Source organism: Salvelinus fontinalis, chromosome 26 (assembly GCF_029448725.1).
Source record: "Salvelinus fontinalis isolate EN_2023a chromosome 26, ASM2944872v1, whole genome shotgun sequence".
NCBI lineage: Eukaryota > Metazoa > Chordata > Actinopteri > Salmoniformes > Salmonidae > Salvelinus > Salvelinus fontinalis.
The window spans coordinates 18,972,911-19,033,858 of NC_074690.1; the positions used below are offsets into that span (position 1 = coordinate 18,972,911).

The 60,948-nt window shown below is 42.8% G+C and overlaps 2 protein-coding genes across 2 annotated transcripts; one reads left to right on the forward strand and one right to left on the reverse strand.

The window, feature by feature from the left end:
• Positions 1 to 21,433: 21,433 nt before the first annotated feature.
• On the forward strand, positions 21,434 to 24,185 carry LOC129823836 (prostaglandin E2 receptor EP4 subtype-like). Its single transcript, XM_055882865.1, has 2 exons — positions 21,434 to 22,507; positions 22,683 to 24,185. Exons 1-2 carry the CDS (start codon positions 21,656 to 21,658, stop codon positions 23,304 to 23,306), a joined length of 1,476 nt encoding a protein of 491 aa, XP_055738840.1. The 5' UTR covers positions 21,434 to 21,655; the 3' UTR covers positions 23,307 to 24,185.
• Positions 24,186 to 24,762: 577 nt separating this feature from the next.
• LOC129823840 (artemin-like) lies at positions 24,763 to 53,740 on the reverse strand. The gene is made up of 4 exons (XM_055882873.1): positions 53,065 to 53,740; positions 30,068 to 30,159; positions 29,695 to 29,893; positions 24,763 to 29,254 (listed from the first exon to the last, which is right to left on the reverse strand). The coding sequence occupies exons 1-4, from the start codon at positions 53,156 to 53,158 to the stop codon at positions 28,779 to 28,781; spliced, it is 861 nt and encodes a 286-aa protein (XP_055738848.1). The 5' UTR covers positions 53,159 to 53,740; the 3' UTR covers positions 24,763 to 28,778.
• Between the last annotated feature and the right edge of the window lie 7,208 nt (positions 53,741 to 60,948).

A 60,948-nucleotide genomic window follows, 5' to 3' on the forward strand; every position in this document is an offset into this window, starting at 1 on the left:
ACTACCTGAAGAGATATAGAGGGAAATAGAAAGACAAATACAGAGTGAAATCTGACAGTGAAAGAGAGAGGGACAGAGTGAAAGAGAAAGAGAGTTATGAGTCATAGCCATCTATTTAATGAGCTTGGCATCGGGGCAGCCTGCGGGCTCTGTGGGAGGGAGCCAGTGATTTCCCCTGCAGGAAGAATTTGAGCAGTGTGACGGAATGGAGCATTGCAGCGCCAAAACCCTATCAACATCATGAAGACGCTGACGTTACGTTACGTCTACCTCCGTACACGAGCCAACCCACTAACTCTTGTCTCAATGCGGGCATGCAGGGAACGCAATAGGGCATCACAAGTTTATGGGTATTGTGTCATATCATCAGTGTGCATCTGTGTGTGTGTGGTAGGGGGTGGGAGACAAGAGGAGGCTACACCTCATTTAATCTAGTCTTCCGACTCCCTCCTCTTCTGAATTCCCTCTGTCCCACTAGGGCTACCATCTCCCTCAGCAGTGTCTCAATCCAAGCAGTCTCTATTTTCTGTATTAATAAATAAGAAAAAAATTAATAAAGTGCACTCATCTCGCTCTTAGCAGCCAAACTGTCCAATGGAGACACATAATGGCTATTTTCATGTTTCAATAAAAATCATCTCGGTTTTCTTTATTAAAACCCTGCAAAACAAACAAATTAACGGTTTTGACATCTTTGATTTTCTTGTCTTGAGATTGGGACATGGATTTGTGTCTATTCTGCTACTGGTTAAAATCCCACTGGAGCAACTGAATTACTCAAGCAGTGAAACCTGCGGAAGTTATTGCTATAATAAATAACAAACCACACCTACTGTAGACACAGAACATCTTTACCAGGCAGCACTCAGTGGTCATGTAATTAAGTGTTGTCTTTTCCTGTCAAGTGTTCTGTGTTTGTCTGGCAACCACACTGAGAGGGGTGCAGGAGAGGTGTCAATTAAAGCAAACAGAACGTTCGAGAGGTAGAATATTACCTCTTCATCCCGAGATCATCAAAAAAATAACTGCTTGTAGGTGGCTGAAATACGTTATGCCTTTAGCTACCAGTCAGTTGTCTAGGGATGACGTAAGGTCTTTATTGTTATGTTATCAACAATTGTTTATTTCTGGAGACTCATGGCACCACTTTGTCCCTGTGCTGAAGATCTGCACGGTAGCTACCATTATGTCACCGAGGCCAGTACAACCCGGCTTGAATTAAAAATTAAAAAACTGAAAACTTGAGCGTGCATAACTATTCACTATAAAGTCAATACTTTGTAGAGCCACCTTTGCAGCAATTACAGCTGCAAGTCTCTTGGGGTATGTCGCTATAAGCTTGGCACATCTAGCCACTGGGATTTTTGCCCATTCTTTTAGGCAAAACTGCTCCATCTCCTTCAAGTTGGATGGGTTCCGCTTGTGTACAGCAATCTTTAAGCCATCCCACAGATTCTCAATTGGATTGACGTCTGGACTTTGACGAGGCCATTCCAAGACATTTCAATGTTTCCCCTTAAACCACTCAAGTGTTCTTTTAGTAGTATGCTTAGAATCATTGTCCTGCTGGAAGGTGAACCTCTGTCCCACTCTCAAATCTATGGAAGACTGAATCAGGTTCCCCTCAAGAATTCCCCTGTATTTACCACCATCCATCATTCCTTCAATTCTTACCAGTTTTCCAGGCCCTGCCAATTAAAAACATCCCCACAGCATGATGCTGCCACCACCATGCTTCACTGTGGGGATGGTGTTCCGGGGTGATTAGAGGTGTTGGGTTTGCGCAAGCCAAACCCATCCTTGATGGACAAAAAGCTCAATTTTAGTCTCATCTGACCAGAGTACCTTCTTCCATATGTTTGGGGAGTCTCCCACATGCCTTTTGGCGAACACCAATCGTGTTTACTTATTTTTTTATTTAAGCAATGCTTTTTTTCTGGCCACTCTTTCCGTAAAGCCCAGCTCTGTGGAGTGTACGGCTTAATGTGGTCCTTTGGACAGATACTCCAATCTCCGCTGTGGAGCAGCTCCTTCAGCGTTATCTTTGGTCTCTTTGTTGCCTCTCTGATTAAAACTTCTTCAGGATTGGTGGGTCCCCTGCGGGATGGTTGAGCTAACGTAGGCTAATGCGATTAGCATGAGGTTGTAAGTAACAAGAAAAGTTCCCAGGACGTAGACATATCTGATATTGGCAGGAAGCTTAAATTCTTGTTAATCTAACTGCACTGTCCAATTTACAGTAGCTATTACAGTGAAATAATACCATGCTATTGTTTGAGGAGAGCGCACAGTTTTGAACATGAAAAGCTATTAACACATACAGAACTAGCAGGGGATCTTCAACTCAAAACACATGTCCCTCTATTCAACCTAATGAATGTGTAGTCTCAGTTCCGTATACTCTACCTCTAGGATGGATATTGACTTGCTAAGCCAACCTATCCATTTTTCTTTACTTCTCCAAGAGTAGATTGGAGTGAGAGGTAGACTAAATTGTTCTTATTTGGAGAGGGATCCCCAAGGCATGTTCTGTGTGGAATGGTGATGAGATGCATTCGATGCGTATATACACACGTCACTAACATACAAACAAACACACACACACACACACACACGCACACACGCAGATGGCAGAACCCTCATTAAACCCATACTGTCGGACCCAGCGGAGCGTGGGGGTGGCGATCTGTCCCTCAGGTAGTGTGTGTGTGTGTGTGTGTATGTGTGCATGTGTGTACACCGACACACACAAAACCAACCAACCAACTCCTCAATTTCTGCTAGCCCCATATTCTCTCCTCTATTGTCCCTCCACTTCAGTTGTGAAAATCATAAGGATCAAATAGATTGCAGTTTTTGCGAATAAAATCAGTTTTTACGTCGGTTCAAAGTCTTCACATAGATTTTGTTGTTGTTGAAATGACGCGGAAACATCATTGATTCAACCAGTTTGTGACCAGTAGGAACAGCCTGTGGATATTGGTTTGCTATTGACAAATGGTCAGACATTCTAGTTTCTTTGCAGCAATTACTTCTACTTTGGGAATAATGTCACATCTTAGGAGTGAGGCAGCCCTGCCTTTTCTTTGTCCTTTGTAATATAATGATGTAATACCATAATGTAACATAATAATATAATATATACCATTTAGTAGACGCTTTTATTCAAAGCCACTTATAGTCATGCCTGCATGCATTTTTTGTAAGTGACTTCACCATCACCTTTTGACCTCTGACTAGAAAACGTGTCCATCAATTTTGACTTTCAATCATTAAAGAGGACAATCCCGTACTGTGGCATCATATACAACTCCACCTTCAGGCGAGGATGAAGGAAAATATATTGTTCTTCCAATGCTAAAATGGCAAGGTGTATAATGCAGAAAATCTATAATTGAAGGCATGACCTCTGAGTGAATTATGTGGGGATGAACGTGTGAAAACAGGCCATTAACTGTGGCAAGTACTATAATTCAACCAGTTGTATTTTTTAACATGGGTTCATTAATTTAAATACATGTCAATATACTTTGGTTCAATATACATGGGTTCATTAATTTAAAACAATGTCAATATACTTTAAAATGACTAAAACCCAATCTAAACTGTCTAGAAATCATACTGGACCTACATTCAAACATTTTAATGTCTGTGTCCAGCTCGCTAATGATCACCGAAATTTTAACTAGACACTCAGGGAGAATAGAATGTTTAAAACATGATAGATACAGGACTATTTTTTTCAAATATTGACAGCGAATAAATATATTTCAGTGAGGCCCTCCGTACTTCGTTGAAGACCGAATGAGGCCCCCTGGGTAAAATGAGTTTGACACCCCTGGTGTAGGCTATAGCCCACGTAAATGTGGCATGCCTTAACACATACAGAACTAGCAGGGGATCTTCAACTCTAAACACATGTCCCTCTATTCAACCTAATGAATGTGTATTCTCAGTTCCGTATACTCTACCTCTAGGATGGATATTGACGTGCTAAGCCAACCTATCCATTTTTCTTTACTTCTCTAAGAGTAGATTGGAGTGAGAGGTAGGATAAATTGTTCTTATTAGGAGAGGGATCCCCAAGGAACGTTCTGTGTGGAATAGTAATGAGATGCTTTCCTTGTGTACACAAACACACACACGCACGCACGCACGCACGCACGCACGCACACACACACACACACACACACACACACACACACACACACACACACACACACACACACACACACACACACACACACACACGGCAGAACCCTCATTAAACCCATACTGTTGGACGCAGGGGAGCGTGGGGGTGGCGATCTGTCCCTCAGGTAGTGCGTGTGTGTGCATGTGTGTGTCTGTGCATGCATGCGTGTGTGTGTGTGCGTGTGTGTGTGTGTGCACACCAACACACACAAAACCAACCAACTCCCCAATTTCTGCCTTCCCCATATTCTCTCCTCTATTGTCCCTCCACTTCAGCTGTGAAAATCATAAGGATCAAATAGATTGCAGTTCATTTTCTGGTTTCTAGCTATCAGTCAGTTTGCTAGAAACCCACTGGGCTAAGAGGTCAGTTCAACATCTAGTTTTGATTTATATTTGATTGAGTTGTCAAATAACATGAATTCAACAAATAAATGAACCATCTTATTGGATTTTGTTTCAAAGTTGGGTAGAAAAAGACAACAGTGCACAAATTCCTTTCTGTGGAAACTGAATAAAATCAGTTTTCACGTCGGTTCAAAGTCTTCACGTAGATTTTTTTGTTGAATCAACGTTGGTTTAAACAGTTTGTGACAAGTGGGAACAGCCCGTGGACATTATATATATATAATTTATTTTAACAGGGAAGACATATTGAGACCTAGGTCTCTTTTTCAAATGATACGACATAAATATATACAATATGCCCAATACAGTTGAAGTCAGAAGTTTACGTACACTTAGGTTGGAGTCATTAAAATTCGTTCTCCAACCACTCCACAAATTTCTTGTTAACAAACTATATTTTTGGAAAGTCGGTTAGGACATCTACTTTGTGCACGACACAAGTACTTTTTCCAACAATTGTTTACAGACAGAATATATCACTTATTATTCACTGTATCAAAATTCCAGAAGTTTACATACACTAAGTTGACTGTGCCTTTAAAACATCTTGGAAAATTCCAGAAAATGATGTCATGGTTTTTAAAAGCTTCTGATAGGCTAATTGACATAATTTGAGTCAATTAGAGGTGAACCTGTAAATATATTTCAAGGCCTACCTTCAAACTCAGTGCCTCTTTGCTTGACATCATGGGAAAATCAAAAGAAATCAGCCAAGACCTCAGAAAAAAAATTGTAGACCTCCACAAGTCTGATTCATCCTTGGGAGCAATTTCCAAACGCCTGAAGGTGCCACGTTCATCTATACAAACAATAGTACGCAAGTATAAGCACCATGGGACCACGCAGTCGTCATACCGCTCAGGAAGGAGACGCCTTCTTCCCCTAGATGAACGTACTTTGGTGCGAAAAGTGCAAATCATTCCCAGAACAACAGCAAAGGACCTTGTGAAGATGCTGGAGGAAACAGGTACAAAAGTATGTATATCCACAGTAAAACCAGTCCTATATCGCCATAACCTGAAAGGCCGCTCAGCAAGGATGAAGCCACTGCTCCAAAACCACCATAAAAAAGCCAGACTACGGTTTGCAACTGCACATGGGGACAAAGATTATACTTTTTGGAGAAGTGTCCTCTGGTCTGATGAAACAAAAATAGAACTGTTTGCCCATAATGACCATCGTTATGTTTGTGGGGAAAAGGGGGGCATTTGCAAGCCGAAGAACATCATCACAACCGTGAAGCACGGGGGTGGCAGCATCATGTTGTGGGGGTGCTTTGCTGCAGGAAGGACTGGTGCACTTCACAAAATAGATGGCATCACGAGGCAGGAAAATTAAGTGGTTATATTGAAGCACCATCTCAAGACATCAGTCAGGAAGTTAAAGCTTGGGTCAAAAATGGGTCTTCTAAATGGACAATGACCCCAAGCATACTTCCAAAGTTGTGGCAAAATGGCTTAAGGACAACAAAGTCAAGGTATTGGAGTGGCCATCACAAAGCCCTGACCTCAATCCTATAGAAAACTAACTGACCTAAAACAGGGATGTTTTAGTTTTAAAAGGATTAAATGTCAGAAATTGTGAAAAACTGAGTTTAAATGTATTTGGCTAAGGTGTATGTAAACTTCCGACCTCAACTGTATATACACCTACACACATTAATACCAAAACACAATCATGGGAAGCACAAAAACATAACAAATTACCCAGAAAAACAGTTACATTGTCCAAAAATAAGTCCCCAATTATTACTTTAAATTGTCCGTACGTTATCAGAACATGAAGATCAAATGTATTTGGAATTTTGTTCCAGCCATAGAGTGCATTAAACCTAAAAGCAGATTTAACTAGCCTGGTGGAGACCGTAGAATATCTTAGGAGTGAGGCAGCCCTGCATTTTCCTTGTCCTTTGTAATATAATAACATAAGTGTAATATATACCATTTAGTAGACGCTTTTATTCAAAGCCACTTATAGTCATGCCTGCATGCACTTTATGTAAGTGACTTCACCATCACCTTTTGACCTCTGACTAGAAAAAGTGTCCATCAATTTTGACTTTCAATCATTAAAGAGGACAATCCCGTACTGTGGCATCATATACAACCCCACCTTCAGGCGAGGATGAAGGAAAAGATCATTGTTCTGCCAATGCTAAAATTCAACCAGTGGTATTTTATTTTACATTGGTTCATTGTCTATGTAAATTCACTAATTTAAAGGAGTGTATCTGTTACGCGGGGTGGAGCAGGTGAACCCAAGTGCAGACTCAGACGAGGAGACAGGGATAAGGTAACCAAGGTATTTATTGAAAAGTGGGGGCGGGGGGAGACGGGGTGCAGGCCAGGGGGAGCTCGGGCGGGTAGCAGGGAAATAGGAACTGAGGCTGCGGCTGGGGCAAGGGGAGCAGGGGCAGGATAAGCAGGTCCGGAGCGGAATCCAAGGAAACAGTAGAGCGGGGATCCAGCGCAGGGGAGCAGGACTGATGAGACGAGGGACCAGAGTCAGAGCGGACAGAATTGTAGCAGTGCGAAAAGCAGCATCAGGCTAAGGAAAACAGGCACCACAGGATAATAAGACCTATGCAGGGACAAACGGCTAGCAATGCAGACTGACTGAGCAGAGGCTACAATCTGGCAACGTGGAAGTGGCAGGGCTGAGTATTTGTAGAGGTCTTGATTATGGAACAGGTTGCAGCTGGTGGGGATTTGCTCTGACTCTAGCACACCTGTCTCAACTCACAATCAGATACACCCACACAGAGAGAGAGAGAGAGAGAGAGAGAGAGAGAGAGAGAGAGCACTGGGGGAGTGGCAACAAGTTAGGGGGACACCGGATGAGAAGTAGAGGGCGTGGCAGGGGCAGATGTAACACTATCTGTGAATTGTCACATTTCTTTGTTAACCTTGGACCACATTTGTTTTTAATTGCAGCTTTTGAATGTAGTACGACAAGTACATGACAAAGGCCACAGCTCATGACCATAACAGTTACCAACCTGACAACATACTACACAACATGCCTTATGAATAGTACATGAAAAGAGACACAGCTCATTACCATAACAGTTACCAACCTGACAACATACTACACAACATGCCTTATGAATAGGGGTGAGATAGCAGAGGCTCCACAATCCCTCGTGAATGAAATGGTTGGAGGGTATAGGCCAGAGGTGTCAAATATACGGGCAGCAGGTGGTTTGAGTTTTTTTGTTTTATGTTTAAAAAGAATTGGAGATAGGGGAACAAAGTCAATATATTATAAAATGACTAAAACCGAATCTAAACTGGGTTAGAAATTATACTGGACCTACATTCATGCATTTTATTGACTGTGTCCAGCTCGCTAATGACCAACGAATGAAAACTAGACAGTAAGGCCCTCCGTACTTCGTTGAAGACCGAATGAGGCCCCCTGGGTAAAATGAGTTTGACACCCTCGGTGTAGGCTATAGCCCACGTAAATGTGGCATGCCTTAACACATACAGAACTAGCAGGGGATCTTCGACTCAAAACACATGTCCATCTATTCAACCGAATGAATGTGTTCCCTGATATCCCTACTCTACATCAAGGCTGGATATTGACTTCCTAAGCAAACCTATCCATTTTTCATTACAGCTCAAAGAGTTGTGTGTAGAGAGAGGTAGACTAAATTGTTCTGATTGAAATACGGATCCCCAAGGAATGTTCTGTGTAATATACGCATACCATTACATACCATACATACAGTGCCTTTGGAAAGTATTCAGACCCCTTGACTTATTCCACATTTTGTTACGTTACAGCTATATTCTAAAATATTTTTTTCAATTTTTTATTCCCTTATAATTTTTAAAAAATTCCCTACACACAATACCCCCATAATGACAAAGTAAAAACAGGTTTTTATTTAAAAAAAATAAAATTCAGACCCTTTACTCAGTACTTTGTTGAAGCACCTTTGGCAGTGATTACAGCCTCAAGTCTTCTTAGGTATGACGCTACAAGCTTGGCACACCTGTATTTGGGGAGTTTCTCCCATTCTTCTCTGCAAATCCTCTGAAGCCGTGTCAGTTTGGATGGGGAGTGTTGCGGCACAGCTATTTTCAGGTCTCTCCTGAGATGTTCGATCAGTTTCAAATCCGGGCTCTGGTTGGGCCACTCAAGGACATTCAGAGCTCAATTTCGAAGTCTCATAGCAAAGGGTACTTATGTAAATAAGGCTGTAACATAACAAAATGTGGAAAAAGTCAAAGGGTCTGAATACTTTCCGAATACTTTACAAACACACACACGCACAGTTGGCCTCAGGTAGTGTTTGTGTGTGTGTAACAATCATTTTGTTTGTCCCCACGAGGTCAAATGCTATTTCTAGGGGGTTTAGGGTTAAGGTTAGAATTAGTGTTAGGAGCTAGGGTTAGTTTTAGGGTTAGGGTTAGGAGCTAGGGTTAGGTTTAGGGTTAGGAGCTAGGGTTAGGTTTAGGGTTAAGGTTAGGTTTTTAGGTTAAGGATAGAGTTAGGGTTAAGGTCAGGGTTAGGGTTAGGGAAAATAGGATTTTGAATGGGTCTGAATTGTATGTCCCCACAAGGTTATTTTGCAAGAATGTGTGTGTCTCACTGTATGTGTGTGTGCACGTGTGTGTGTGTGCACGTCTGTGTGTGCACGTGTGTGTGTGTGTGTGTGTGTGTGTGTGTGTGTGTGTGTGTGTGTGTGTGTGTGTGTGTGTGTGTGTGTGTGTGTGTGTGTGTGTGTGTGTGTGTGTGTGTGTGTGTGTGCGCATGTATGCGTGCATGTGTGTGCGCATGTATGCGTGCATGTGTGTGCGGGCAGAGGGAGCTGACGTCCGAAGGAGGGCTCAGGGTTATTACAAAGAGGAGTACAGACAGTGCGTAAAACCACACACACACCCAGGGGGATCTGTCCGATAGCTCGTCACACTAGGAAGAGAAGAATCCACTTACACAGACAGAGACAGAGAGCCACAGCCATATTGTAGGCTACCGTTATAGCCTCTACCATTGGATATGATAAATTTTTTCATTATTCCAGATTAGATTATCCAGCCCTGGTTTGTGGGGCTCATATTGGCTGTGGTATACTTGACTGTGTGGAGTCTCAGAGTCACAGTGAGCCTCCCTGGCAGATTAATAAACTCACATGGAAGGCCATCCAGTTGCTATCTGACCAATCTCTATACAGCAATCTCAACCCTGGGTCATCCATTCCTCATGTGGATTTTGGCACATGTTCTATTTCTTGCAAAGATACAAATAGAATGAAAGAAAGCACTCAATGTATACCAGAATAACATTTTTACCACTGGTGAGATACATCTGTATATGTAAAGAAAGTCAATGGCTGTTCACTGTTTGCGGCTCTAAAACGTGATCATGATTGAAAGTACTATACAAGATGTTGTAAAAATAAATAAATAACGGTCTGGTTCATTTTTGCAAAACTGCATGTAAATTATTGTTTTTTTTACTATAAATCATGATCATATTCATGTACTATCAGCATTTGTCCTGCAATTTGAACAGATAATCCTGGCTTGGTTTCACTTTAACAGTGAAATGAAGCAAGTAGTTTCATTAAACTTTCATCAGACAATTAAAGGTATAGTTCATCCCCACTTATAGACAATCAAAACACACTTAGGTCATTTTGTGCAGTTTGCACAGTCATGTTGACTCAAAAGGCAGTGGCAGCTAGACAGATACACAGAAGGAATAATGTTCAGTCTGAACTTTTCAAGAATAGGAAGTATTCTCTTCTTCATTAATTGTCAGGGAGAATGTCAGATTAGAAAGAAAGGAGAGATATTCGTTTATGAAACGTCAAACAAGCTTTGTTTTTTCTGACAAGCTCCATCAGAGCAGTGAAAGAATGGCCTCCAAACTTAGCTTTGGCACAGATTTACTACATACTTCCTCCAGCTGTAAACCTTGCACCTGTTTCTTCAGCCCGGGATAAAACATTAAAAAAACAAATTCTAAAACATGAAAATGTCTCCAATCAGATGTATTTATAAAGCCCTTTTTACATCAGTAGTTGTCACAAAGTGCTTGTTCAGAATCCCAGCCTAATGGACTTCTAGACAGAGTTTCTCCCCAGACTTTCCCAAGAAACCCAATCAACCAGAACAGGATTAGCTATCTTGTTTTATTAATGTTCCCGTGCCTTCTCCTAGTCAGGTACAGAGTATTACTCTGTGGGAGGATTACTGGAAGGCCTGAAATAGACCAAATACATTTTACTTGTAACAATAAATACGCTTTTTTATTTACTTCCATTGTCCTCCAAGAGTTTCTCAATCTCCTCTCTACTTCCGTTTTCTCCTTCATGCACCTTGGTTGGAGAGGGAGAGATAGGGCTGAAACAACAGGTCTGGGACAAGATAGCCCATCCGGTGAACGGGTCAGGGTTCCATAGCCGCAGGCAGAACAGCAGAAACTGGATCATCAGCACGACCAGGTGGACGGGACGGGGACAGCCAGAAGTCGTCAGGCCAGGTAGTCCTGAGGCATGGTTCTAGGGCTCCGGTCCTCCGGAAGGGGGGAGAGAGAGAGAGATGGGTGAATTAGAGGGAGCATACCTAAGATCACACAGAACACCAAGTAATACAGGAAGATTACACTAGATAGGCCAGACTGACCCTAGCCCCCCGGCACAAAGACTATTGCAGCATAGATACTGAAGACTGAGACGGGGGTCAGGGGACACTTTGGCCTTGTCCAAAGTAACCCTGGACAGGGCCAACCAGGCAGGATATAACCCCACCTACTTTGCCAAAGCAAAGCTTCCACACCACGAAAGGGATATCCACTTGACCACTAACTTTCTACCCTGAGACAAGGCTGAATATAGCCCATGAAGATTTCCTCCACCGCACGAGCATGAGGGGAAGCTTGGCACTACGTGATGCACCCCTCCTAGAGACGGCATGGGAGAACGCAAGCAAGCCAGTGACTCAGCCCCCATAATAGGGTCAGAGGCAGAAAATCCCAGTGGAGAGACGGGAGCCAGCCAGACAGGTGGTTCTTCACTTCAGTGCCTTGCTGTTCACCTTCGCACCCCTGGGCTAGTCTACACTCAATCATAGGAGGTCATTGGCTGGTCAGCTCTGTTAGCTCGACTCATTGTGTAATTTTGTCATTTTGTCATTTTTATTAGGATCCCCATTAGCTCACGCCGTAACGCTAGCTAATCTTCCTGGGATCCAACAACAATTAACAAGACATTACAAACAACCACAATCAAGACTTCACAAACATTCAACAAGTAGACAATACAGATAATTAAAATACCTGACAGGAAACACATTTAACATTCAGTTGATGCTTTCTATTTCCTATCCAGTCATATCGCATTAGATGTTCTTTTATTTTTTTCTTGAAGGTGGATTTACTTTTGCCTGAGAAATATGTATTGGTAAAGAGTTCCATTCAGCTATGGCTCTATATAAAACTGTAGATTTAAGGCGTTTTGTCCTTGGCTTGGGTTGTTTAAGCTGCTGTAACGGCGGTCCTCCTCCTCTTCATCCGAAGAGGAGGAGCAGGGATTGAACCAAGGTGCAGCGCGTTGAAATGACATGATGAATTTATTTAACAAGACAAAACGAACTATACTTGAAAATGATACAAAATAACAAAACGAAAGTAGACCGACCTGAACGACGAACTTACATACAACGTGAAGAACGAAATGAACAGGAACAGACTACATGAAATGAACAAACCGTAAACAGTCCCGTATGGTGCAAACATTGACACAGACACAGGAGACAATCACCCACAAACAAACAGTGAGAATGCCCTACCTAAATATGACTCTTAATTAGAGGCAAACGCAAACCACCTGCCTCTAATCAAGAGCCATACCAGGCAAACCAAAACCAACATAGAAACAGATAACATAGAATGCCCACCCAACCTCACGTCCTGACCAACTAACACACAAAAACTAACATAAATAGGTCAGGAACGTGACAGTACCCCCCCCACAAGGTGCGAACTCCGGACGCACCAGCACAAAGTCTAGGGGAGGGTCTGGGTGGGCATCTAACCACGGTGGTGGCTCAGGCTCCGGGCGCGGTTCCCACCCCACCATAATCCATCCTAACTTCCTCCCTCCAAGAATGTCCACCCTCTTTTGACCCCCACAAAATCCCCTTAACAACATATCTAATAAGGACAACACCGGGACAGAGAGATAAATCAAGACAGAGGGATAGATAAGAATATAGAAGTAGAAAAAGATAGAGAGGGAGATCAGGATAGAGGGGCAACTCCGGACTGAAGGGCAGCTCCGGACAGAGAGACAGCTCTGGACTGATGGGCAGTTCTGGGTATCTAGCCTTTTCAGGCTGAAGGGCAGCTCATGGCTGACTGACGACTCTCGACGCTCATGGCAGGCTGACGGCTCTCGACGCTCATGGCAGGCTGACGGCTCTCGACGCTCATGGCAGGCTGACGGCTCTCGACGCTCATGGCAGGCTGACGGCTCTCGACGCTCATGGCAGGCTGACGGCTCTCGACGCTCATGGCAGGCTGACGGCTCTCGACGCTCATGGCGCTCTGACGGCTCTGGCTGCTCATGGCGCTCTGACGGCTCTGGCTGCTCATGGCGCTCTGACGGCTCTGGCTGCTCATGGCGCTCTGACGGCTCTGGCTGCTCATGGCTCTCTGACGGCTCTGGCTGCTCATGGCTCTCTGACGGCTCTGGCTGCTCATGGCTCGCTGGCGGCTCTGGCAGATCCTGTCTGGTTGGCGGCTCTGGCAGATCCTGTCTGGTTGGCGGCTCTGGCAGATCCTGTCTGGTTGGCGGCTCTGGCAGATCCTGTCTGGTTGGCGGCTCTGGCAGATCCTGTCTGGTTGGCGGCTCTGGCAGATCCTGTCTGGCTGACGGCTCTAGCGGCTCCTGTCTGGCTGATGGCTCTAGCGGCTCCTGTCTGGCTGACGGCTCTGTAGGCTCATGGCAGACGGGCGGCTTTGCAGGCTCATGGCAGACGGGCGGCTTTGCAGGCTCCTGGCAGACGGATGGCTCAGACGGCGCTGGGGAGACGGATGGCTCAGATGGCGCTGGGGAGACGGATGGCTCAGATGGCGCTGGGGAGACGGATGGCTCAGATGGCGCTGGGGAGACGGATGGCTCAGATGGCGCTGGGGAGACGGATGGCTCAGATGGCGCTGGGGAGACGGATGGCTCTGGCCGGATATGGCGCACTGTAGACCTGGTGCGTGGTGCCAGAACTGGAGGCACCGTGCTAATGACAAGCACCTTCCTACTAGTGCGGGGAGCAGGGACAGGGCACACTGTATTCTCAAAGCCTACTCTATCCCTGATGCGTGGTACCGGCACTGGTGACGCCGGGCTGAGGACAAGCACATCAGGATTAGTAGGGGGAGAATATACAGTGTGTACAGGGCTCTGGAGACGCACTGGTAGCTTAGTGCGTGGGGCCGGAACTGGAGGCACCGGGCTAGATACACGCACTACAGGGAGAGTGCGTGGAGGAGGAACAGGGCTCAGGATACGCACTGGTAGCCTAGTGCGTAGTGTATACACTGTAGGTACTAGGCTGGGGCGGGGAGGTGGTGCCGGAAATACCGGACCGTGGAGGCGTACTGGCACTCTTGAGCATTGAGCTTGCCCAACCTTACCTGGTTGAATGCTCCCGGTTGCCCGACCAGTGCGGGGAGGTGGAATAACCCGCACCGGCCTATGTAGGCGAACCGGAGAAACCATGCGTAAGGCCGGTGCCATGTATGCCGGCCCGAGGAGACGCACTGGAGACCAGACGCGTTGAGCCGGCCTCATGACACCTGGCTCAATACTCAATCTAGCCCTACCAGTGCGGGGAGGTGGAATAACCCGCACTGGGCTATGCACTCGTACAGGAGACACCGTGCGCTCTACTGCGTAACACGGCGCCTGCCCGTACTCCCGCTCTCCACGGTAAGCCTGGGAAGTGGGCGCAGGTCTCCTACCTGCCCTTGGCCCACTATCTCCTAGCCCCCCCCCAAGAAATTTTTGGGAATTACTCACGGGCTTTTTTGGCTTCCGTGCCAGACGCGTTCCCTCATAGCTCCGGTTCCTCTCCCCGGTAGCCTCTGCTCTCCTCCGTGCCTCCAGCTCAGCTTTGGGACGGCGATTTTCTCCTGCCTTAGCCCAGGGACCTTCTCCATTCATTATTTGCTCCCATGTCCAGAAATCCTTTCTCTCCTGTCCCTTACTCCGTTTAGTTTCCCTTTGCCGCTTGGTCTTAGCTGGGTGGGTGGTTCTGTAACGGCGGTCCTCCTCCTCTTCATCCGAAGAGGAGGAGCAGGGATTGAACCAAGGTGCAGCGCGTTGAAATGACATGATGAATTTATTTAACAAGACAAAACGAACTATACTTGAAAATGATACAAAATAACAAGACGAAAGTAGACCGACCTGAACGACGAACTTACATACAACGTGAAGAACGAAATGAACAGGAACAGACTACATGAAATGAACAAACCGTAAACAGTCCCGTATGGTGCAAACATTGACACAGACACAGGAGACAATCACCCACAAACAAACAGTGAGAATGCCCTACCTAAATATGACTCTTAATTAGAGGCAAACGCAAACCACCTGCCTCTAATCAAGAGCCATACCAGGCAAACCAAAACCAACATAGAAACAGATAACATAGAATGCCCACCCAACCTCACGTCCTGACCAACTAACACACAAAAACTAACATAAATAGGTCAGGAACGTGACAGCTGCCCTGAACTTGCCGGTCTAGTTTGGTGGTTATGCGTGTTGCTAGTATGTACTGACTGGACTGAAAAATACGGTGTTTTAAAAAAAGATATAACATTCCTATAGAAAATCAGAAGACTAGATAGTAATTTGTTTTTAACATGAAGCCATGAGAGATTCTGATGCATTTGGATAATACTCACACATTAGAGTAATGAAGAGCTAAGAGCTAGCTGGCAGCCCTGTTCTGAGCCATTTGGAGCTTTTATATCTTTCGTTGCTGCAGATGACCATATAACTGGGCAGTACTCTAAGTGTGATAGGACCGGGGATTAACCATATAACCAGACAGTACTCTAAGTGTGATAGGACCAGGGATTAACCATATAACCAGACAGTACTATAAGTGTAATAGGACCAGGAATTAACCATATAACCAGACAGTACTCTAAGTGTGATAGAACCAGGGATTGACCATATAACAAGACAGTACTCTAAGTGTGATAGGACCAGGGATTGACCATATAACTGGACAGTACTCTAAGTGTGATAGGACGAGGGATTGACCATATAACTGGACAGTACTCTAAGTGTGATAGAACCAGGGATTAACCATATAACCAGACAGTACTCTAAGTGTGATAGGACCAGGGATTAACCATATAACCAGACAGTACTCTAAGTGTGATAGGACCAGGGATTAACCATATAACCAGACAGTACTCTAAGTGTGATAGGACCAGGGATTAACCATATAACCAGACAGTACTCTAAGTGTGATAGGACCAGGGATTAACCATATAACCAGACAGTACTATAAGTGTAATAGGACCAGGAATTAACCATATAACCAGACAGTACTCTAAGTGTGATAGAACCAGGGATTGACCATATAACCAGACAGTACTCTAAGTGTGATAGGACCAGGGATTGACCATATAACCAGACAGTACTCTAAGTGTGATAGGACCAGGGATTGACCATATAACTGGACAGTACTCAAAGTGTGATAGCACCAGGGATTAACCATATAACCAGACAGTACTCTAAGTGTGATAGGACCAGGGATTAACCATATAACCGGACAGTACTCTAAGTGTGATAGGACCAGGGATTGACCATATAACTGGACAGTACTCTAAGTGTGATAAGACCAGGGATTGACCATATAACCAGACAGTACTCTAAGTGTGATAGGACCAGGGATTGACCATATAACTAGACAGTACTCTAAGTGTGATAGGACCAGGGATTGAATCCCCTGTTTCAGTGTGCTAGATGTTACATACTCTGAATATTTTCTTGTAACAGCGATTCCCTTACCCATCTTAATAACAATATGATCTATGTGTTCTGACCAGGATAAAGCTACGTCCAACATGACGCCTAGTAGTTTCCTTTTTTTCACTTGCTCTACACGCGTTCTATTCATCGACAAATTCAATTGGGGATCATCAGCAAGCATATATTTTGAACCAAATAGAATACATTTAGTTTTAGAGATGTTCAACATCAATTTGTTCATTTCAACCCACTCAGATACCATTCTTAGTTCACTGCTCAGTACATCTGTTAGCTCATTACATTCTGATGCTGCGTTATACATTGTAGAGTCATCAGCATACATGACCACTCTTGCTTTGTTCATTACTGAAGGCAAATCATTAGTAAAGATAGAGTAGAGAAGTGGGCCTAGGCAACTTCCTTGAGGAACACCACAGTGTATATCTTTACTGTTTGAAAAACTACCATTAAAGAACACTTTTTGCCTTCTCCTGGATAGATAGCTTTCCATCCAGGATAGAGCTGCAGACTTAAAACCATAACATTTGAGTTTTCCTAGTAACAGTTCATGATCAATTACATCAAAAGCAGCACTGGAATCCGGCAACACAGCACCAACTAACTTCCTGTCATCCATACTCTTTAACCAATCATCTGTCATTTGTGCTAAGGCCGTGCTCGTAGAATGCCCTTCTCTGTATGCATGCTGGAAACCCGTTATCAGACCTTTAATTGAGAAATAATCCTTGATTTGTACAGATACAATTTTATCTAATGATTTACTCAACACAGGCAGCAAGCTTAATGGACGACTATTAGGACCAGTGAATGCAGATTTTTGTATCCTTAGGTAGTGGAATAACCTTTGGCTCTTTCCAGACTTCTGGGCACACCCCATACATCAAGCACTTCTTAAAAATATGAGAGATTGGTGTACATATTTGGTTAGCTGTAACTCTAAGCAATTTGGCGTCAAGATGATCTGTACCGGCCTCCCGGGTGGCGCAGTAGTCTAGGGCACTGCATCGCAGTGCTAACTGCGCCACCAGAGTCTCTGGGTTCGCGCCCAGGCTCTGTCGCAGCCGGCCGCGACCGGGAGGTCCGTGGGGCGAAGCACAATTGGCATAGCGTCGTCCGGGGTAGGGAGGGTTTGGCCGGTAGGGATATCCTTGTCTCATCGCGCTCCAGCGACTCCTGTGGCGGGCCGGGCGCAGTGCGCGCCAACCAAGGGGGGCCAGGTACACGGTGTTTCCTCCGACACATTGATGCGGCTGGCTTCCGGGTTGGAGGCGCGCTGTGTTAAGAAGCAGTACGGCTGGTTGGGTTGTGCTTCGGAGGACGCATGGCTTTCGACCTTCGTCTCTCCCGTGCCCGTACGGGAGTTGTAGCGATGAGACAAGGTAGTAATTACTAGCGATTGGATACCACGAAAATTGGGGAGAAACTGGGATAAAAAAAAAAAATTAATAAAAAAAAGATGATCTGTTCCAGGTGACGTGTCATCCGACAGAGACAACAGCATCCTTTCTACCTCGTCCCTTTCTACTTGGTGAAAATCTAACATGCATTGCCTCTCCTTCATGATACAATATTTTATAAGAGTATATGACGCTGTCGGACCTGCGGTAGATTATTTTAGGGCCTTTGGTATTTTAGTTTTCCTAATGAGTGCAACCAAGTTATGATCACTTCAACCTAGTGCCACTGATACAGCTTTAGAACAATGTTCAGCCATGTTAGTAAAAATGTGATCGATACAAGTTGATGATGTGATACCGGACCTATTAGTGAACGTTCTGGTTGGTGATGTCATAACTCTGGACAGGTTACATACGTTGGCAACATAAATACGTTTCTTTCTCATTGGACAGTTGGTGTTTAAAAAAATCAGTATTCATATCTCCCCAAAAATATATTTCCCTATTTTCATCACATACCTTATCCAACATTTCGCAAATTCCATCAAGATATTTCACATCAGCACTAGGTGGCCTATAGCAGCAACCAACTACTATAGGTTTCAAATGTGGTAAATGCACCTGTACCCATAGTGCCTCTAATCCATTCAACATTAAGTCCTTATGTTGTTTTGCTGGAATATGACTCTGGATGTAAGCTGCAACTCCACCTCCATATCTATTTCTGTCCCTCCTGAACAAGTTGTATCCATGTATAGAGATCTCAGCATCATCAAAAGAAGAGTCCAGGTGAGTCTCTCATATTGCCAATACATTCATATTGTTTGACTGCACTAGACTGCATATTTCATGAATGTTATTCCTTAAACTGCATATATTTAAGTGAGCAATTAACAGACCTTTCTTTGGTAGATTTACAGTATTTATATGTCCAAACATGAATCAGCAGTTGGAATCTGAGAGAGATAGTCAGTTAGTGTGTGTGTGTGAGGCTGGAATGACTTGTGTCTGTCGCTCCTCCTAACTCCATGGGAGGGAGGGTGAACAATCAGTTTGTCATAATACCTCAGATATACCATGTCACCTCGTTCTCTTGCAGCCTTCATGGCTGGTTTTAGTTCCTTTCTTCTTTGACGGACTGCATCTGAGAAATCCTCATTGATGAAGATGAAGGACCCTTTAAGGCGTTTGGCTTTTTCAAGGACTGCAAGCTTATCCTTGAACCTGAGGAATTTCACTACAATTGGCCTGGGTCTGGTTCCATTTTCACCCCCATTGGCACCATTAGTGACCCCTGGTTTCCCAGACCGGTGAGCACGTTCCAGCTCTACCTGTTGATCCAGTTGTAGCTCCTCAGAAAACAGCTTTCGAACTTTGTCCTCTGATTCAGCCCGAGTCTCACTTTGGCTCTACTGGATACCATCTATTATAAGATTATTTCTCCTCGATTGTCCATCCAGGTAATCAGCCTTCCCAGACATGCTCTGGGGGCCCTCCCTGACTGTGGTGATTTCATTCCACATAGAGGAACAGTTTCTGGAAAGTGTGTCCTGTTTGGTCTTCAGTACATTCACATCCTTCTGTGTGAACTGAAGGCTTGTTTTAATGTTTTGTACATCTTTAGTCAGGTCGTCCAGCCGTTTGTTGGTAGACTCCATGATCATTTGTATGAAGCTTTCTTTTAAAGTTATTTTCCTGCTGAAGTATCATTTCCTTATAGAAAACGTTCTGCTTCTCCAAGAGTTCACGTACCTGCCAGGCAGCGATGTGATCCTCGTCATTTTTCGGAGGCATGATAGTAATTATAGTAGGATGAGCCCTCTATTCACTCCGTGAAATGAGAGACGCCAGCAGTAGAAAACTCTGGAAATCGGTATTCCTAAAACCGAGACAAATTGAAGTACGGTCCTAGCCACAAGGGCTAACCGCTTAGAGTGCTTGGTATCCAACAATAGTAGCAAAGGTTGTCTAGCTTGATAGCTAGCAGCTAGGCTAGCCGCTTTCCCAATGTATTACCACCTTGTTTGAGCTAGGATCCCTGGACATATATCAGTGGTCCCAGAGATAACGCTAACTGCGTCCCAGGATCCAGATATGAATAGGAAAACTATTGTAAACTTTTATTAGCTAACTAGGTAGTTTGTTGTTAAAGTAAAACAAACAGAGTCTCTAGTCTTGTTGTACTGCTCGTATTGAAGTGGAAGAGGTTAGCTAATTGCCAATTAAACACCAGGAACTGACCCACCAAATACCTGAAGAGGTGGGAAAAGGGTGGTGGTTTTATCAGAAGAGTTAATAAGAAACATTACTGCATTGGGGCTTTTCAGTTTCAGGTTGATTTAGTGTGAGTGGTGTGCATGGTAGGCAGAGATTGTGGCATTGACTATTCCATTGGTCCCATTGTACCAGGGAAGCTAAGATTCAATAATTTCAGCGTTAACCCACGATAACCATCAACTGTGCTGTGTCGGAGGTGACAGGTATCTTAGGTTGAATCTAGGCTGTGGCCTTTGACTGTCAGAAATGTTTTGTACCACAAAAATAGAAAATAAGTAATGGTAGTGCTTCTTCAGTGCCTACCTTTCTCGAATCACAACAACAACGCCACCCCCGAGAGACTATCTGTACTTAAAGGTTCCCAGCATCTTACAAGTTCAAGTCCTGTAATCATTTGCAATATGTTCTCAAGAAGAATAAATTCCTGCCTGGAAATGGATTGCTTTCAAGCTTTCTCTATTTTATTTAAATACCAACATTCTTAAAAGACAGTTTATGTAACTCTTAAGACCTTGGTAGCCCAATGTCATTGTTCTCATCGGTTGATTGGGAATCCATGGTGGCACCTTTCAACTTCTAGTAAATATTTCCTCTAGCAACATTGAGTGACAGTTTTGAGTGTCAGTCTATCCAACAGATAGGCTAAGGCTATGTTTCCTCAAATCAATAGGGAAGCTGCATAGTCTTGACTGGTTAGTTGCTGTCCATGGTCCTGACGTGCTAGGGGAACCTTACATAGCTGACATAAAGTAGCTACTCCCGACTGTAACATTAATAAAAGCATAGATGTGGTTCAGAACACCGGGCTCTGTTGCTGGGCTGTGCACTGAGTAGACCGACTACATGTCTACTGTTGAATAAGTACATGTATGAAAACAAACGGTTGAACATTTATTGTAAAAAATAGTCACGCACTTACTTTCCAAGGATAGACGTCTGTCATAATTGGTCTACTTCTGTGTTGAAGTCGTGCAGGGTCCAATATTGAAACTAGAAATATCGTAGTAGGCTATACCTCGTGCACCTGACGTCACATTATTGACATCAGTAGCTGTGTGAGAGCGAGCAGCCTGTAGCTTAAATACCAGCAGCAGCGGCAGGTGCAGTTGTAGAAACAACACAAACCAAAGCATACTGTTGTGGGAAATGTTGGAAACTGCTGGTAGAACAAAAACAAAGCTCAGAAACATGTGTTCTGTGGTGTCGTAGGCTACGTTTTTTATATATATATATATTGCTTTTGATGTGTTCATAACTTGTGAAGAGACACTTCTGGAAATTTTCGGAAGGAAAGGGAACGTTTCTAAGACGTTGAAGCTATCAAGCTATTTTGTTTCAGTTAGGAATTATGAATAATTCCGTCTATGGCGATGGCTCGAACATTTCAGAACTAGTTCAACCGCTCTGTGTCTCCCACAACCAAAGCACTTTCCCGCCACTGCGACTGGAATCCAAATCGCTGGTCACTTCAGCCACTATGTTCGCTTTTGGAGTCATGGGGAACCTCATTGCCATTGTTGTGTTGTGCATCTCAAAGAAAGAGCAGAAGGAGACCACGTTCTATACGCTGGTTGTTGGAATGGCTATCACGGACCTGTTGGGCACCTGTTTCACCAGCCCGGTGGTTATCGCCACCTACATAGCCCAGAGGTGGCCCGGTGGAGAGCTACTGTGTGACTTTTTCTCCTTCTCTATGCTCTTTTTCGGCTCGGCTGGAATGTCCATTCTGTGCGCCATGGCAGTAGAACGATACCTGGCCATAAACCACGCGTATCTTTACTCCCAATACATTGACCGGACGACGGCGCGTTTGGCGCTCATGGGCATCTACCTGGCTAACATTGTGCTGTGCATCATGCCCAGCTTTGGTTTCGGGAAGCATGTGCGCCACTTCCCGGGCACGTGGTGTTTTTTGGACTGGAGGGCGACGGACCCCCTCGCTGCCTCGTACTCGTTTCTGTATGGCGGGTTCATGCTGGTGTTGATTGCGGTGACAGTTCTGTGCAACTTCGCAGTGTGTCGGTCACTTGTGGGGATGAGCCAGAAGACGCGGATAGTGAGAGCGAAGGTGTCCGCGCAAGTAGGCTCACGGCGCGTGTTCCTGCCCTCCGTCACCTGCCCGTCTGCGGCTGAGATCCAAATGTTCTGGCTGCTGATATTTATGACCATCGTTTTCCTGGTGTGCTCCATTCCTTTGGTGGTAAGTGAAATGCTAATATTGGAAATGTAATTTAAGTTATTGTGCATGGATTATGTTATGGGCATGAGTTTCAAATATGGCCTAAACTATCCAACACAGACACAAATTAATAGTATATTGTTGAAAAATTGTTTGCTTTATCCACATATACAACTTTTATATATCAATCTGACAGGTGCGCATCTTTGTAAACCAGCTGTATGGTCCTTCCAACATCTGTGCCGGAGTGAATCCAGATTACCGCAGTGATCTGATGGCCATTCGCTTCGCCTCGTTCAACCCCATTCTGGACCCCTGGGTATACATCCTCTGTAGGAAGAACCTGTTGGTCAAGGGCTGTGAGAGGGTAAAGAAGACAGTTGGACAAGTCAAGGCGGGCCGCGGGCGTAATTTAGGCTGGGTTGGAACTAGCAGTCATCATTCACTCCCGTCGTTTGAACACAGCAACGAGACCAGTTACGCGTCATTACGCACGACCAACTACAGAAACGATTCGGAGACCCAGGTTACCACCAAAAATAAATCGTTCACAGACTTTACCATGCGACAAGCCTGGGACCTTGACACGGCGCAGGCGAACTTTCATCCGTTTAGTGTAGACCAGACTACCGTGATCGGTTTCGAGGCGGAGATAGCGGTGGTGTCCAACCCGGCCATGATCGCGTCACAGCTCAGAAGCAGCGAGGCGCTTCCGGAGATGTGCTCACCAGCAGGTCTTCATAGCCACGTCAGTAAAGTAGACATCGTCACCTGTACCTTCAGCACACTAAGCTCCTGTCAATCGGAGAAGTGTCTCTGATCAACTGTTTCCCAACAAACGTAAATGTTTTCATATAGACTTTTACAGCAAATGTCTGACAGGCTGAACACAGACAGCCAGACAGACACAGGTCGTTTACCTTGATGCAGCCTACAGGTCAGATTACAAAGGCTGGGCTTCTGCACACAGGAGATTTTACAAAATGGACCCATTTGGACATTTTAAGATGCACTTTATGAATCTGTAACGTGATTGTATTATGATCATACTCTAAGGGGACCATATACACCTACTTGCCTTCAACACAGCATTATCTTTATGCTTTTTGAATTCAATGAATTTAAGAATGACATTTTTACACAGTGGTCCATTTTATTTGATCTTCTCAATATATTTAGATATCATTCTTTGATTGATACAAATATGTATTTTTTTCTGTTAAATGATGCACACAACTTAATGCAGACAGACAATAATGCACTGGCTCAATCAAGTATTAGAAATGCTGCTTCTTTCTGTGCCATACCCGTGTTGCATGCAGGGAATAGTAACTGAATGTACCAACATGTCCAACTTAGTTTTGTACTGTTTAATATTTTTGATAACATAACTGTGAGTGATGATTAACTTTCCTATTTAAATGTGTTTTAAAGCTATTGGAAAATTTATTGTGAGCTCTTTTGAAAAATATACATCATTAGTGTTGTGCATTTTTGTATTAATGGGGGATTAAATCAGTTGAACAGCACACATTGTTTCCTGAAATATGTTTAACTAAATGCACTTCATGACTAGTGTGTGACTCACATAACAAGCAAGTTACGGAAAGCACATATTTAAAGCTGATCATCGTTTAAACAAGATCGGTTCCGACAACAGTTCAGAGTCATGGGGACATCAAGTGACTTGTCATCAAGTTTTGTGGTCTAATTTATTAAATGAAGCATGGGTCCATATATGTTTTTGGTGTTGTTTATTGCCTATTATTTTCCTGAAAACAATATCAATGAACACAACATCGACGACCTAATAATGGTCACACTCTCAGACCATTGATGAAAAGTGTGAAGGAGTGTGATGCCCTCTTGAGATGAATAGTGTGAACTGAACACCTTTCGCTCCATGTTCCTGTATTTATATTTCCAACCTGTAGGGAGCACTATAACACAAGGATGAGTACCTGTTAAACCGCTCTAGCTGAAAAGGACTGTCTCCATGGGTACATTTACAATAGTCTTCATTTGCAACTCTCGCCTCTATTTCTGCATTGATCTGAAAGAAGTGGACATGCGAAAGCAAAATCACACTTTCTTGTGTTTTCTTTCCTGTTTCAGGTCAATGCAGATGAAGGATTTAAATGCACCCCTATGATGGTGAGATATAGGACTCCCAACCCAGCAGAGGTGAAGCAAAGGTTATGGGGTCAACCTTAGAAAGAATAAGCAATCCATTGTATATTTAGAAATACTTTATTCCTACACAGAATAATGCCGTTGTACAAAAATACAGGAAACCATTTAAATAATTATTATAATAATAATAACATTAATAATATTGACTGTAATATTGCTCTGAAATACTGAAACAACAATGACAAATAACTCAAATAAGCTTGTAACCTGGTAAAGTTTTCCACCTCTGGACTATTAACTTCCTTTGTGTGAAATGAGACATACTGTATGTTGACGTCAGCGTTGGCTAGGTTACTTTCTAAATGTAGTCTGTTACAGTTAGTAGTTACCTGTCCAAACACTTTTATTTGTAAGGTAACTTTTGGATTACCCCAACTCAGTAAAGTAATCTGATTACTTTCAGTTACTTTTAGTTTACTTTCCCCTTAATTAAGCAGCACTAGAAGAGGACAACAAATGAATATTACCAATTGAATGACATCTATTGCAGGATAAATCAATGTTAGAGTTTAAATAGGCCACCATATATGGATGTTCATTTTACTTTATGGGTTGGTAATGTAGGCTTCTTCTAACACATTGCTTTCTATTGTAATACAGATAATAATACGATATCGCTAAATCTTTACTTTTAAAACCAAAGTCTGTCAGATTTTCAGTCATTCCAATTATCTTAATACCCCTTCATCTTCAAGAACAGGACTTGGATATATGGAAATATAGATGAGCCAAATTGTTTTACCTGAGCATAACCCGAAAACGAAGGACCTGTTGATTATCATTGTGTTGTCATGGAGGACTGATTGGGCTCGTTGCTTCGAGTTTAAAAATAAATGCTGCTCTCATGGAATCGCATGCTTTGAGCACTACCGAAAAAATGAATTGCATATGCTGCATTTATAGGCCTATTATTTACGTTTTTGTTGGTGGCACTTTGATATTTCGATCATTTGCAGCTGTTTAATTTAATGAAGTCTACTAAAAGTGCGCTAGTGTGAACATGTGTTCATTTGACCTATGGACATGTTTTTTTTATCAACACGAATTATATTGTGCAATAAAATCCCCACTTGTGGTCTCCTTCAATTCAACTCGTTTTGACAGTATGGAGCACAATACCATGGAGGAGTTTAGAAGGGAGGAACTCCTTTAAACTTGTATTCCATTGGCTGGGATCAGCACTATATATCCAGCGTTTGCAAGAGCGCATCTTTTACTGGCTGTCAACTGGTCGCAAAAACAATGATTGATAGGCAACTTAGACTTCTTCAATTCCCCCATTATTGGGTTAAAATACACATATACACGTTTGAACAGACATCCACAACAACCACAATCCGTAATTCAAATAGCGAAATGAGAGACGACCAGTGTGATTCACATCAATGCACTATGTAGATAACAATAATAAGTGATTTCGGTATGGCCCGTAGGCTACACCAGTGCTGTTTTCCATACCGCCTTGTGCTTAAAATGGGATCATCTTTGGATGGCGACAGCAGTAGCACCATTGGAAGACGTAACTTGCTTGCACTGTAGCCTACAAAAGCCTATGCCTGCTCTTTTACCGCGATCCATCTAACACATTTGGTGTGTCAACATAGTGGTCTCAGACTCAAGCGGAAACACGTATATTTTCGGCTTTTTTTCATGCTGATTTGAAGGTAATTGTGAAATCAGAAAGGTTTCATAAATACTTTGTAAACACATTCCACAGCCATCAATGTCTGTCATTAGTGTGTACACGTGTGCTTGTGAGCAATGAAGAGAAACAGGAAGAATGCAGTAGCATGCCACAATCTACATGGGTTTGCATTGGATTTGCTTACACTGTATAATCTACTGTGTGTGAGTGTTATGTGGATTTCTCAGTGGTGTAAAGTACTTAAGTAAAAATACTTGAAAGTACTACTTAAGTAGTTTTGGGGGGTATCTGTACATTACTTAACTATTTATAGTTTTGATAGCTTTTACTTTTACTTCACTACATTCCTAAAGAAAATAATGTACGTTTTACTCCATACATTTTCCCTGACACCCAAAACTACTCGTTACATTTAAAATGCTTAGCAGGAGAGGAAAATGGTCTAATTCACACACATCAAGAGAATGTCCCTGGTCATTCCAACTGCCTCTGATCTGGCGGACTCACTAAACACATACTTTGTTTGTAAATGATGTTCGTGTTGGAGCGTGCCCCTGGCTATCTATACATTTAAAAAACAATAAAATGGTGGTGTCTGGTTTGCTTAATATAAGGAATTTGAAATTATTTATACTTTTGATACTTAAGTATATTTTAGCAATTCCATTTACTTTTGATACTTAAGTATATTTAATACCAAATACTTTTAGACTTTTACTCAAATAGGATGTTAATGTGCGACTTTCACTTTCACTTGAGTCATTTTCTATGAAGGTATCTTTACTTTTACTCAAGTATGAGAGTTGAGTACTTTTTCCACCACTGGGATTTCTTTAGATCTTGTTTTTAGATTTATATATTGGTCCAGAAAATCTATATACCAAACATTATTAAGATGGGGCTCCTGAGTGGCGCAGCAGTCTAAGGCACTGCATCTCAGTGCTAGAGGTGTCACTACAGACCCTGGTTCGATTCCAGGCTGTATCACAATCACAACTGGTTGGGGTCTGTCAACCAGTTGTGATTGGGAGTCCCATAGGGCGGCGCACAATTGGCCCAGCGTCATCCCGGTTAGAGTTTGGCCGGGGTAGGCCGTCATTGTAAATAAAAATGTGTTCTTTAACTGACATGCCTGGTTAAATAAAGGTTAAATAAAATAAAGATCTGATCCTTTGAATATTCCCATGACTTGACCAAAGATGAACTATTGTACGATACAGAAACGGCTGTAGTTTACAAACAACAATGAGTTGAATCATATATTTGGGATTTGAACAGGTCACATAACAATACTGTATGCTTTTAAACAATTTCATTCTGAAATGTACTTCAAAATACATATGCTGAAGTTATATTAATTACTTTTTCAGATTTTCTCAAAATACCAATTTTGATTGTCATTATTTATGTGTCCTGTCTAGACACTTATAGTAACTATGTTGACACCACATTTCATGCATTTACACCAAACAGAATTTGTTCAGTGGTGCATTTTGATATTGTACTAAATATAGTACAAGGACGTGAATGGGGTAAAAGTAATCCTAGAAGTAATCATTTTGTTTTTTCAAAAGTATCTGTAATCTGATAACAATATTTTAGCTTTTAATGTAACGTATTACAGTTTATAAAAAATGTAATCCGTTACATGTAATCCGTTACACCCCCAACCCTGGTTGAGGTACTTGCCACTTGTTCTGATCTTTTTGATGTTTCAAAACAACATCCCACACAATTTAATGACAAAGGACCCAGCAACACAACCCACGGGATATGTGATCATGACAATAAATATAAATCTACAGTCCATCTCATATGAAACAATAATAAATAAATAACTTATTTGTGATAAATATGTTGGTTATAATACAGTAATTCAAAGAGATGCATGGCATCCATTTGGTAGAGTTCAAGTCAACACTGAAAAATGCAATTATGGTAGGAAAGATCCCTGTTTTGAAGGAATTAACATACTGTATGTTGACATTGTCAAAAGTGTTTTGAGCTTGTCGACCTGTGGTCAAATGCAACGAGATGTGGTCCTCTTTGAGACCTTTGAGTCAATATTTTCAGCAGTACCCCAGGTCAGTCTTATACATATCCCAACTGCTGTGAATATTAAAATCCCACCATTGTGTGGTCGCCGTCTTGCCATTCGCTCATGACAGTTTCCCATTGCCAACAAATTCACTTATCCTCAACAGGAAATGGACAATGGGAAGAGGCGTGGCCTCGCTCCACCATCATAGACACTACAGAATCTCCATTCTGCATTGTACTGGGGACCAGCCCTGCTGCATATGTTTCGGAGCGACCACTTCTGCCCTTCCAGAACCCAGAGGCTCTCTCTAGACCCAGCCTCAACGGCGAGCCACCATCTGTATATTCTCTGGCAGGGGTGAGTGACAGCCAGTCGCCACCCCCTCCTATTCTCCCTCCTCCAGGCTGGCTCCCTCAGCCCATACACATGCAGCTGGCCGCCGACAGTGACTGGATGGTCTGCCACGAGGTGTGGGCGTCCATGAAGGACACGGGCTCGTAGCTGTTGGGCCGGCAGCAGGGGTGGGCGCTGACTCGCCGGGAGGTCCTTCGCGGCAGGGACCCGTCCTCCATCAGGGCCCTTAGAGCCAGGTCGTAGTTGGTCCTGGACGACTGGCAGGAGCCCACGCAAAACTTGAAGAGGACGATCTCGTCCGAGTCGAAGCCCAGGCCCAAGTCCCGCACCCGCATCTCTCGTTTCTCCACCCTGCAGTCTGGGCTGCTCTGCTGGGGCTGCCGGCCCTTCCCTTTGCCCTTTCTATCCCTCTCTTTCTTCTTCCTCCTCTTCTTTTTCTTGGCCGAGCCTTGCGGTTCGGCGTCTGAGTTGCGAGGGGAACGTCTCCCCCACCGGCCACTGGGGTGGTCGTCCGCGTCGTCCATCACAGAGAGGTCTGAGAGAGAGAGGGAGAGAGATTTTGTTGTTATATTTAGCCATAATTCTTTTTTTTTAATCTTATTTTATTTAAATTCAATTTATTGACCTGAAAATTAGGCAATACAATAGCAGTAGTGTTGTATTTGCATACATTATTATATGTACTATTATTATTACTACTACTGAATTGTATTTCATTTCCTCATTACAATTTACTTAATTTACTGAAATGCTGTACAATTGTTTGGCAATATCTACAAATTGTACTTCATGCCAATAAGCAATCTGAATTTGAGAGAGAGAGAGAAAGTTAAGATCAGTGGGTTATACTCTAGAATCGTGTTGCACACCCTTCGTTTACTCTTCTCTTTTCATGGAGAACATCATGCCTGATTAACAAGTGCAAGGCTTAAATGTAAGGTCCTGTTGAACATGTAGATCTAGTTCCACTCTTACCATAGAGGCCATGCCAGGGGGAGTACGGGTCACTCTTCTCCTCTTGTTCCTCATCCACCTCAGGTAGAGTGTCTGGGAGCTGCCTTTCCCCCATCCCTCCCACCAGTCCCACAGCCTGGACAGAGTCTGCTTCCAAACCAGCACCCATACGGGCCCCCTCCACCAGGGGCAGCAGAGAGACAACCACCCACAGCAGCACCTACAGGAGAGGACAGTCCATGAGAATTGGTACACGGAGCAGAGGACCAACGCAGCCAACAATATGACAACTATAAATAAGGAGGATGATAAATATGATGATTATGAATGATGAAGTAAATCATGATGAATTTGGTGGTTATTATGATGACGATAAAGCTAATAAGTAACTCACCTTCACATTCCTCAGGTGGTAAGGTGCACCTGCTGATGGTCTGGTGGTCACCCCTGGTCTGTCCCTCCTCCTCGTCCTCCACCTTGGCCCACCTGGAGAGAAAGCAGAACAAGGCCTCGCTCTGTCAATTGTCCCGACCTTAAGAACACACTCTTACAAGAATGACATAAACGAACAACATGATGCGGGCTGCTAGTGTCAACTTGTCGGTACATACAGGCACAGAACTGCTCCTGTCCAGATAAAGGCTACCTTCAGTCAGATACCAGTCAAATACTTCTTTAGAAGGAGGTAGAGCTGGTTCTGTTGATGGGGAACACGGGGATTACATAAAGCGGTGATGCTTCACAGAGATCTTAGAGGAAACCACAGAGATGAGGAGTTTGTGATAAGGGGTTTGAGCATGGATTAAATGTAGACGTTTATATAGGAGGCGTACGGTGTGACCGGGTTAGCTGTATGTCAATGATAGCGCCGCACATCTCACCTAAGGACTGTTACTATAAAGAACCTTCAAAGGCTCAGAACACAAATGTGACTGGCGTTCAGCAAACCAGCTAAAGGTCCCTGGTTTGACCCCTGGTTTCCGGCACCAACTTTGAGTTGAACAGTAAAGTAAAACAAACAAGTAAATAGCACTAATAGTGCAGGTTCACACTCACTGAATTTGAAGACAGATTATGCTAAAAAAAACAATGGGTGTTTGTTCCACTTAATTTGTTAAGACAGTCAAGCACCTTTTGCAAGAACAGCAGACTATTATATAAATTGAGCTCAGAAACAGAAACCAGTGACATCACCTTTCCATCTCTCTCCAAAGAGCTGAGGTGTCACTTTAGATTCATGGATCCAGCATCCTACAGTACATTCATCTTCCATCCTACTGGTTCTGTTTGTCCTCTCAGCTCTCCATATATACCCCAGCTGATGTGCCATTTAAGTAACACCATGGGAAACGTTCACATGTGGAGGGATTGACTAGAAACAACTCGTGTTCTCGAGAAAATCTTTATTCAATCTCCTCTGGGAATCTCAAAGTCCATTTAAGGTGAAAGCAGACAAAATTGGTTGATTTCGACATCATCAACAGATGGTATGGCAAAACAAAATTCAGCTCAGAGACCAAAAACAGCGACACAGAACATACCATGATTCAGTGAAAACAAGCATAGGCCTATCTATATAAGATGCATCAACAGTAATCTATCATCCACCAGATAGAAGCGATAGTCTGGTAGAGCGGGACGTGAATGTCCATGGTAAGGTATGTAAACTCTGCGGCTAGTCAATGTTTCTAAATACAACCCTCAGGGTACGTCTCCAGTACGGCACCCTATTCCCTTCATAGTGCACTACTTTTGGCCAAGGCCCACAGGGACCTAGGTCAAAAATAGGGCTCTGGTCAAACGAAGTGCCCCATCAAGGGAATAGGGTGCCATGTGGGAAGCATCCTAGACGATCATCACAATGCTATCTTTACCCAGGACGAGGGAGTACTGACAAGATGACAGTACAAAGGTTACGATAGGGTCTGTGTGTGCATCTCCAACCTGCTTCAGAGGCTTGACTATATCAATATAGTTACTGAGAAACAGTAAGTCAAATCAGGGCCAGGGAGAATGCAGACGTCTGTCTCTTACACAATGAACCTGAAAAGCAGAGGGAAATGTGTGTGTGTTTGTGTGTATGCGGAGTAGAGAGACTGCAATCCAACTCCCTCTCCCCTAACCTGATTTAAAAGCTGACCATTGTGAGAGAGAGGCTAAAGGAGCTTTTTCAACAGATCCCCTCTTGGTCCCTTGAGAGGCCTTGTTTTGAGTCCTTAATGCCACAGCTGGGAGCGTTTAGCCTCCTTTAGCCTTGTATGCTGGGTGTATGTGGGCCTGTCTGCCCGGCTCATTTCACCCCATTGCTCTGGAGCTGTTTACAGCCCAACGCCTCCAGCCCCTCAGGGGGTAGAAGGTGGAGGTGGGCTAGCCGAGTCCTGAAGACCTCCAGAGCTTCAGAGCCTGTGTTCATGGTGCGTTCATGGTGTGTGTGTGTGTGTCTGTGTGTGATTGGCCTCACTGGTCTGATTAAAGGCCTTGGTTTGGTCAGCAGCCTCTTCATTCGCAAAACTGAAACAAGGAGAGTTGATTGCTTGTCACCTTATATTTGTGTTGATGGTACAGTTTCCTCCCCTTATTGAATACACCCACGAATTACAGTTCCAGTCAAAAATTTGGACACACCTACTCATTCAAGAGTTTCTTAGTTTGACTATTTTCTATATTGTAGAATATTAGTGAAGATATCATCACTATAAAATAACACATTTAATCATGTAGTAACCAAAAAAGTGTTACACAAATCAACAAATATTTTATATTTGAGATTCTTCAAAGTAGCCACCCTTTGCCTTGATGACAGCTTTGCATACTCTTTGCATTCTCTCAACCAGTTTCATGAGGTAGTTACCTGGAATGCATTTCAATTAACAGGTGTGCCTAGTTAAAAGTTAATTTGTGGAATTTCTTTCCTTTTTAATGCGTTTGAGCCAATCAGTTGTGTTGTGACAAGGTAGGGGTGGTATAAAGAAGATCGCCCTAATTGGTAAAAGACCAAGTCCATATTACGGCAAGAACAGTTCAAATAACCAACAAAAAATTAAAGTCCATCATTACTTTAACACATGAAGTTCAGTCAATCTGGAACATTTCAAGAACTTTGAAAGTTTCTTAAAGTACAGTCGCAAAAACCATCAAGCGCTATGATGAAACTGGCTCTCATGAGGACTGCCACAGGAATGGAAGACCCAGAGTTCTCTGCTACAGAGGATAAGTTCATTAGAGTTAACTGCACCTGTCACAGTTGTCGTAAGAACGGGACCAAGGCGCAGCGGACGTTGAGTTCCACATATTTATTTCAAAGTGAAACTTTAAGCAAAACACAATAAATCAATAAACGGACAACAAAACGTGACTGCGTGGTGCACATGCACAAACACAAAACAATATCCCACAAACACAGGTGGGAAAAATACCTAAATATGATCCCCAATTAGAGACAACGATTACCAGCTGCCTCTAATTGGGAATCATACAAAACACCAACATAGAAAATATAAACTAGAACACAACATAGGAATATTATACTCGAATACCCCCTAGTCACGCCCTGACCCACTACACCAGAGAAACAAGGGCTCTCTATGGTCAGGGCGTGACAGCACCTCAGATTGCAGACAAAATAAATGCTTTACAGAGTTCAAGTAACAAAGACATCTCAACATCAACTGTTCAGAGGAAACTGTGTGAATCAGGCCTTCGTTGTTGAAATGCTGCAAAGAAACCACTACTAAAGGATACCAATAAGAAGAAGAGACTTGCTTGGGCCAAGAAACACGAGCAATGGACATTAGACCGGTGGATATCAGTCCTTTGGACTGAAGCATAGAAAAGGTGTGATGGTGTGGGGGTGCTTTGCAGGTGACACTGTCAGTGATTTATTTAGAATTCAAGGCACACTTAACCAGCATGGCTATCACAGCATTTTGGAGCGATACGCCATCCCATCTGATTTGCACTTCGTGGGACTATCATTTGTTTTTTAAAAGGACAATGACCCAACACCCCTCCAGGCTGTGTAAGGGCTATTTGACCAAGAAGGAGAGTGATGGAGTGCTGCATCAGATGACCTGACCTCCACAATGGCCCAACCGGAACCCAATTGAGATGGTTTGGGATGAGTTGGACCGCAGAGTGAAGGAAAAACAGCCAATCCTTCAAGACTGTTGGAAAACCATTCCAGGTGAAGCTGGTTGAGAGAAGGCCAAGAGTGTGCAAAGCTGTAATCAAGGCAAAGGTTACTTTGAAGAATCTAAAATCTAAAATATAATTTGATTTGTTTAACACTTTTTTGGTTACTACATGGTTCCATATATGTTATTTCATAGTTTTGATGTCAATGTAGAAAATAGTCAAATTAAGAAAAACCCTTGAATGAGTAGGTGTGTCCAAATTTTGGACTGGTACTGTACATACGTACACATTGAATTGTAAATTTGCTCTGAATAAGGTTAGGTTTGCAATGAGATGGGAAGAAAAATGTAAGCTATCCTTATTGATGAGGGTGGCAGGTAGCCTAGCGGCTAAGAGCTTTTGGTCACTAACCGAAAGGTCGCCGAAAGGTCTGTCGATGTGCCCTTGAGCAATGCACTTAACCTTAAAACCTGTTATGGCTGCAGCCCGACACCGGTACACTTATGACAACATCCAGCTCAGGTGCAGGGCGCGAAATTCAAAATCTATTTTTAAAAAATAATTAACTTTCACACATTAACAAGTCCAATACAGCATTTGAAAGATAAACATCTTGTTAATCCAGCCAACGTGTCCGATTTTTAAAATGTTTTACAGCAAAAACACCACGTATATTTATGTTAGTTCACCACCAAATACAAAAGAGGGCAGACATTTTTCACAGCACAGGTAGCATGCACAAAGCCAACCTAACTAACCAAGATCCAACCAAACAAACCTAGAAACAACTTCCTCAGATGACAGTCCTATAACATGTTACACAATAAATCTATATTTTGTTCGAAAAATGTGCATATTTGAGCTATAAATCAGTTTTACATTGATGCTACCATCATAGCTACAGTCAGAAATAGCACGGGAGTAGCCAGAGTAAATACAGACACCAATGTCAACTACCTAATTACTCATCATAAAACATTTCAGAAAAATATATGGTGTATAGCAAAATGAAAGACAAAGATCTTGTGAATACAGACAATATTTCCGATTTTTTAAGTGTTTTACAGCGAAAACACAATATATCGTTATATTAGCTTACTGCAATGGCTAACACACAACAGCATTGATTCCAAGTAATCGGTAGCGATAGCACAGCTCGACAGATATATTAAATACCATCCCAAATTGGGTCCTTATCTTTGTTGATCTTCCATCAGAATGTTGTAAAGGGGTCCATTGTCCAGTACCGTCTTTGTTTGGATCCAGAACGAACTATTTCCCTCTTGAATTAGCAAGCACACTGGCCGTGCGGCGCTAACCTCTCCTTCTTGAAAAAATTCTTCCAAAGCATCACTTCTAAAGTCCCGAATAAATTTCAATAATTTAATTAAACTATATTGAAAAAACATACTTTAGGATGATATTGTGACATGTATCAAGTCAAATCGAAGCCGGAGATTATATTCACCTATAACGACAGTTTTCCAGGAGGCAATACAAAGTCCAACTTTGCTCCTTGGAGAAAAAAAAATATGGCGGTCCTCTCACTCCAAGAGGCTGTATTCAATCCCTGAACGAGATATTCAAGTCCTTTCTGCTCTCACTTCCGCATGACACCCAGGGGAAGGCGTATGATGTGTTTCTATGGTCCCAAGTGACATGCCCTTTTATAGACAAGCTCTTGAAAAGAGACCTCGCATTTGGAAATCTCACTTCCGGATAGGAAATGGGCTGCAGAAAGAGTTCTGGTTCACTTAGAGAAATAATTCAAACGGTTTAAGAAACTAGAGAGTGTTTTCGGTCCTGCTGCTGGGTTGTTGCCCTCCTACGGCCTCCTCCACGTCTCCTGATGTACTGGCCTGTCTCCTGGTAGCGCCTCCATGCTCTGGACACTACGCTGACAGACACAGCAAACCTTTTTGCCACAGCTCGCATTGATGTGCCATCCTGGATGAACTGCACTACCTGAGCCACTTGTGTGGGTTGTAGACTCCGTCTCATGCTACCACTAGAGTGAGAGCACCGCCAGCGTTCAAAAGTGACCAAAACATCAGCCAGGAAGCATAGGAACTGAGAAGTGGTCTGTGGTCACCACCTGCAGAATCACTCCTTTTTTGGGGGTGTCTTGCTAATTGCCTATAATTTCCACCTTTTGTCTATTCCATTTGCACAACAGCATGTGAAATTTATTGTCAATCAGTGTTGCTTCCTAAGTGGACAGTTTGATTTCACAGAAGTGTGATTGACTTGGAGTTACATTGTGTTGTTTAAGTGTTCCCTTTATTTTTTTGAGCAGTGTATGTAGCATTAGAAATAAGGTTCATGAAATCAATAACTTCCTAACATCAGATAACATTCATATATTAGCCATTTCTGAGACTCACTTAGATAATTAATTTGATGATACAGCAGTAGCAATACAAGGATATAACATCTATAGAGGAGACAGAAATGCTTATGGGGGAGGTTTTGCTGTATATATTCAGAGCCATATCCCTGTAATGCTTAGAGAAGATCTTATGTCAAGTGTTATTGAAGTGTTGTGGTTGCAGGTTCACTTGGCACATCTAATGCCTTTTCTTTTGGGGTGTTGCTATAGACAACCAAGTGCTAACAGTTAGTATCTAAATAATACGTGTGAAATGTTTGATAGTGTATATGATGTAAACTGAGTGTTCTACTTTCTTGTGGACCTGAATATTGACTGGTTTTCATCAAGCTTCTTACTGTAACCAGTGCCTGTAATCTGGTTCAGGTTATTAATCAACCTACCAGGGTGTTTACAAACACTACAGGAACAAGATCATCCACATGTATCGATCATATTTTTACTAATACTGTAGAACTTTGTTCTAAAGCTGTATCCGTACCCATTGGCTGCAGTGATCACAATATAGTGGCTATATCCAGGAAAGCCAAAGTTCCAACAGCTGGGCCTAAAATAGTATATAAGAGATCATACAAAAGATTTTGCTGTGACTCTTATGTGGATGATGTTAAAAATATTTGTTGGTCTGATGTGATTATTGAGCAGCATCCAGACGCTGCACTTGATGAATTTATGAAATTGCTTTTTCCAATTATTGATAAACATGCACCTGTTAAGAAACAGACTGTTAGAACTGTTAAGGCTCCATGGATTGATGAGGAATTGAAAAACTGTATGGTTGAAAGAGATGGGGCCAAAGGAGTGGCTAATTAGTCTGGCTGCACATCTGACTGGCTTACTTACTGCAAATTGAGAAATTATGTGACTAAACTTAACAAAAAGAAGAAGAAACTGTATTATGAAGCCAAGATCAATGATATAAAGAATGATGGGAAAAAAACTTGAGTACTTTAAAAGAAATTATGGGCAGAAAGACAAATTCAACTCCATTTTTCATCGAATCAGATGGCTTATTCATCATGAAAAATTTGACGTTGCCAATTATTTGAATTATTATTTAATTGGCAAAGTGGGCAAACTTAGGCAGGAAATGCCAACAACGAACAGTGAGCAATTTTATTCATGCAAAGGAAAGCATTGCAAGTTTGAATTTTGTAATGTTAGTGTGGGAGAGGTGGAAGAATTATTGTTATCAATCAATAATGACAAACCTGGCATTGACAATTTAGATGGAAAGCTACTGAGGATGGTAGCTGACTCTATAGCCACTCCTATCTGTCATATCTTTAATCTGATCCTAGAGGAAAGTCTTTGTCCTCAGGCCTGGAGGGAAGCCAAAGTAATTCCGCTACCCAACAGTGGTAAAGCTGCCTTTACTGGTTCGAACAGCAGACCTATAGGCTTGCTGCCAGCTCTTAGCAAACTGTTGTAAAAATTGTGTTTGACCAAATACAATGCTATTTCTCTGTAAACAAATTAACAACAGATTTTCAGCATGCTTATAGAGAAGGGCACTCAACATGTACTGCACTGACACAAATGACTGATGATTGGCTGAAAGAAATTGATAATAAGAAGATTGTGAGAGCTTTACTGTTAGATTTCAGTGCAGCCTTTGATATTATTGACCATAACCTGTTGTTGAAAAAACGTATGTGTTATGGCTTTTCAACCTCTGCCATATCGTGGATTCAGAGCTATCTATCTAAGAGAACTCAAAGGGTTTTCTTTAATGGAAGCTTCTCTAATGTCAAACATGTAAAGTGTGGTGTCCCGCAGGGCAGCTCTCTAGGCCATCTACTCTTTTCTATTTTTACCAATGACCTGCCACTGGTATTAAACAAAGCATATGTGTCCATGTATGCTGATGATTCAACCATATACGCATAAGCAACCACAGCTAATGAAGTCACTGAAACCCTTAACTAAGAGTTGCAGGATGTTTTGGAATGGGCGGCCAGTAATAAACTGGTCCTGAACATCTCTAAAACTAAGAACATTTGTATTTGGTACAAATCATTCCTTAAGTTCTAGACCTCAGCTAAATCTGGAAATGAATGGTGTGGCTGTTGAACAAGTTGAGGAGACTAAATTGCTTGGCATTACTTTAGATTGTAAACTGTCATGGTCAAAACATATAGATTCAATGGTTGTAAAGATGGGGAGAGGTCTGGCCGTAATAAAGAGATGCTCTGCTTTTTTGACACCACACTCCAAAAAGCAAGTTCTGCAGGCTCTAGTTTTGTCTAATCTTGATTATTGTCCAGTCGTGTGGTCCAGTGCTGCAAGGAAAGAGCTAGTTAAGCTGCAGCTGGCCCAGAACAGAGCGGCACGTTTTGCTCTTAATTGTAATCAGAGGGCTGATATAAATACTATGCATGCCAGTCTATCTTGGCTAAGAGTTGAGGAGAGACTCACTGCATCACTTCTTCTTTTTATAAGAAACAATGTGTTGAAAATCCCAAATTGTTTGCATAGTCAACTTATACACAGCTCTGAGACACACACTTATCCCACCAGACATGCCACCAGGGGTCTTTTCACAGTCCTCAAATCCAGAACAAACTCAAGAAAACATACAGTAGTATATAGAGCCCTAATTGCATGGAACTTCCATCTCATATTGCTCAAATAAACAGAAAACCTGGTTTCAAAAAACAGATAAAGCAACACCTCGCGGCACAACGCCTCTCCCCTATTTGACCTAGATAGTTTGTGTGTATTCATTGATATCTAGGCTACGTGTGCCTTTAAAAAAAAAAATGTTATTTGAGCTGTTCTTGTCTATTGATGTTCTGTATTATGTCGTTCTCTATTGTGTTTCATGTTTTCTGTGGACCCCAGGAAGAGTAGCTGCTGCTTTTGCAACAGCTAATGGGGATCCTAATAAAATACCAAATACCACTCTGACCACAATGCGCCAGATATGCCCTTCTAACTGACGCTAGACTAAACTGCAGTCAGCAGCGACAAAACCAGAGGATCTGATTATGCTGCATAATCCCCTAATGCCTTCCAGGCTGGAGAGGAGAGGAGGTAATTGCTTGTTAGTGCCAGTTTCCACTCTTTAGCTCAGCTGTTGCCTGTCGAAAACCCACAGAACTCTGCCTAAAATGAGAAACAGATACCTGGCAATGTTTGCGGCTCAGATAACCCTGGTCAGAAGCAACCAATCAGAAGGTGTGTACAACACTTCCCTGGGCTGGTTATCCCTGGAGGAGATGCTAGCTAGAGTATCCGGATAGACAATGTCAGTGGGTTTTCTTGCATTGAAGGGTTCTTTGAAAGTTAGTCTCTGGTGAGCAAGATATGGTTTTGGGTTCTACTTACTGGAGACTTTTCTGCCCTATGTGACCATCTTGACATAGTCTTAGGTAAGAGGGCTGTATTTCTCAGGTATATCACACGAAGATACACAACAGAAGAGCCATTACATATCAGATCAAAGACGGCTAATGAGATATTACTGCTTTCATTCATACTAAGAGATTAGTATCAAAAGTGCTTCATCAAGCTGAACAGCCCCAGCCTGGTGCCATATATATTTGTGCCGTCTTGCCAACTCCTAAGGTAAGTGTCACACCACATTGACACATTCATTTTCATGCTAGGCATTGGCAAGACAGCACAAACAGATCTGAGATCAGGCTATACCAGCGCAGGGTCATTGTTAAGACAACCATGAGGACTGAAGATTAAGGTAGAGAGATCCAGGGTCCAATATCAATGTTTTGGACATAGTGGCTCTGGATGGGAGAGTAGTACAACTGAACTTCCAGCCTTAAAGCTGAGAGAAGCATAAGGTGAAACAGCGCCACTGGTCACCCCAGGCGCATTTGATATTGGTTTTGTTTTAGAAAAGGAGGAGATGAGCGTCCAGCATCGTAGTAAATACTCTGCTCTTCTATCACGCATGCAATGATGTCTGAGGGGAAAAACAGTGTTGGTTGTTTGAAGTAGCCTCTTTGTTGTTGTAATATGGCAAATAGACGTGGCAGTTTTACCACTATGGCTGCATTCAGTTGTGCTGCTCGTAACCAAACAAAGTGGTTGTCTGATGATGAAACTGTAACCTAAGGGCTGAATCCTTACTTGAGATGTGTGCTCTTAACTTGTATTTCTCATTAATCATGCATTGATGTCGATGAAATAACGTGTTCCATTTGGATTGGGGTTTACTGTAAGTGAGCAGTGATTTACCTCTATGGCCCTGAGGTTAGCATCCTCTCTTTAACACCATGGAGGAAAGGTCCAGAGAAACCAAGGTAATGGTGTTTTTACTGAGCAACCAAAGTGTTTGAAGTTGTATGGGTGGATTAGTACCATCACAATCTCAGGCCTAAACTAATGTCCCTCTCAGAGATACTGTGGTGAGTGAAACCAGACCCTCCACCCATTTACTTTAGGGATCATGGTCCAGGGGTGGGCGTTAGAATGAATCCTCCAGAGGATATTAGCCCCACCCCTAACCTTAACCCCAATGGGACTAAGCCACGCACACCACTGCTCTGATTGGGTTGTTTGTTTATTTGGATCCCCGTTAGCTTGTGCAGAGGCAGCAGCTATTCTTCCTGGGGTCCACACTAAACATGACAAGTAACAAAACACTGATAGACAAGGAGAGTCACACAAATTTAAAATACAATGATATACAAACATAACTAATAATACAACTAAACAAATAATGTGTGTATTAGAGTGTGTCTGTGTGTGCGTGTGTTTGTGTGTCCCCTCACAGTACATGCTGTTCCATGAGAGGTTGTTAAAAAAAAATTAAGGTAATTTTTCTGTTTGCTTGAGTAATTGGAGATGGAAGGGATTTCCATGTGATCACGGCTCTGTATAATACTGTACATTGCTGTCAATTCGTTTTGGACTGTGAAGAGACCCCTGGTGGCATGTCTTGTGGACTCTGAAGAGACCCCTGGTGGCATGTCTTGTGGGTGTCTGAGCTGAATGTTATTTGATTATGCAGACAATCTGGAATTTTTATCACAGTAATATTTATCATAAAAACTAGAAGAGATGCAGTTAATCTATCATCAACCCTCAACCAGGAAAGACTGGCATGCATGTTGTTGATGTTAGTTATGTACGTGTAATTAAGGGCAAGGTGTGCTGCTCTGTTTTGAGCCAGCTGCAGCTTTGCTAGGTCTTTCTTTGGTGCACTTGACCATGTTACCGGACAGTAATCAAGATCAGTGTTTGAGATCAATTGACACCCTTTACCATGGCACTTTGAGATTTATTTCAAACTGCAAAACCCTTACGCACCACTGCACTTTGTATACCAGGGTTGGCTGGCCTTCTCTAGTCACTCGTAGGCTCAGTTACTGGTATACTTTTATTTACAAAGCCATTTTGAGTTTACTACCTTTTTATTTGGGCATTTTTATTGTTCAGAAATATGGTGGGTACTCTCTTCGTTCGCTGGACTTTATCCTGCTAACTGTTCCAAATGTCCGAACTGAATTTGGTAAAAGGGATTTTATGTACTCTGAGCCATCGTCTTGGAACGCCTTACAAAATACTTTTAAACTGGAAGAACTTGTCCCGATTGGTATTTTTAAATCACAGATGAATGATCTTGAGACTGATTCCCTGACCTGTCAATGTTTTTAATTTGCTGTTTTCGATGTTGTTATACTCTTGTGAATTCTATGGTTTTTACTAGATTACTTGTAGTTTTTCATGTTGTTTGTCTGTAATTTTTGTAATGACTTGGTGCTGCCTATCTTGGCCAGGACGCTCTTGAAAAATAGATTGTAAATGTCAATGAGCCCTTCCTGGTTAAATAAAGGTTAAATAAATAAAAAGATGGGACAAGACCAGGGCCTGAACAACTAGTACAGTTGATTTTTGTGTAAAAAACTAAGAACATCTTTTTATAACAGACACACCCCTCTCCATCTTCACAACAACTTTGTCAATATGACTTGACCATAATAACTGGCCATCCAATGTTATACCTAGGAGTTTAGCTTCCTCAACTTGCGCTATTATACATAACTCCAGTTGAAGTTCAGGTCTTTGAGAATGTTTTCAACTAAATACAATGATTTTTGTTTTAGTGCCTTCGGAAAGTATTCAAAAGTCAAGGGGTCTGAACACTTTCCGAAGGCACTGTATTTAAGACCAGATTATTATTAATCACACATTCTGATACTGACTGTAACTCCTTATTTATAATGTCAGTGAGCTCCCTGGTTTTGGGTGTTGACATGTAGAGTGTGGAATCATCCGTATAAATAGGCAGCAAACTGATTGGGCAGCTGTTATAGCCGGTAAAGGGGGCTTTACTACTTTACTATAGGCAGTGGAATTACTTTAGCCTTCTTCCACACCTGTGGACACACAATCCTTTATGCTTAGGTTAAAGATATAGCAGATAGTGGTGGCAATACAGTCTGCTACAATTCTCAATAGTTTCCCATTAAGGTTGTCTATACCTGGTGGCTTATCATTAATTGATGGATAACAATAGTTTTTCCACCTCTCCCACACTATCTTGACCAAATTCAAAAAGCAATCATTCTCTTTCATTATCAGATCTTTGAGACAAAATATGATGGTTCACTGTTCAATGTTGTCATTTTGCTTCTGAGTTTTTCCAGTGAGTGAGGGAGAGAGGGAGAGGGGGAGAGGGGGAGAGTGAGAAAGGGAGACAGCCTTTCCTTTCCAGAAACAAGTCTCTCACCGTTGCCGCTTGTTATAGACCCCCCTCAGCCACCCAGCTGTGCCCTGGACACCATATGTGAATTGATTGCCCCCCATCTATCTTCAGAGTTCGTACCATTAGGTGACCTAAACTGGGATATGCTTAACCCCCCGGTTGTCCTACAATCTAAGCTAGATGCACTCAATCTCACACAAATGATCAAGGAACTTACCAGGTACAACCATAAATGCGTAACCATGGGCACCCTCATAGATATCATCCTGACCAACTTGCCCTCTAAATACACCTCTGCTGTCTTCAACCAGGATCTTAGCGATCACTGCCTCATTGCCTGCGTCCGTAATGGGTCTGCGGTCAAACCACCACCCCTCATCACTGTCAAACGCTCCCTAAAACACTTCTGCGAGCAGGCTTTTCTAATCGACGTGGCCCGGGTATCCTGGAAGGATATTGACCTCTTCCCGTCAGTAGAGGATGCCTGGGTGTTCTTTAAAAGTGCTTTCCTCTCCATCTTAAATAAGCATGCTCCATTCAAAAAAATGTAGAACTAAGAACAGATATAGCCCCTGGTTCACCCCAGACTTGACTGCCCTTGAGCAGCACAAAAACATCCTGTGGCATTCTGCATTAGCATCGAATATCCCCAGTAATATGCAACTTTTCAGGGAAGTCAGGAACCAATATACACAGTCATTTATGAAAGCTAAGGCTAGCTTCTTCAAACAGAAATTTGCATCCTGTAGCACTAATTCCAAAAACTTTTGGGATACTGTAAAGTCCATGGAGAATAAGAGCACCTTCTCCCAGCTGCCCACTGCTCTGAGGCTAGGAAACACTGTCACCACCGATAAATCTACGATAATCAATAATATCAATAAGTATTTTTCTACGGCTGGCCATGCTTTCCACCTGGCTACCCCTAACCCAGCCAACAGCTCTGCACCCCTTGCAGCAACTTGCCCATGCCCCCCCCCCCCACGCTTCTCCTTCACCCAAATCCAGACAGTTGATGTTCTGAAAGAGTTGCAAAATCTGGATCCCTACAAATCAGCTGGGCTAGACAATCTGGACCCTCTCTTTCTAAAATTATCTGCCAAAATTGTTGCAACCCCTATTACTAGACACTCTTTTGTATCATCTGAGATCTCCAAAGATTGGAAAGCTTTCGCGGTCATCCCCCTCTTCAAAGGGGGAGACACTCTAGACCCAAACTGTTACAGACCTATATCCATGCTGTCAGGTTTTGGCCAGGACTGTTCAGGTTTTGGTCACTAGATGTCCCCATTGCACCTTTTTTGTACCTTTTGTTTTTCCTTGCTCTAATTATTGTTTGCACCTGTGTGTCGTTCCCTTGTTAGTATTTAAACCCTGTGTGTTCCTCAGTTCCTTGCTCAGTGTTTGTATGTTAGCACCCAGCCCCAGCCCAAGCCTTGTTCTGAACATATGATTCTCTTATTGGATTTTCCAGAGGTTCTCTGGTTTAGTTCTTGTGTATTTTTGAGTAGTCTTTTGAGGTTTGTTTTTCCCTGCTGTTTTTACCACTTTGGAGTTTCTTTGTATTTTGGAGGATATCCATTTTGTGCTTCTTGGCTTTATGTTTGGACATTGTGGATTTAGATTCTTTGCCTGAAGATTTTGTTCTTTAATTAAACCACCATCTCTAGTACTGCTGTGTCTGCCTCATCTTCTGGGTTCTGACGATTATTAGTGACTGTTTCTCGCACCGGGTCCTGACACATCCTGCCCTGCCGTTCTAAAATCTTGGAAAGCCAAGATAACAAACAGATCACCGACCATTTAGAACCCACGGTATCAACTCCGCTATGCAATCTGGTTTCAGAGCTGGTCATGGGTGCACCTCAGCCACGCTCAAGGTCCTAAACAATATCATAACCGCCATCAATAAAAGACAGTACTGTGGGCCTCCCGGGTGGCGCAGTGGTCTAGGGCACTGCATCGCAGTGCTAGCTGCGCCACCAGAGTCTCTGGGTTCGCGCCCAGGCTCTGTCGCAGCCGGCCGCGACCGGGAGGTCCGTGGGGCGACGCACAATTGGGCTAGCATCGTCCGGGTTAGGGAGGGTTTGGCCAGTAGGGATATCCTTGTCTCATCGCGCTCCAGTGACTCCTGTGGCGGGCCGGGCGCAGTGCGCGCTAACCAAGGGGGCCAGGTGCACGGTGTTTCCTCCGACACATTGGTGCAGCTGGCTTCCGGGTTGGAGGCGCGCTGTGTTAAAGAAGCAGTGCGGCTTGGTTGGGTTGTGCTTCGGAGGACGCATGGCTTTCGACCTTCGTCTCTCCCAAGCCCGTACGGGAGTTGTAGCGATGAGACAAGATAGTAATTACTAGCGATTGGATACCACAAAAATTGGGGAGTTAAAGGGATAAAAAATGTAAAAATTAATTTAAAATAAATTTAAAAAAGACAGTACTGTGCAGCCGTCTTCATCGACCTGGCCAAAGGTTTTGACTCTGTCAATCACAGCATTCTTATCGGCAGACTCAACAGCCTTGGTTTCTCAAATGACTGCCTCGCCTGGTTCACCAACTACTTCTCTGACAGAGTTCAGTGTGACAAATCGGAGGGCCTGTTGTCCGGACCTCTGGCAGTCTCTATGGGGGTGCCCCAGGGTTCAATTCTCAGGCCGACTCTTTTCTTTGTATATATCAACGATGTCTCTTGCTGCGGGTGATTCTCTGATCCACCTCAACGCATACGACACCATTCTGTATACATCTGGCCCTTCTTTGGACACTGTGTTAACAAACCTCCAAACGAACTTCAACGCCATACAACACTCCTTCCGTGGCCTCCAACTGCTCTTAAACGCATGCTCTTCAACCGATCGCTGCCCGCACCCGCCCGACTAGCATCACTACTCTGGACGGTTCTCACTTAGAATATGTGGACAACTACAAATACCTAGGTGTCTGGTTAGACTGTAAACTCTCCTTCCAGACTCACATTAAGCATCTCCAGTCCAAAATGAAATCTAGAATCGGCTTCCTATTTCGCAACAAGGCCTCCTTCACCTCCTTCACTCATGCTGCTAAACATACCCTTGTAAAACTGACTATCCTACCGATTCTTGACTTCGGCGATGTCATTTACAAAATAGCCCCCAACACTCTACTCAGCAAACTGGATGTAGTCTATCACAGTGCCATCCATTTTGTCACCAAAGCCCCATATACTACCAACCACTGCGACCTGTATGATCTCGTTGGCTGGCCCTCGCTACATATTCGTTGCCAAACCCAATGGCTCCAGGTCATCTATAAGTCTTTGCTAGGTAAAGCCCCGCCTTATCTCAGCTCACTGGTCACCATAGCAACACCAACCCATAGCACGCACTACAGCAGGTATATTTGACTGGTCATCCCCAAAGCCAATACTTACTTTGGCCGCCTTTCCTTCCAGTTCTCTGCTGCCAATGACTGGAACGAATTGCAAAAATGACTGAAGCTGGAGTCTTATATCTCCCTCTCTAACTTTAAGCATCAGCTGTCAGAGCAGCTTACCGATCACTGTACCTGTACACAGCCAAATAATCTGTAAATAGCTGTAAATAGCACACCCAACTGCCTCATCCCCATATTGTTATTTATCTTCTTGCTCTTTTGCACCCCAGTATCTCCACTTGCACATCATCATCTGCACATCTATCACTCCAGTGTTCATGCTAAACTGTAATTGTTTTGCCTCTATGGCCTATTTATTGCCTTACCTCCCCACTCTTCTACATTTGCACACACTGTACATAGATTTTTCTACTGTGTTATTGACTGTACGTTTGTTTATGTGTAACTCAGTGTTGTTGTTTTTGTCGCATTGCTTTGCTTTATCTTGTCCAGGTCGCAGTTGTAAATGAGAACTTGTTCTCAACTGGCCTACCTGGTTAAATAAAGGTGAAATAAATTTTTTTTTAAATTATAAAAGGGAGAGACAGAGGGAGAAAGGGAGAGTGAGAGAGGGAGAATGAGAGGGACAGAGGAAGAGTGGGAGAGAGAGAGAGAGTGATGGAAGAGAGTGAGAGAGAGAGAGAGAGAGAGAGAGGGATAATGAGAGTGGGAGAATGAGAAAGGGAGAGAGCGAGAGAGAGTGAGAAAGGGATAGAGAGGGAAAATGAGAGAGGGAGAGTGAGAGAGTGAGAGAGAGATAGAAGGAGAGAGTGAGAGAGAGAGAGATATACAGTTGAAGTCGGAAGTTTGCATACACTTCAGTCATTAAAACTCGTTTTTCAACCACTCCAAAAATTTCTTGTTAACAAACTATAGTTTTGGCAAGTCGGTTAGAACATCTACTTTCACAAATAATTATTTCACTTAGAATTCACTATATCACAATTCTAGTGGGTCAGAAGTTTACGTACACTAAATTGACTGTGCCTTTAAACAGCTTGGAAAATTCCATAAAATTGTGTAATGGCTTTAGAAGCTTCTGATGGGCTAATTGACATCATTTGAGCCAATTGGAGGTGTACCTGTGGATGCATTTCAAGGCCTACCTCACGTCTTTGCTTGGCCTACCTCAAGTGCCTCTTTGCTTGACATCATGGGGAAAATCAGAAGAAATCAGCCAAGACCTCAGAAAAAAAATTGTAGACCTCCACAAGTCTGGTTCATCCTTTGGAGCAATTTAAAAATGCCTGAAGGTACCACGTTCATCTGTACAAACAATAGTACGCAAGTATAAACACCATTGGCCCACGCAGCCGTCATACCGTTCAGGAAGGAGACGTGTTCTGTCTCCTAGAAATGAATGTACTTTGGTGCGAAAAGTGCAAATCAATCCCAGAACAACAGCAAAGGACCTTGTGGAGATGCTGGAGGAAACCAGTACAAAAGTATCTATATCCACAGTAAAACGAGTCCTATATCGACATAACCTGAAAGGCTGCTCAGCAAGGAAGAAGCTACTGCTCCAAAACCACCATAAAAAAACTGATTACGGTTTGCAACTACACATGGGGACAACGATCGTACTTTTGGAGAAGTGTCCTCTGGTCTGATGAAACAAAAATAGAACTGTTTGGCTATAATGACCATCGTTATGTTTGGAGGAAAAGGGGGATGCTTGCAAGCCGAAAAACACCATCCCAACCGTGAAGCACGGGGGCCGCAGCTTCATGTTGTGGGGGTGCTTGTTGCAGGAGGGACAGGTGCACTTCACAAAATAGATGGCATCATGAGGTAGGAAAATAATGTTGATATATTGAAGCTACATCTCAAGACATCAGTCAGGAAGTTAAAGCTTGGTCACAAATGGGTCTTCCAAATGGACAATGACCCCAAGCATACTTCCAAAGTTGTGGCAAAATGTCTTAAGGGCAACAAAGTCAAGGTATTGGAGTGGCCATCACAAAGCCCTGACCTCAATCCCATAGAAAATTTGTGTGCAGAACTGAAAAAGCGTGTGCGAGCAAGGAGACCTACAAACCTGACTCAGTTACACCAGCTCTGTCAGGAGGAATGGTCCAAAATTCACCCAACTTTTTGTGGGAAACTTGTGGAAGGCTACCTGAAACGTTTGACCCAAGTTAAACAATTTAAAGGCAATGCTACCTCTACAATTATTCTGACATTTCACAGTCTTAAAATAAAGTGGGGATCCTAACTGACCTAAGAGAGGGAATTTTTACTAGGATTAAATGTCAGGAATTGTGAAAAACTGACTTCAACCGACTTCAACTGTCTCAACTGTCTCTCTCTCTCTATATATATATGTATATATATATATGTATATATATATATATATATATATATATATATATATATATAGAGAGAGAGAGAGAGAGAGAGAGAGAGAGAGAGAAGGAAAATGTTGGAGACATTATATAGAGAGATATCTACAAAAAAACTCATAAAGCAAAAACAGCACACAAACAACTCTACCCCCAACAAACCTCCCCTGCCCTTGCACTCCCTCACTAATTTCTTTAAATTCAGTTCAGTGTGGGTCCAGACCCAGGGAAAGCTGACCATTAGTGTGTCTGGATGAACAAATGCCCTGCAAAGCGTTTCCGTGTCGCCCACTTGTCTTGAGCCCCTCTCGTAATGACCTGCTGGCCCGTCAGTTCAAAGCAGACCATGACACCATGATGAATGGAGCTGACCCGGCAATTTCAGAAGAATATAGCTGTGGTAACTATCGCTTTGTTCTAAATGTAAGTCTGTTAAATCGGCAGTAGACATTAAGAGCAATAATACATGTATAATTCTAGTATACTTAGCAGTTTGTGTCAACTGCAAGAAAGTAAGACACAAATGAGAGAGTGAGCAGTTGTTGTTTTTTATGTACAAATTGAAATTTCTTTTAGTCGGTGCATGCCCCCTTCACTTCACCCCAAAATACATATTGTGGCTCAGTGAGTTCTCTAAACAATTCCAGATTGAGGTTGAGGTTGCCCGGTGGCACTCCGGGTTGCATAATCTATTTCTCCTCCATCTCATCTTAAAGGCTCAATCAGGCTGACATTATCCAGTAACGTCAGTCACACTCTCAAAGACAAGGCAAGCCAGACACACCTCCCCTGCGTAGACTTCTACATAGAAATCTATTACACTGGATTTCTAGACCTTACAGAAAGTCATATGTAAAACCTGCAGTTGATACCAATTTTTAAATTATCTAATATTTGCTTACCACTAGGGGGAGGGACTAGAACTTGAATAACACTTGAGCTTAGTGACTAGCGAGTTAATAACAAAATATATAACATGTTGATACATTTTTACATTGCGCTGGAACTAACTGCCTATCAGAGGAAATACAGGTAGATATTAAGATGCAATGAGCAATGAAAGAGGAGTGAAGAAGAAGTATCAGAGTGTAGAGATATACACCTCCAAACCAAACAGCAGCTTTTCATACCCATAAACTCCAAGTGTGTTTAAAAAGACCATGCAGGCCAGAGGGAGGACGCAGTCAAAGGGAAAAGGAGTGTCCAGTTGATCTGACCACTACTAACCGGGGTGCAGACCTCCATGACCTTTGACCTGAGGAAGTGGGACCAGTGGAGGCTCAGTCCCATTCAAAATCCAATGTTCCCTAACGTTAACCCATACCCTAACCCTAACCCGAAAACCTAACCTTAACCCTAGCTTCTAACCCTAACCCTAAACCTAATTCTAACCCTAACACTAATTCTAACCTTAACTCCAAACCCCCTAGAAAAAGCATTTGACCTTGTGGGGACCAACAAAATGTCCCCAGTTGGTCAAATGTTTGTTTGTTTACTATTCAAACACACACACACCACTATCTGGGAGTGAGATTCCAAAGTAAATGGACAGTCTTAAATCAACTCAGCTCAGTTCCCTGACGTCCCCAATCTACACAGTGCTGCTGGCCGAACGCTGAGACCGAAGCCGCCACTGCATCAGCACGCAGCCTTCCCATTAGAGGTGAGTAAGAGGTCAACTGACAGAAGACCAGTAGTTAGAGACCAGTAGTTAGATAGCAGTAGTTAGACAGCAGTAGTTAGAGACCAGTAGTTAGAGGCCAGTAGTTAGATAGCAGTAGTTAGAGGCCAGTAGTTAGAGACCAGTAGTTAGAGACCAGTAGTTAGAGACCAGTAGTTAGAGGCCAGTAGTTAGAGACCAGTAGTTAGAGACCAGTAGTTAGAGACCAGTAGTTAGATAGCAGTAGTTAGAGGCCAGTAGTTAGATAGCAGTAGTTAGAGACCAGTAGTTAGATAGCAGTAGTTAGAGACCAGTAGTTAGATAGCAGTAGTTAGATAGCAGTAGTTAGATAGCAGTAGTTAGAGACCAGTAGTTAGAGACCAGTAGTTAGAGACCAGTAGTTAGATAGCAGTAGTTAGAGACCAGTAGTTAGATAGCAGTAGTTAGATAGCAGTAGTTAGAGACCAGTAGTTAGATAGCAGTAGTTAGATACCAGTAGTTAGAGACCAGTAGTTAGATAGCAGTAGTTAGATAGCAGTAGTTAGAGGCCAGTAGTTAGAGGCCAGTAGTTAGAGACCAGTAGTTAGATAGCAGTAGTTAGAGACCAGTAGTTAGAGGCCAGTAGTTAGAGACCAGTAGTTAGACAGCAGTAGTTAGATAGCAGTATTTAGATAGCAGTAGTTAGAGACCAGTAGTTAGATAGCAGTAGTTAGATAGCAGTAGTTAGAGACCAGTAGTTAGAGACCAGTAGTTAGAGACCAGTAGTTAGAGACCAGTAGTTAGAGACCAGTAGTTAGAGACCAGTAGTTAGATAGCAGTAGTTAGATAGCAGTAGTTAGAGGCCAGTAGTTAGATAGCAGTAGTTAGAGGCCAGTAGTTAGAGACCAGTAGTTAGAGACCAGTAGTTAGAGGCCAGTAGTTAGAGACCAGTAGTTAGAGACCAGTAGTTAGATAGCAGTAGTTAGAGACCAGTAGTTAGAGACCAGTAGTTAGATAGCAGTAGTTAGAGATCAGTAGTTAGAGACCAGTAGTTAGAGACCAGTAGTTAGAGGCCAGTAGTTAGAGACCAGTAGTTAGAGACCAGTAGTTAGATAGCAGTAGTTAGAGACCAGTAGTTAGATAGCAGTAGTTAGATAGCAGTAGTTAGAGACCAGTAGTTAGATAGCAGTAGTTAGATACCAGTAGTTAGAGACCAGTAGTTAGATAGCAGTAGTTAGATAGCAGTAGTTAGAGGCCAGTAGTTAGAGGCCAGTAGTTAGAGACCACTAGTTAGATAGCAGTAGTTAGAGACCAGTAGTTAGATAGCAGTAGTTAGAGACCAGTAGTTAGAGACCAGTAGTTAGATAGCAGTAGTTAGAGACCAGTAGTTAGAGACCAGTAGTTAGATAGCAGTAGTTAGAGACCAGTAGTTAGAGACCAGTAGTTAGAGACCAGTAGTTAGATAGCAGTAGTTAGAGACCAGTAGTTAGAGACCAGTAGTTAGAGACCAGTAGTTAGAGACCAGTAGTTAGATAGCAGTAGTTAGAGACCAGTAGTTAGAGACCAGTAGTTATAGACCAGTAGTTAGAGACCAGTAGTTAGATAACAGTAGTTAGAGACCAGTAGTTAGATAGCAGTAGTTAGATAGCAGTAGTTAGAGACCAGTAGTTAGATAGCAGTAGTTAGAGACCAGTAGTTAGAGACCAGTAGTTAAAGACCAGTAGTTAGAGACCAGTAGTTAGATAGCATGAAGAGAAATATGTAGGGCACAGGGTTTTGACAGTCCTGAGAGCACCAGAACATCAAGATGACACAGCATCAAAAGACAAGGCAATGAAGCGTTTCGCATGTCTGTGTTTGCTTTTTGATTACCAATAAGACGGCATGGTCAGATTGAAAGAGGTTTGCCAATCAGACAGGTACAAGCAGCTGAGCACCATGCAGGTAACCCTGAGGAGGTGGGAGACTACCCGAGAGAGACCAGCCAAGGCCACAGTTCTCTAGCACCTGGGAGGCAATGGAAATCAGGGGAAATGCATACTCCTGTGTGTGAGGTAGTATGCACGCTCTGAGGGGGACACACATTGAACATTAGCAGGTGTGTGTGAATGACGCTTTGATAATCAGACTGCAGCCCACCGCTGGAGAGGGTCACTCACTAAGACTTACTGACCGCCACTATTTCCTCAAAGTAAGAGATTATCTGGCCCTACTAGGGAATTGGCACAAGAACAAAGGTCAAGGAGAACATATATTGTAGCCAATCTAGCCTACATTTGGGCAGAATGTCAATGTACACACAGAATTAGCTTTTCAGAGCTCATTTGAAACACAAAGATGAAAGGGCTGAATTATTAATATAAAGATAGTTAGTCTTCAATACGTTTACAGATACACAATCAGTAGAGGGTATAATAGATAATTTTATGACAAAAACACCAATAGGTCTGCATAGAAAATCTGGTGACTCAAAAAAATCAGGGCAATATAGGTGGCAGCTGTGAGCAAAGAGTTTTGTGTGACAAAAACAGCTGATATGAAAAGAATGCCTTTGACATCAAACCAGCTATTGGATTGTTGTCAAAGCAAACACTAAGACAAGGGAAATAACGAATGACAGGCGAGGACTGTAGCTTTCAAGGCAACCATGTACAATTACGCACAAGTAAACGAATAGGAATGTAATACATTTTACCTATGTCACAGTTTTAAATGAATGATATGTCTAATGTAGTCGTAATGCATTATTTCCTACTCAAACAAATATTATTATTTGTAAAATTCAATAATAAACTGCGCGTTACTTTACCTGCTATCCAATGCGTTTTAGTCCAATCTGCTGCATGCGCGCCAGTGAGGTCAGACACTTTTCCCCAGCAAGCTCCTGGTCGGCTGTGGAGCATGGCTTGGCGGTGAAAATTCACACAACGATGTCCTTTAAAGGTACTTAATTCTCATGCGTCCAACTTTTCAGGTTATGTCCTCTTTGCTTGAAGTTTAGAAAAAAAAATCTTCAAAGGCTTTGGTTTCAGGAGAGCACGAAAGGCGCCTCCCTCTATGCGGCCAAGCCTTTCTGTTCTGCTCTCCACCAAATCCTTTCAGTTTCACCCTGCATAGGAACAGAATAAATATCATTCTAATTACACCCTGCATAGGAACAGAATAAATATCATTCTAATTACATAAAAAGTTGAATTGTACACATAAATACGCACATTACCAAAATATTTATGCTGCAATCTTGTGGGATAATTCCGTTGATTATTTCATGATGAGCACATATGTGGACATGTCAAACAATGCTTTATCAGCTCAAACAACTATTGCATCAACACACTTTATTTTCTGTGTGTGTGTGTGTGTGTGTGTGTGTGTGTGTGTGTGTGTGTGTGTGTGTGTGTGTGTGTGTGTGTGTGTGTGTGTGTGTGTGTGTGTGTGTGTGTGTGTGTGTGTGTGTGTGTGTGTGTGTGTGTGTGTGTGAGAGAGAAGAGGGGGTCATAAAAACATAATAGAGCAGAGAGGCTTTGGGTCATGTATGATGAGTTACAGGTGACTCAACGTCTTAAGTTTCATGCATTGTTAGATACATTTATTTCCCACCGCTGAACAAATAGCCCCAAGGCAATATGAGGTTTATAACACAAGCATTTCGCTACACCCGCAACAACATCTACTAAATATGTGTATGTGACCAATAAAGTGTTATTAGATTTAGGTTATATGTGAAGTTTCTTCCCCCATACTCGGACTTGCTCAGTCTTGCCTCCTAACATTGATACAAATACGAGTAAACAAAGCGCCAGGAACGCGCATAACCTTAAGGCTTTTCCAGGATTATTCCACAATAAAATGTTAAAACAAATTTTTCCAAGATACAAGTTATGTTTTGGATATAGAACCGCAGCCCGGCTTTGTCCTTGGTATGGAAACGTTGCGTCTCACATTCAGACAGTGTCCCTCGCCCAGAACTTGGAACTCGATGGCGTTCTTGCATGCAGAACAGTTTTTTTGTCTTTGGTATCTGTTGTTTTTCACAGATATAGTTCAGGTTAAAAAAACTATTGATGTGACCTCTGCGCGTCCAAATCTACTTCACCGCAACTGAGGATAAAGTATTTTCAACATTGCATCTCCATGCGTCATGCCATTACGCGGTGGCAGTGCAACTATTACCAAATCATCAATGTAGGCTTTCCCATCGATCTTTGTTGAGTGGGTATCCGTCACTAAAAGGTATCCAATATTCAGCGACTTTGCAGCTCTTTTGTGTATTTGCGCGCACACTAGAGATGCTATACAATACACAAGTACAGGAGGCGATATGCTCACCACGCTGCTCTGCCTGTCAAAATCCTTGTGAGACGGAGCGCATTGACGCTCTTGAGAGTGCTGTGATATTTCCTGCCCCTCTGCATAGTTCAAATATATTTTTGTTAATGGGGAGGGCGCATTGGAATTGACATATCTGAAAGGGTTTGGATATGGATACGTGTCTGTGCGTTGGTATTGACAACAACACGGTTCCTAGCAAAAATATAAACAGGAGGCCTACATATACTTTGAGGAAATGTACTCCACCACAGATGTCAATTCAACGTCTATTCCACGTTGGTTGGAAACAACATTGATTCAACCAGTGTGTGCCCAGTGGGCATGGACTGAGTCCCAAGTTGTTTATGCTCTCTGTCCCATAAACTTGAGTGATTTTACTGCATTCTTACATTCTTCACAAACTAACAAAGGATATTGTACACACACGTGTATTTGCCACCCTCCTTTCAATGTTTGCATAGTCATGGAAAGGCCTCCCTTATAGACTGTCACCAAGTCTACTGTAGTCCTCAGAGAAGGATTGATGGAGGGCAGAGAGAGACCGATTGATCGAGGGCAGAGGGTGGAGAGAGAGATGGAGGGAGGGCAGAGGGTGCAGAGAGAGATGGAGGGAGGGAGGGCAGAGGGTGCAGAGAGAGATGGAAAGAGGGCAGAGTGTGGAGAGAGAGATGGAGGGAGGGCAGAGGGAGAGAGATGGAGGGAGGGCAGAGGGTGCAGAGAGAGATGGAAAGAGGGCAGAGGGTGGAGGGAGAGAGATGGAGGGAGGGCAGAGGGTGGAGGAAGGGGGATTCCTTCAGAAAGGGCCTGCCTGACATACTTCAGATTCAGGCTTATGGCTGCGCTGTACGGCACACACCTCCCCTCCCCAAATGACCCCACCCCCTCTATCAGGCCAGCTCCAGCACTCCCTCCAGGGCAAACACTGGGGCCCGCGGAACACAAAAGCCTGGGCAAACAGCGCCTTGCTCGCCTAGCTCTCCTCTCTACCACACAGAAGGCAGAGACAAACGCAAGGGAGGATCCCCGCCCGCGATCCCTATTAATAGAACCCAGGTAACTATACACACACAGCTGAGCATGGCAGGTTCAACAACATAGTGGAACCTGTGGACTGTACTGTGCCTATGTCAGAGAGGGACCCTAAGGCAAGGGGACACCTGGGTAAGGTGAGACAGATGGGAGGATTACACAATACATGTTTACCACATTTTACAGGATGACTCTCTCACACAGTCAGAGACGGGATTGTGAAAGCATACGTATTAAAGCTGTATCAATGCAGAAGAGTTGTATTTAACCATGACAACAAGGAAACTAATGAATGACAGTTTCAAAGCTCTTTGAAAAGGAGATTGACAGGGTCTTCTGAGAACATGCCTCTGGCATATAGATGCTGCCTACATACGGTGGTGTAAAGAATTATACTTGAAAGTACTACTTAAGTTGTTTGGGGTATCTGTACTTTACTTTACCATTTATATTTTTTACTACTTTTACTTCACTACATTCCTAAAGAAAATAATGTACTTTGTTCTTTCATTTCCGACACCTAAATGTACACATTATATTTTGAATGCTTAGCTGGGCTAGAAAATTGTCAAATTCACACATTTATCAAAAGAACATCCCTGGTCATCCCTACTGCCTCTGATCTGTCGGACTCACTAAACACACATGCTTTGTTTGTAAATGATGTCTGAGTGTTGGAGCTTTCCCCTGGCTAGCCATAAATAAAATAAAAACATGAACATTGTACCATCTGTTTTGCTTAATATGATTAATTTGAAATTATTTCAACTTTTCCTTTAAGTATATTTTTGCAATTACATTTACTTTTGATACTTATATATTATTATTAAAATCCAAATACTTTTAAACATTTACTCAAGTAGTATTTTACTGGGTGACTTTCACTTTTACTTAAGTGATTTTCTACTAAGGTATGTTAACTTTTACTACAGTATGAAAATGAGGTATTTTTTTCCACCACTGCCTACATAAAGGGTCTGAATACTTATGTAAATGTACTATTTCAGTTTAATAAATTTGCAAACATTTCTAAAAACCTGTTTTTGTTTTTGTCATTATGGGGTTTTGTTTGTAGATTGGTGAGGGAAAAAAAATCTTTTATAATAATAATAATAAGGCCGTAGCTTAACAAAATGTGGAAAAAGAGAAGGGGTCTGAATAGTTTCAGAATGCATTGTATATGTTCTCTCACAGGCTACTTTACTTTACAGCCATGACATCAGTGTCTCGGCATTGTCACTTAATGAGAAGAATGTGCTTTGATATGCATAACTTTATGACAAGAGCCATGAGCACCTCTGTGACTGCATGCCAAGCCATCGCACTGACAGATGGTAATGAACTTGTACGCCATTTGTGTGTACACCCATTGCTAAGCCCCATGAGCACAAGGACAACACACTCAGGCATGCAAAACGCACAGACACTCAAACACATGCACGCACACACAAATTAAGCTGTGCCAACAAGCAGAACGCTGTCACAGATCCCAACTTTGGGCAAATGTCACCTCGCTACTCTCATCCCCACAGAACAGTAATGTCAACATGTGAAACCTCTGCCTGTAACTCTGAGACCTGCGTCCTCCAGTTCTCCCAAGAGTAGCAGAGTCAGAAAAATGTAGTTAACTAAGGTTTTGGATAAATAAGAAGTTACATGACTGCCAAACTGTTCTATAAACAATCATTAATCCTTATCTCTCATGAATATGACATCCTGACTCAACCTGCAATGACAGACATTCCATACCCGTACTTTGTACTAGCTTAAATCTGATACTTCACCTACAGTATAACAGGGTTCCCAAACTGACGGCCCATTTTATTTGCCACCCAAGTTTTCTGAGCAAAAAAAAGAAGTCAAACTTTGTCATTGTTAGACATAATAGACTAAGGAAATCAGCTCCTATTGATTTTAATTTGGGAAATCTGTTCAAGTATTCACACACATAACAGAGAGACACGTGATCGTATTCAAATGTAAGCAAGTTTTATAATTATTATGTTTTAGTCAAATATATCTTTTTGGGATTCTTGCGGTCACTTTGCAGTCTACAAATTATTTGTAATTTTGTTCTGGCCCCCACCATCCGCTCAAGAAACAAATCGTCCCACGGCTGAATCTACACTGAACAAAAATATAAACACAACATGCGACCATATAAAATATTTTACTGAGTTACAGTTCATATAAGGAAATCAGTCAATTTAAATAAATGAATTATGCCGTAATCTATTGATTTCACGACTGCTCACAGATACCTTAAAAAAGGTAGGGGCGTGGATCAGAAAACCAGTCAGTATCTGGTGTGACCACCATTTATTTGCCTCATGCAGCTCGACACATCTCCTTCGCATAGAGTTGATCAGGATGTTGATTGTGGCCTGTGGAATGTTGTCCCACTCTTCAATGGCTGTGCGAAGTTGCTGGATATTGGCGGGTACTGAAACACGCTGTCCTACACGTTGATACAGAGCATCCCAAACATACTCAATCAGTGACATGTCTAGTGAGTATGAAGGCCATGGAAGAACTGGGACATTTTTAGCTTCCAGAAATTGGGTAGAGATCCTTGCAACATGGGATTGTGTATTATCATGCTGAAACATGAGTTAAAGGTGGCGGATGAATGTCACGACAAACGGCCTCAGGATTTCGTTGTGGTAGTCCTGAGCCTTCAAAATGCCATCAATAAAATGCAATTGTGTTCATTGTCAGTAGTTTATGTCTGCCCATACCATAACCCCCCACACCCTGGGGCACTCTGTTCACAACATTGTCTTCAGCAAACTGCTGGCCCACATGATGCCATACACGTGGTCTGCAGTTGTGAGGCCAGTTGGACATACTGCCAAATGCTCTAAAACAACTCTGGATGTGGCTTATGGTAGAGAAATTAACATAAAAGTATTTGGCAACAGCTCTGGTTGACATTCCTGCAATCAGCATGCCAATTGCACGCTCCCTCAAAACTTGAGACATCTGTAGAATTGTGTTGTGACAAAACTGCACATTTCAGTGGCCTTTTATTGTCCCCAGCACAAAGTACACCTGTGTATTTATATTTATTATATATCCCCATTAGTTCCTGCCAAGGCAGCAGCTACTCTTCCTGGGGTCCATCAACATTAAAGCAGTTACAGTGCATTCGGAAAGTATTCGGACCCCTTGACTTTTTACACATTTTGCTGTTACAGCTTTATTCTAAAATGAATAAAATAGTTTTTTCCCCTCATCAATCTACACACAATACCCCATAATGACAAAGCAAAAACAGCTTGTTTAAAAAATGCAAATATATACAAATAAATAAATAATTAATATCAAATGTACATGTATTCAAACCCTTTACTCAGTACTTTGTTGAAGCACCTTTGGCAGCGATTATAGCCTTGAGTCTTGTGGGTATGATGCTACAAGCTTGGCACACCTTCGCCCAAGTCTGAGGTCCTGAGTGCTCTGGAGCAGATCAAGGATCTCATCAAGAATCTCTCTCTGTACTTTGATCCATTAATCTTTCTCTCGATCCTGACTAGTCTCCCAGTCCATGCCGCTGAAAAACATCCCCCAGAATGATGCTGCCACCACCATGCTTCACCGTAGAGATGGTGCCAGGTTTCCTCCAGACATGACGCTTGGCATTGAGGCCAAAGAGTACAATCTTGGTTTCATCAGACCAGAGAATCTTGTTTCTCATGGTCTGAGAGTCCTTTAGCTGCCTTTTGGCAAACTACAAATGGGCTGTCATGTGCATTTTACTGAGGAGTGGCTTCCGTCTGTCCAGTCTACCATAAAGGCCTGATTGGTGGAGTGCTGCAGAGAAGGTTGTCCTTCTAGAAGGTTCTCCCATCTCCATAGAGGAACTCTGGAGTTCTGTCAGAGTGGCCATCGGGTTCTTGGTCACCTCCCTGACCAAAGCCCTTCTCCGCAATTACTCAGTTTGGCCGGGAGGCCAGCTCTAGGAAGAGTCTTGGTGGTTCAAAGCTTCTTCCATTTAAGAATGATGGCGGTCACTGTGTTCTTGGGTACCTTCAATGCTGCGGAAATTTGATGGAACCCTTTCCCAGATCTGTGCCTCGACACAATCCTGTCTCTGAGGTCTACGGACAATTCCTTCGACCTCATGGCTTGGTTTTTGCTCTGACATGCACTGTCAACTGTGGGACCTTATATAGACATGGTTTGGAAAGGTACACACCTCTCTAATTAATTTAATTTAGCACAGGTGGACTCCAATCAAGTTGTAGAAACGTCAAGGATGATCAATGGAAACAGGATGCACCTGAGCTCAATTTCGAGTCACATAGCAAAGGGTCTGGATGCTTATGCAAAGAAGGTATCCATTTTTAATTTTTAAGATATTTTCACTGATTTCTAAAAACCTGTTTTCACTGTCATTATGGGGTATTGTGTGTAGATTTATGAGGATAAAAAAAAAAAAAAATTTTTTTAGGATAAGTCTGTAAAATAACAAAATGTGGAAAAGTCCAAGGGGTCTGAAAACATTTAGTTTTAGAAATATTTAGGACTAACTCATTCCTTGCCACCCATTCTGAAACTAACTGCAGTTCTTTGTTACGTGTTGCAATCATTTCAGTTGCTGTAGTAGCTGACATGTATAGTGTTGAGTCATCCGCATATATAGACACACTGGCTTTACTCAAGGCCACTGGCATGTCCTTAGTAAAGATTGAAAAAGTAAAGGGAGCCTCCCGAGTGGCGTAGCGGTCTAAGGCACTGCATCACAGTGTTGCAGCGTCACTACAGCCTGGGGTTCGATCCAAGGCTGTGTCATTACTGGCCGTGACCGGGAGTCCCATAGGGCGGCGCACAATTGGCCCAGCGTTGTCTGACTTCGGTCGTCAGTTGAATGGTGTTTCCTCCGACACATTGGTGCAGGTGGCTTCTGGGTTAAGCGAGTGGGTGTTAAGAGGCGTGGTTTGGTGGGTCCTGTTTCGGAGGACGCATGACTCGAGCTTCGCCTCCCCCGAGCCCGTTGGGGAGTTGCAGTGCTGAGACAAGATCATAATCACAAAATTGGGGAGAAAAAGGTGTTAAAAATTACAACCGCTGCCACGGGGAATTCCTGATTCTACTTGGATTATTATTATTCCATTAAAGAACACCCTCTGTGTTCTGTTAGACAGGTAACTCTTTATCCAAAATATATCAGGCGGTGTAAAGCCATAACACATACGTTTTTCCATTAGCAGACTACAAGTCGATAATGTCAAAACCCGTATTTCTCAATTCCTCATCAATCCACAGGGATTTTCTTTACCTCTTTTTCTCCACAATTTCATGGTATCCAATTGGTAGTTACAGTCTTGTC

What these genes read in the sequence shown, in the direction of transcription:
- LOC129823836 (XM_055882865.1), top strand. Translation starts at nt 21,656, where the DNA reads ATGAATAATTCCGTCTATGGCGATGGCTCGAACATTTCAGAACTAGTT. An exon ending in TGTGCTCCATTCCTTTGGTG is followed by an intron (nt 22,508 to 22,682) that starts GTAAGTGAAATG and finishes TCAATCTGACAG; the next exon opens with GTGCGCATCTTTGTAAACCA.
- LOC129823840 (XM_055882873.1), bottom strand. Translation starts at nt 53,158, where the DNA reads ATGCTCCACAGCCGACCAGGAGCTTGCTGGGGAAAAGTGTCTGACCTC. An exon ending in TAAAACGCATTGGATAGCAG is followed by an intron (nt 30,160 to 53,064) that starts GTAAAGTAACGC and finishes CTTTCTCTCCAG; the next exon opens with GTGGGCCAAGGTGGAGGACG. An exon ending in ACCACCTGAGGAATGTGAAG is followed by an intron (nt 29,894 to 30,067) that starts GTGAGTTACTTA and finishes CCTCTCCTGTAG; the next exon opens with GTGCTGCTGTGGGTGGTTGT.